The following is a 72089-nucleotide window of genomic DNA, read 5'->3' as shown; positions in this document are numbered from 1 at the left end:
ACTATATATTTCATACACAACAGCATATTGCATAGTGTTCTGACAAAAGACTTTCACTAGCTTTAAAGGAACCAATTTGAAGGTAACACAAATGAAGATCAGTGAAGACCAACTGCACAAAACACAAGTGCTGGATTCTGACTCTTTATTTTTCTTTTTACCTTACGACGGACTTCTGTTACACTACACAATACACTGCAACTACAATTCTTTTTCTTTCTTTACTTTGTCCTTTCTCAACTCCAACTCCTCTGGGTGATGTGAACATGTCCTTTTTAGTTCTGAACACTTCTGGAACGTCTTGAAACTACCAGCTGAGAAATTTGACTAGCGACTGGTAACAGAACATTGGTGTGACTGGAGTAGTAGCTTTAAAAAAAAAGAAAACGCCAGAGAGTGCAGCTTTGTTTACTTTCTTTGCCCTTGTCATTTACCACCCAACATAATAAAATACCGATAAACAGGATATAGGGACCCCAATGGATAACTTTTTGCAGAAAACACTATTCTTCTAGCAAGCCTTCCGTTTCTACACAATCAGCAAGGTCTGATCCTGGTGAAACCCCCTTTGTAATGGTGAGAAAACCTGGAGTCATCAACTGTGGTTGCACTGTCTCCACCTGATGCAGCTCCTCTAATAAGTGGCACTAATGTATGAATTAGATAAGAAGCACATTTATTAGATTAGATCAAATCAAATCAGATCAGATTAGATTAGATTAGATAAACGTTATTAATTACAGTAGAGTCTTGCTTATCCTAACTTCGCTTATCCAACATTCCGTTTTATCCGACGTCCCACTGCAAAAAAAAAAAAAATATGCATCAATCAGCAACAAGAACTGCAAGTTGCGAGCGTGAGCGTAGTCTGTTCTTTGTTGCTCCTGACTTTGCCACAGCTAATTACAGTGGAACCTCGGTTTGCGAGCATAATTCGTTCTGAAAATGTGCTCGCAGTCCAAAGCACTCGTACAGTATATCAATGCAAATTTCCCCATAAGAAATAATGGAAACTCAGATGATTCGTTCCACAACCCAAAACTATCCATATAAAAATGATTAATACAAAATATAAAGTAAAAATACATAAAGCAAATTAACCTGCACTTTACCTTTGAAAAGAATCATGGCTGGGGTGAGTGAGTTTCTAAACTCTTGTGGGATTCCACCCAACGGGATGACACGCAGAAGAGTGTCCCAAAGCAATCGCAGTCTTCCAGCGCTGTAGCAGTTCGACGTAAAAGCCAATCCGAAAAGATTGCGGACATGCTATAAGCGCCTGCCGTTGATGGGTGATACAAGGAACAAGGAACATTATAAATGTGCTGGGCTCAGTATTACTTTCCCCAGACCCTGCCTGACTGCTGTGTCTGTGTATAGGAGAATGGCAGATCCCGCTACAATAGATAACCACGCTGTTGCTGTTTCAAACTGTTTAAAGCTGGTGTTGCTAAAAGTACTGAGATTCAGCTTTGAGTTTTCGGGTGCAAGAAGGGGACTCACACGTCACAGCACAAACAGACACACACGCAGTCACAATGCTGTAGTAAACAGTATACACTCGTACGGATGTTGACTATATTAGTGACGGAGTTAAGGCTAGAAATTGCAATTAATTACATTGAGCAAAAAGAAGAAGCTACAGGAATCGACATAATGATGCCGCAAAGATGTCGGGACTTCACAGCGAAGAAACGGCACTCCTCAGGAAAGCAGACTATGATCAAAAATGTCTTTAAATCTTCATAGGACTGAACTTTTTAAGTACAGTACATACTGTATTTAACGTCAGACAATTCTGTAACTGTAAGTTCATTTTTTCAGTTAATTTATTCTGTTGTTTTGTTGTAAAACATGATTATTAGGTTCGTAATGTGTAAAATTATAATATAGTTTGACGTTTAATAGGCTTTTTCTTAACACCTGCCATTATTCAACATTTTCACTTATCCATCGTTCGGCCGGCCAGTTTATGTCGGATAAGCGAGACTCTACTGTACAAGGGAAAATTCAGATGCATACAGCAGAAGAAACATAAAATACAAGGATGCAGTCTCACAGGAAAATAATACAGCCAATCAATTGATGAAATAAATAAATGCATATTGTACAGACATTTCAGAATGGAAAGAGTACATGTGTCAATATGAATTTGGTTGCCTGCATAATACCATGAGGGTTGTGTGAATTGATGGCTCACTATTAGAACTGTCAAAAAACTAAAAAGTAAGTGGAGGCCTTTGTTAGGTTTGCTATTGGAGCTTTGTACATCGGTTTTCCTAAAGAGCCATGCTGTTTATGAATCTGACATGAAAGACTGTGTCATATAGTATAAAATGGTCCACAGAAGCAGAGATAACATTTAGAGACCTTGCAAAGAATGGCAAGTCACAAAGACAGTAACAATCACATTATTAGATGGTGTAAGAAGTACCAAGACAAACCATAAAGGACTGGGGCACTTTTGTGATCCCTGTATAATTGCAAAACAAATAAATCAGTTGTACAATGGTTTAAACATCTTTCCAGATGGGGGTCCAAGATCTGACTGTTATGATATGGTGAAGAGTTTCAGGCAAGAAGAGGTGGGTCAAGTAGGGCGAAGTGACATCAGAGGTGGAACAGATGCCAATCTTGCACCCTGCAGAGAGAGAGTAAAAGAAAAGGCATTAGGCAACAGTACCAACCCTTGGTTTGGAGGAGAATTGCAACCACCGAAGCCCTACAGCTGTCCCCAAAGCACACACATCTAACAATGGTTCCTTGGCCCCTTAGTTTCCAGGTGGAATACCATAAAGTGTTTTTCCACAGTAATACAGATGCTGCTTCTCGAGTCCTAAACCTCATGGTTAAAAGGTCTGAGCTGAGGGTGGGCATGTGTCCTATTTAAGTGAAGGAACTGGGGATTATGCCTCAACCTACAGGTTTATGTTTTTGTTTTTTTTTTTTTTTTAATCATGTATATGACAGACCGGATGAGTCTTTTTGAAATCTCTCTTAAAAGTCTACAGGCTTCAGCAAGTCATCGATATCAACCAGTGACTAGAGTCGGCACAACAGTGTAAGCTTTTTAAAAAAATACCAAAGAACTTTATGTGGGTCTGTGTTTTTTTTTTCCTTTTCCTTTATCTTTCATTTTGTCACCAGGTAATTAGATTGTAACTTTCACTTAGACTGCCAACCCCTTTTATTTGATATCTCTCATCTGTTTATAGTGTGCTGGTTATAATAAGGGCAATAGATAGGAAAGCATGTGTGTGCATGAATACATTTAAAATATATCTGCTCTCTGAAGAGATGCATTGTTTATTATGCTGGTATTCTATTATGTAACTGTAGTATCCTGAAATGATACCTAACGCATTATCTTTAGAAAATATAAGAAAAAGCATCAGGCATATTAGTGCAGTTGCATCTTAAGAGAGGGCATATCCTGCTGATTTTTTATTGCTTTTGTTTAAGAACTAAAATTAAACAATATTGTAGATTCAAACAAAATCACATAAAATACTAATTTTAAATTTTATGGTACTAAATTCAGTAGTTCTTTGTCTTGACAATATTTATTCTGAATAATATCAGATGTTTCAAAAATACTGTTACAACACAGTGATGGCATACTGGTGCCCAGATGTATGTATGTGCATTCTTACAGTGTCTTTGTGAGTTTTTCCCTAGATACTTTGATTTTTGTCACGCATTGCAAGTACATGCAGTGTTGTTCGATCAGCAATTCTAAAGATGCCTCTTTGCGGGTTATGGTTTGTGTGTGTGATGGACTGGTCTTTCTCTTGTACCTATTGGTTCTGTGAAAGGTGCTACTTGTTTGTAACCCGGAACTGAATAAACAGGAAAAAAATGAATAAATAAATGGATGGATGGATGGATGAAAGGAAGGATGGATAGAAAAAAAAAGCTAGTGGTCACTGAATGAATTTTGTCACTTGTTATTTTGGTGATAATTTAAAAATTAACAATTTAAAAATGGTATCTAACCTTTTTTAAGAAAACAGTTTGAACAGACATTGACATAATTGAAACATTACTTCATTCCTTTTGTAGCGTTAAGTATGACTTTTTGTTTAAAGGAAATTTTAGAGAATTAAATGTAGCATATTATTAAGTTCCACTGCCTCACAGCACACAAATCTTGGGCTGAAGTCTCCCTTCATTAGATACCACAGGTATACAAGTAAGACTGACAAACGTTTCTTTACTGGCATTAAGTGTGAGTTAGGATAGGTAGAGTATCGAGTGAGTGTGCCCTGATATGCATCATATCCTGCATCTTCTGCCTCATGATGGTCAATTAAGTAATGAGAGCACCATTGCAGATAGCCTTGGAAGTATACAGTGAAACCTGTTCTTTCTCCTGAAGATTTTGACTGCAGAAATGCTGGTCCTCAACACCAGTATCTTCAAAACAAAATGGTGTCCTTCAATGACATCTCAATTGCATCTAATCTTATAAATGCTGAGCCTCTTGAAATTCTGGAAAACTTCAAATACTATTAGCCCTTAGCATTTGAAAAAATACGTTACAGAAAAGCTTCAGTCGTACGTTCTATTTACGAGACGGATTTAGTAGAATGATAACATTAAGGTTTGATTCTGTGTCTGTCCACTGATATTAAGCTTTGAGCCCACCAGTGACAATAATCTCTCAATGATCATTTAATGTAGCATCTTTTTAACACAAAACAGTTTGCTACATACTGTATTAACATCAAATTGTAGTGGTGCTACATGAATAGCGATGTCTTAAATATATTCTGTGCTAAGTTGCGTGCTCATATCGTGTCTGTGTAAATGTTGTCCCCTGAAAACAAAGGGGGAAGGATAACTCCATGGAACCGTGATTCCTCGTGTTAGTTTTCCATGTCAAACCCAATACTTCCATCCGGGTCATTGCTATTTAAACATGAGGATGAAAGGAAAAAGAAGCACTTAAAACACAGTTATTTCAAAAGACGAAAAAGAGCTGAGAAAGAGCACAGATTCAAATCATTTTACACCTTTTTCCGCTTGCTGCTTTCAACGCCAGACAGTAATAACTTCCCCATCGCCACACAAATCCTGTGTGTGGATTAGACAGACACACCGAGGATTATACGGTGAGACTGCTTTTTGTTGTTTGGGGAGAGGAGCAAGTCAATAATTTCATTTAAATTTAATAATCGTAGGACACTTTCCAGCTGGACATGATTTACATTCACTCCTCATCCTCTGCCTAATCTTTTGGATTTTTATGTGTGTTTTCAAGTGTTCTCTGTGTCTTATTTGTTTCATGTTCAGTGTAGTGACAAGGTAGGGTTTGTACTGTATATTTATGTGTGCCTTTATATCGTTTTGTTGTTTGTTCTTTTTTCACCATCAATATATATGCTCCTTATTATTTTATATGCTGTTTGCTTTTGCTTATTTAACCATCAATTGGGGAAGCTATTTGGAAGAGGTACGGCTTTTCTGGTTTGAATTTTCCTCGGTTTGCCAGGCCATGGGTCTTGGTGGTGTAGCTGCCATTCGAGATCAGCAAGTTAACTAGAGACAAGAGACTGTACAGTGCATAAGTGGACTTTGCACGCAAGGGATTAGTCAATTCAAGAAGTAGGCTCTAAAGGTCTCTATGATTATTATTTAATTGTTTTATACATGTTGTGGATGGATGGAAAGGCACTCGAGGACGTGTTGGGGTGGTAGCCAGGTCACTCTATTTAATCCTAACTTAAATATTACTAAAGAAGACAGGCACTCAATGGTGCAAAAACTAACACAATAGCAGCAATAAGAGGCAGTTTCACAACTCTCATGGGTTAACACCTTAGCAGAGGAGACCAGAACTCTGTTTTTGGTTGCAGTTTGGGATCAAATTGAGACACCTGTCTCTGGATTATCTGGTCTTTAACAGTGATCTGAATGGAAGTCAGTTACTCTCAGTAGGCATCTTCTCAACCCTGTTGGTGGAAAAGAGACAAAACCATTAGTGACAGTGCCCCCTCTTGTTCTGGGGTGGTATCAGTTATCTCACATAAACCCACAAGGTGATCCTCTGACTTAAATGTGTGACAGTATATGTTGTTACTTTAGCTGCTTGTGTCTGTGGTTGGGTCCATGGGCCACTTCTGAGCACCCCATACTGTATATTGCACAACTACTATGTACAAAAAATAACAAACACAGAGCTTAGTATTCTACCTCTTGAGGCCTTAGACAGGCAGGTTTTGCCTTATAAAGTGGAAGGGTTGCCTTTAAGCTGTTCAAAATAAAAGGAGGAATTAATTATTTCTACACTTATGAGATTGTCACCCCTTTGGCACAGGCTGTGTGGTTTTGTATTAGTGTTTTCTTAGGTAGATGACTGTTATTTGTGATTCTCAGAGACTTGTTTACACAAAGTTACATGGTAAACCATGCCCATCTTGACCATATCATGTTGCATGCTGATTAGCACATGCAACTAAGAATTTCACTGTACTCTCTACATGTGACAATAAGGACTTTATAAACCAAAAGCCTATGTACTTTCTAACGGAATGTCTGATGTAATTTAGTATGCAAGAGAGGATGTACGGAAAGAGAGAAACTCAACAATTACTCCTTTTACAGCGTTACTGATGTCTCAGCCTCTAGCCATGACAGCATTAATTACAGACAAGGCCTACCGAGCATTTTTATACACAACCCTAGGCATGTTGGAATTCTAATTGCTTAATTAACTCGGGAATGACACCTGTGCAAAAATGCCCGATTTCAACACTTGCTTTGCTCATTTACTCAACTGGTTTTTTTTTTATAATTTCATTTACTTGAGAGTTTGTTCCTTTGTGACTACAATGCGTGTGTCAGTGTATGTATGTTCATTTCAATTTTGCAATTACTGCAGATTGAAGTTTCACATTATCATAAAGAGCTAATTTGGGGCAGCTATGAGACCTAGAGGTAGAGGAAAAGGACAGACATGTACTTCCAGCTTGTATAGCAGGAAAATCCCAGCATGGAGTATGTGATGGAAACCGGGACGTCAATGGCCCAAACCCCAACACAAACACAGTCCCAGGTTCAAATAAAGGTTGGTTTATTAACCAAATCACCTTAGAAATGTCACATCAAAAGCACAAGAAACAGATTTTCTCTCCTCCCAATAATTCTATCACCACCACACTGCCCTCCTCCAGTCAGGTGTTGCCTCTCTACCTCTCAGCTCCGATTCGCCAGGATAAGGGAGTGCACTCCCTTTTTTTACAGACCCAGGAGTACTTCCGATGCCAGGGTGATTGCCCGATGGAAGCACTTCCAGGTCATACAGAAGTCCACTATAACAAGGAGCTTGTCTCCATTCAGCGCCCTCTTGTGGCCCTCAATGACTCTAGCTGGTCTGACTCTGCTGGACTACATCTCCCGGCATGCCTTGCTGGTTTCCTACTGGGCACTGGCATCCGGGGCTACTGCCATCTAGTGTGCTGGGAAAATAAAAGGCCTCCAGCGATGTCTTTCTTTCCCAGTGGGCTGTCCGTCCAACCCTTTTGGCCCTTCCTTCCGGGTCTGATCCCTCCTTCCTCACCAACCAGGACGCTTATCTGCCTATTAGGAGTCTCTCATCCGGGTAAGGAACCATCCCCTCTTCTGGCTGGGATGTTCGCCCAGCTCGTGTGGCATCGACAGGTAGTTAGAAGAACTACAGGAGTATTCACTGAAAAATAAAATCAAACATGCATAAAACTATGAAAAATATTATGAAGTTCAATAACCTTACAATTGAGATGTGGCCAGTTAATGAAAGAGGAGAGGAAAACAAAAAATCTAGTCAACAACATGTGTGGCAAAATTAAACCTCTAAATAGGAGAATGTTTGGATGTAGCAGAGCTAGTGACCTGATCCAACTGGCTGTCCTCTCTATCCTGAGCCAGGGCCATCTAAATGCATGGGCACGCTGGGCAGTTGCTTGGGTGCTCCATGAGCACAGGAGCCCCATGCTAATCTATGTATGTTGTGACTTGCTGAGTGTTTGTGTAGGTAGGGGTCCCAGTGCACTGCTTTGCTCTGGGGCCTATAATGCTGTTAAGATGGCCCTGTCCTGAGCATTCTGCAACATATACTGAACAGTTTAAAAAGAACTTGATTGAACCCTTGTATTGCTGAATTTCAAAGTGCTCCTTTAGCTTATATTATGTTTTTTATTTAAGAAGAGATGTAGCAGATATATTTGCTGTAGTGAGCTAAGTATGTATAATTAGGATTACAGCATAATTATAGCTAAATTTGAGGAGTTTTCATGCTTATGTTTTATTGCTGTAAATATTTGTCTGTGATTTTAAACCACTGTGTCCATTACAGAGTCTATCCTGGCCCTGTTGAGCACCATGAAGGAACCAAGTTTCGATGGACACACAGACACACACACATACACATCCGTGATTCATACAAGTCCAGTCTGAGAGCAAATCAGTGTAGCTGTCAAGAAAAAAAAAACACCTAAATATGGATAGTGATGGAATATTCAGCTAGGGAAGTTCTTTCCTGCTACTGACACTGTGTGAACATAAGCAGGTCACTTCTCCTGCCGGTGTGCCAAATGAAAAAAAAGAAATGTAACCGATTATATCTCAGATGTTGTAAGTCATCTTGGGTCAGGCTAATAATAAGTAATAAATAAAGAAATTTAGAGAAGTAGAAGGCACATATACTAGGTGGAGTGGTGGCTCTGTGACTAAAGGATCTGTGAAGGTAACTGGAAGGTTTGTATCCCAGCAGTGCCAGAATGAATGCTTTTCTACTGGACCCTTCCGCTAGACCCTTAACCTGCAATGGTGCTGTACAAATAGCTGACCCTGCACTCTGACCTCAAGCTTGGGGTATGTGAAAAATGACAAATTCCTAATGCAAGAAATCGTACATGGCAAATAAGGTGAATCATCATTATAGTCATTATCACATATAGTTATGTACATTTGTTGACAAGTATCACATGAATAAAAACAGAGCAGCAGAAATTGTGAAGAAAGTGTGCTTTGAATTGTGCTCAATGTTCAGCTGCTCTGTCTTTTCATTTCTGTAGCCTTCTCTTCTTACTGCAAAGCAGATCAGATACCATTGTGCTCGGACAAAGCTGTCTTGTTTCTGCCAAGAGAGCAATCTGCCAAAAGCAGTAATTCGTTCAGATTACAAGTACTCTCTTCAGGATGGTCCAGATCTCTCAAGTCACATTGGTTTTTGAGTTACCATTTCATTTTTTCTTAGGGAAATACTGTAGATGACAACTCAAGTGAAAAAAAAAATGTGTAGTTCGTTTTTATAATGTTCTACAAAAACAGCTTTTTCAGTCACAGAATTAAAGAAGATAATAACGTCTGAACTTGGTAGTCAGAGTAAAGCTATACACCAAAATTCAAATATATGAGCCATGTTTAAATTAATAATAACTGTCAGAAAAAAAAAACCACCTTTCTTAAGGAATGTTACTTTTGGCCTTTTAAACATGTCATCTCAGCCTTTTTTGTTATGTTCTGTTATGATCTTTAATCTTATAATTCAATTGGAATTGTAATCTTGTAGGGTTAATGGTAGTTCTTAGGCGCTACTTGATTTATGAACTGTAGCTGTGCCTCTTCTAAATCATATTAACTACTTGTCCTAGATTTTTTTTTTTATAATTTTGTTAACTTTAGAGGCATCAATATTCAGTTGTCTAGGGTAAATCTGGCATAGGGTGATTTGCCCTACTTTCCTGCCTTATGTTATTTTGCACACATTTGTCAATAAAATACCCGGCATTCAATCTCAAAAACAATGCTTTCTAAAAATAATCTCTTTAGGTATTTTACTGTAGAATTAAGCATCTTCCCAATTGTATACAAGAAGTAAAATATTTTCAGATAGGGAAAGCACTAACAGTGCAATCTATAGACTGACTACCAGTTGTGAGGGATGAACCAACCAGGACGGACAGCGCTTCTTTGTCTGGTCAAAAGGTCATCCTAGAGGAAGGTTGCTGAGGGAGCTGTGATATTTCCTGTCCACACCAAGATGTGGTAGGACAATGTCCTTAAAATACATTGCTGTAGCTACTACGGAGGAACATAATAGTTTGGCTTGGGAGACTGAAGGGATAGGAAAGTGGGTGACTGCCATACATGGGAAGACCGCCCCCTTTCCCCCCTTACTCTAGGTGGCAGCATCCTGTCTAGTGATCCCCAGGATTCTTACCTGCTGGGCAACATGGGAATTGTGGTCCCATGGGGCTGCCCTGCCGTCTTCTGTAGGGGCCACCAGGGTAAGCCATCAGATATAAACTGCACCATGACCACTATGGTGATCTGGAATTGCTTCCCTAAGGCAGCACATTGAGTACTGGAAGTATTCCTGGGTTGAGAGTTAAAAGAGAGCCTGCAGCTTGGCCCAGCGAGTCGAGTTGGGATAGTAGACAGTCAACACTCGCCTGAGTAGACTAGAGGATATGGGAGAGGATAAAAGGACTGAAGAATGTGCCGTGCTGCAATATCAGGTATTGAAACCCTTTACAGCAAGGGACTACATCTGAAGCCAGGACTGTGTCTGTGATAGTTGTGTCTGGGATTTGGGGGTGCTGGTATGCCCCCTAGAGGCCACACAGTCCTGACCTCTGTGATATGTTTGATTAATTTAAATAAGAAATCAAGCAAGACCTCAATGCCTTAGGAAGTCATGTAGACTTTTCTTTTTGTTTTAGTGTAAAGCCCGGATCTGGCAGACATTTCTAGCCATGGGTGAAGACCCATCTCTTTCCAGCCATAAAACATACATTCTTAACCCTAGGGGCTCAGGTATTGCTTGTCAGCCTTAGAAACAAGGAAGAAATCAAGTTGTGCTGGATCTGTGAGGCAGCAGTACTATTACAGCACCATTGTGCCACTTCCTACTTAATGAGTGAGTTTTATTCAATATTCTTTTATTGTCCAAGATTTCACTTCAACCACTGTGACCAGTTGTTAGGTTTTCCATTTTCATTTTTATTTGTATTGTCCTGCTAATTTTGACTATGTTACAAATTCTGCTTTAGGTAAAAGAAAACAATAACAAGGGCGGGCAGACCCTGCATCAAACCATAGTATGTCTTGAGCAATATGAAATATAATAAATATAATAAATAACCTGGAGGATACTCAGGAAAAGGCTTTGTGACAAGCTGATCTCATTCAGACACAGTTCACTTTGACAAGTACAATGGGATCCCTGAGGTTTACTTGATGACTTATCGGTGGCCAAGCACAGACTGGCATATGTTTAGAGTCAAGAAAAGTCTTTTGTTTCTGTCCACCTTATTTTGCTGCATTAATGCATATCTGCTAAAATATTTTGCAATTTTTAAATGACTGTTAAGTATTTCCTTAACATTTGCCCAGAAAAAGCCTGAAATTTTCATTGTTGTCATTTAACTCCAAACAGTGACACAAATCTGATTTAAAAAGTACAGTTACTAGGGTGGGCAGTGCCTAAAGTACAACGATTCAACTGCAGAAAAATGGGTTATCTGCAGCAGCCAGCTGAAAAATAAGTTCTGTATTTAGTGTTGCAAGAATAAAAGATTTTTTTATTGGCCATTTTTTTCATATTTTATGGACTAACAGTAGTCTGGTTATTTATTCAGCATATAACATGATTAGTTAACTTTTTTGATCTGAGTAGGCCTTTCTATGACCATTACACAGGTATACACTGAAAAAATAGTTCTGATTATTTCATTTGGTTTTTATACATATGTGTTTCTGAGCTGAATTCAAAAACGTAAAACATTTTTCTCCATCATGTTAACATTATTTCACAAAACACTATCAAATATAGTTTTTTGTCAATGCACAATAAGTAATATCTATATATAATTTTATTGATACTTTGTTTGAATTTAACATTTTCTAATATTAAAATCTATATTTAAAGCAAAGCAGTTATTTTATTGATTACACTTTAGTTTAGGTACTGCGAGAAATCATCTTTATGGCAGCAGAATGAATAGGCATTCTTGAATAGAATCCATTCAGGGTTTTTGTAATTACAAATTTGGATTTATTTTGAAGCCATAGTATAGTCTACTGACTTCATTTTGAAATAACTTTATACTGTTTGATGCACCAAGGTATTGGTACTATTGAGGTTAAGCATACTTGTATAAATAGTTGTTTGAGGGTTATTTATAAATATCTTGAAGAAAAATCCCACTTGTTGTTTCTCCCCCCCAGATACGAAATGAAATCTGTGTCCTTGCATTCATAGCAGTCAAATTAATAACACAAAGTACAGCACTACTTCTCACATTTAACAAGATGATTATTCCCCTCTCCAAACATATGCAAAAATATATTACTCCAAAGCACACACAGGGAAGGTCATTTAGTCTTCAGGATCTTGTTAGATTCTTCCTACAATAAAACAAGAACAACACATGTAAACTATGAATAATGACTGTTAGAAGGACATGAATGAAAAAGGGAGAAAAACACCAAAAAGTAAAATATAGAGCCAAAAATCCACTATCAAGTATTTAGACTTCATATAAAGCATACAGACCAAAAGCAATAATTATTGATTAACATCAATCTTTAAAATAACTCCATTTACCACTACATAAGACACAGAAATCACATAAAAAACAGAACCATACAAAAAAGTCCCTTGGAGAACCATAGAACAAAATCAACTCAAAATGCAATTATGGCCTCCAATGGGTCACAGGAGGGTTTTCCTGCAGTTGTATACATGCTGTCTGAGATAGACAGTAAATCATCTGCATTTCAAACACAGTACTGTTTTAGAAAAGAGTTAAAAAAACAATTAGAATATAGAAATACAACCTGTGACCTTGATAGGGTGCTTATTCACAAACAAGAGCTGCAATAGAAGGAAGGAGGCCAAAAGTATACACATGAAAAGGTTTGGATTAAAACAAAAAAGTGTAATAAAACAGAAGAGGATACATAGGACAGGGAAACATAATAAAGTTGTAATCTTCAGGGATTAACTATACAGGTGATAACAGCATACCTACCTAGTAGGATGGCTGGCACACTTGCCAAATCTTAATCAGCTTTTTCTCCTGTTCGCTCCTTCCACAATTCCCTCATCTCTAGCTTTTTCTCCTCATCCTCCTCCTCATCTTACTAGACAAACTCTTGCCATCTCTCCTCCCGACCTGAAGACTCTGAGGCCTCTAGTGAGGAGGTCTTCCTGTGTTCCTTCCTGATCTACCAGAGGGCTGGCATCCACTTCTGGGGTCAGGAAAGGGGAAAGGAACTCTTGGGGTCATCCAATAAGAGCTCTTAATACTGACCCCAGGTGGCAGGACAACTCTCCAAAGACCATGAGCATCATAATGAGGATCAGTAAGACATATAGTAGATAAGTCACCCCTGCTGCCACCTAATACCTTTGGAGACAGCAGACATACTTCCCACTACACTGAAGCCCCAGGAGTAATTATTTCAGAGCCCCCATACCCAATACTGTTACAATGACAGTGTCATTGTCACCACAACCTATGTGCTTTGCCACCTGCCTCTTGTCTTGCATTATGGCAGTGTAATGACAATTGCAGTCCCTACTATGTCCCCTTTAATTAGAAGGAATTTGACAGCACGGTGTGTACCTTCTGGAGTAGTACATACTGTAATGATATCTGGCGTATACAGGACTTGCAGAAACATATTATCTGGCACTGTGATGATAAGATGAACAAAGTATGAAATTGACAGTCCTTAAAATGTACTGGCTCTGTCATAGCTTGTCTTTTTGCATGTCATGGATAGTGTCTATCAGATTTATCATGACTTTTAAAGTTTTTAATACAAGTGAATAACTGCAAATACAGTGTCTCTACGGCATACACTGTACACAGGGGTAACAAGTTGTATAGCTTGGCATGCTTCGTCAAGCAGGAAAGCAATTTCCAGTGCTTGTTCAAATGCTGTCATTGCCTTTCCATGACATTTAATTTGAAGCTTTTGATTCAGCTTGGCCAGAAATCTGGTTATTTCATATATTCAATTGCTTTTGGCCCAAAATCACAAAATGCTTTCTTAATTAATTGGCAAACATCAGTAGTATACACCACAATGGACTAATTAGGGAGCCTGTAGCAAACATTAAGAAATTTGTGAAAAGTGGCAATGACATCTTTCTGCCCAAATGCTCCTGGAAGTGCTTTTTAGAGGCTTTTTAATTACAGTGAGTTGTTTCCAGTGGACATTCCCATCTTTACATCATTCTTCTTCTTATAAAGCCCCTGTTAAAATTTCTTATAGCCATGAACATACTGCTAGAGGAATTACATTCTGCCTGTATTAAATGCAGGAGGCAATTTGTTTGAAATCTTTTGGATTTCTGTGGCAATTCAAGATGACAATGCACTTTCTTCAATAGAATTAGTTAATGGCATTCTGACTGAGGGTTTTGTTACTTTTCTTATTTTTTTTACATGTTCTTCATTCCCTCTTATTAATCAGACAAAACCAACCAACCTCTGTTATCTTAACCCACTAATCTTAAAATGCACCTTAATAAAAAGGTAAATGTCTGTGTGCCTGTCTGTGTGTCCATCTGGTTGCCATATCTCTGTCATTCCAACAGATGGTGCATCACAAACATTTGTAATTATTAAATGAATTGCATTTGTCATTCTAAGAGATGGCACATCATAAACATTATTAGTAATGCATTTAATTACTATAAATGTTTGTGATGCATATTTTATTGTGTGTTTTAAAATATGCAGGTTAGATTAATTAGCGACAGTAAATTTGTCTTCATTGAGAGAATGTGGATGTTTTTACTGAGTATGTGAATGAGAAATGTTTTACATTAGTGAAGTTTTACTTTAAGCTAAAGTGTAGGCTCTTCTGTAGAAAGGTCATATTTTGGAATTCAACAAGATTAGGAGAATTATTTACCCAGGGTAGACTGACAGAATAAAAGGAACACCCTTACATAATGGCTATATACTGATTAACCCAGGTGCAATAAGATGTCCAAGAATGATACATTTTCATGTATTCAATACTGCCAGCCTGAAACCAGCTTTAGGAAGCTGTGCTTCACTCTCTTGGAACCTTAGTTCAAATAAAGGAACATTCAAAATATCCAGAGCTTTGACAGCTTATTTAAGACACATCTAAGGTAGGTTGAAATCTAAGTAGTCATTGTAGACCCCAGTTTTAACCTTCGCAGTGAACCCATCCATTTATTATCCAACCCACTTTATCCTAACTACAGGGTCACGTGGGTCTGCTGGAGCCAATCCCAGCCAACACAGGGCGCAAAGGGAGGAAACAAACCCCAGGCAGGACGCCAGCCCACCACAGGGCACGCACGCACACACCCACACACCAAGCACACACTAGGGACAATTTAGAATCGCCAATGCACCTAACCTGCATGTCTTTGGACTGTGGGAGGAAACCGGAGTACCCGGAGGAAACCCACGCAGACTCACAGTGAACCATCTAATAGAATTATTTATACAATATAAATGTAATAAAATGCACTGCATCTGTTGTTGCAACAGTTGACACATAACAAACATTTGTAGTAATAAAACACAAATGTTTGTGTTGTGTCGGTTGTTGGAATGAGAAATGTAATGGATTTTATTAGTATTAATGTTTGTGATGTTATATCTGTTGGAATGACAGAGACACACAGCAACCAGACAGACACACAGACATACACAAAGTCACATCATTGTATTAACAGAAGAAGGAAATCTCTGATGGTGTGCCTTGTAAAGGTACCTTGTTTGATAAAACCTGAATTGGCTCTAGTTTCTCACACTTCTGAACTGGGTAGAAGGATAGATGAGTTTTTGCTATTAATCATAACTCTTTCATTACCATATTTAGATGGCTAAATGGTGCATCACACAGCCCTGGTTTTCTATGGCATCTATGTATTTTTTTTTATTGTTTTTGTTTTTTTCAGATCCCAGAAGTACTGTATATGTGGAAGGTCAAATGAAGACTGTGTAATGGCAAATTAGTGTTGGTATGTTGTATCTACGTAATGCATCATCCAATTTTCTTCCTTCCATGAGGCGGGAATCATTCAAACTCACCATGGACTTTGTTTGATCATGTTATCAGACCACCTGTGACATGCACCTAACATAAAAGGTACAAAATCATCTCTTAGATTCTATTCTTAAGGGGGAATAGGAAGACATGTCAAAATCAGCTACAGTATACAACTGTAACCAGTAACCTCTTACATGTCTCACTGTTCTTATTGTACCCTGTGTATTCAACCCCAGGGAGCACTAATGACAGGCTACTTGCTGGCTGGGACAGCCTTTACTACCAAACCTTTACTTCAAACTAGTTTTTACCACCAGTAGAAGGCTTGTAAAAGGCTTTTAAGAAACCATGGCGATAAAATTAAAGATCAGTCTAAACTTCTCGGGTCACTAGTAGCAATCAGAGAGAGACAATGGCATAAGCTTTCACTTAAAAATTAAATAACAATAACAGTGACTGCTTAGCAAACAAATGTAAATGTATAAACAATACAAAGAATTATAAAACATCAGTTAAGTCATCATTATTTAAATAAGACACTCCAGATGGGTCTCGTTCTTTAGTTACAAATTATATATCCTTAATCAAAAAGATTTCTTGTTGGAGAGAGACAAAGTATCCAAGTGTACAAGAATGTACAAGAGTGTAAAAGAAAAAACTCCATGAACATGTCCATTTTCAGTTTTAGCAGTGTGAGATACGCCCGAACACCACCAGACAGAGACCATGTCTTTATAAAAGCACACGTTTATTTTCAATACATACAGTCCCGTACAGCACACAGTGCTCCTAGCACCAATCACACCAAATACAAGCCTTTCTCTCACTGTCTGTGGGCCGCCTTTTCCTCTATCCATGGGAGCTTCATCCTTCTCCCACTCCCGACTCTAGCTCACAGATTGTAGGGAGGCGGCCCCTTTTATTCTCACCTGATGTGCTCCAGGTGTCTGATGACACTCTTCCGACAGCATTTCCTTGTGTGGTGGAAGTACTGTCCTTGCACCCGGAAGCACTCCGGGCATCCCTGGAAGGATCTTCCTCCATCTTCCTGGGTGTGCCCGAAGTGAATGTTTCCCGGGCTCCATGAGGCTTGGGGCACCCTCTGGAGGTGGCCACGGGCCCCAATGGGCTTGAGTCTCCTTGCTCTTTTCCCGTGGTCCCCTCAAGATCCAGGGCTGTTGCCCCCTCGTGTCCTGGGGAGCCTCCTATGACAGCAGATAGGAAAGGATCCTTGAAAGTAATCATTTTTGCAACTGAGCTTTTTACTAAAATGTCAGAAGGCAGCAACTAAACTAAAAGTTCCATGAATGTGTCAATTTCAGCTGAACTGAGAGAACTCTTTTTGAAAAAATCTAATAAAGGGCACCCACACTCCTCCCCTTCTGACCCAAAATAAATACACACCTGGCTTTCCTTCTGCTAGAAGGGAAGCTGTCATTTTTTAAATTTCTCAAAACACCACCAAAAATGGTACTATATCATTATCACAATCTCAAGGTTATATTCCCATTAGAAACAAAAGCTGTTTGAGGCTGCAAACAGACTGACCAAGGCCCTGCTTCACATTCTAACTATGGGAAATGCTCTAATACCTGTTTTGGTATTCATCTCTTCCAGAAAATACTATACTCATGTTCAGCATGACAAGACTTTCAAGCTAAGACTTATTACTTGAAATCTTTAAATTGAAAAAGGTATAGTATCTCCCATACAGCCTGTAATTAGAATAAGCAGGATTCAGTTTTGAATGGTTGGATTGTTAAATTTTTTCAAGTAAAGCAAACATGTTACATATAAATCAAGAATGACATCATCTTAATATATTGTATTTTGAAGCAAGAATTAATTGAATCCACAAATAAATAATAAAGCTAATAAAGCTTCTTGTTCATCTATCACTGTGCAGCCAAAGACATCTTCAACTAAATTGTCTGATGACACCACTATCATAGGTCATCTCACCAACAATGATGATACAGGGGTAGGGAAAATTAATATCTTGACCAAGGTTAAATTTACATAAAAAGTATTACTTCAGCAATATATAAGAAATGTATTTAAACAAAGATATCTTTGGAGCACTCCATGCTTCTCTGCATTGCAATCAAAGGATTGCAGACAATTCTTTGTTAGACAAAAACTTTATACAGAATGAATATACAAGAAAATATTTACATATAGCTAATAACATCTTCAGATAGCTCCATATAAGGGACATTAGATCACCCTGTATTAGGTCACACAGGAGTACCTGAAGATTGGAGGCCTGCTAAAATAAATGCATACATGGGGAAAGTCATCCTACTTAAGAGTACTAGGAGCACATAACTAAAAATCTTAACAGACTAAAAGTGTTACATAAAGGCTTCCTGCTATATCAGGACAACAGCTTCTCTTTTATTGTCAGCAAAAGCAAGGAGATGGTCAAGGGCTTTAGGAAACAGCAAGCTGACCATAAACATCTACCTACATTGGAAGGTATGCTGTGGAAAGGTCCAGTTGGTTTATATTTTTAGAATTACAATGACAGATGGCCATGAATGTGTATAACAAATGTCAGTTATTAAGAAGACCCAACCAGTACATTTACTTGCTCAGAGGAAAGATTAAATGTCTCCATAACTGCAGACTAGTTTCAACAAGTGACTGGTTGAGTCTGTCCATTATAGCACCTGTTCAGTTCAGGACCAGAAAGCACTCTAAAGTATAATGAAGTCAATGCTCAAGAAGGGTGGCAAACAGTATTATAAAAGACCTTGGACATCCTGCACAGTCACTTTTCTCCTTCCTCCATTTCTGCAATGATGCAGATTCATTATTGTTTGTACCAGTAGACTCTGGAACAGTTTTACCTAAAGATAGTAATGTTATTTAAAAGCCACTCATGCTTAATATTGCATAAGCATGCCATGCATCTGTGTTGCCTGATGTTGCTTTTAATGTGTGGCATTGCATTCTTTGTCTGTTGCAGGTATTGCACTACTGTTGCTACTCTATGGCAGACATGTAAGTTCATTGTACTATAGACATATGATAAATTGGAACTTGTAACAAAATCATTTTTTCACCCCATTTTTGTATAATACATTTCTGTGGTCACATGTCTGCATTTTCCATAAGTAAAATATTATACAATGTATTACAGTTTTTTTATTAGATTACATTAGATTAAAGACATTTATTGTCATATACACTGTGAAAGCATAATGAAATTTGTGATGTATAAATAAATACAGCAAATAAATATGAGTAGCAGAAGATAAATGATTAAAAAATACAGTAAATAAGAGTAAAAAAATGTAACATACAAAACCAGCAGGTGGGTACATTACACAATACAGGGCAGGTAGGATCAGGTTACTTTACTTTAGTTCAGTGACCTTATGTCTTTGGAGAAGAAGCTGTCCCTCTAGCGGCTGTAGCGAGCTGGAAGGCTCCCTTAGCACTTTCCAGAAGGCATAAATGAAAAAGGGGATGAGCTGGGTGGCTGTCATCATAAATTATGGATTTAGCTCTCCTCAGAACTCTGATTGAGAAAATGGTAGGAAGCAGTGTTAGGTCATTCCCAATTATTTTATATGCTGTATAGACAGTTCTTTGAAGGAGTATGTGATCCTAGCAAGTGAGGTTACTAAACCACACTGTGATTAATCTGTTCTGAATGTTTTCAAAAGTGCAATTCAGTAGTGTTTTGCTTCTCATCCTAAAGTTTTTATTCTCCTCAGGAGAGCCTTTGCAGAGCCTTTTTCAGTATGAGGATGGCGCTGACTGACCATGAAAGGCAGTCCACACAAGAGAGCAGCTGATGTGGAGTGAGGTATGGCTGCTTTTGTTCTTTAAGAAGTCAGTAATAAGTTCCTTTTTGTCAACTTTCAGAGAGAAAACCCGATCATTTCAGTCAGGTTTCAGGACAAATCACAGCACAGAAACTGCACTCGTTAAAGTAGTAAATGACTTGCGGGTAAATGCATACAGAGGCCGTGTATCTGTTCTCATCCTCTTAGATCTGAGTGCCGGATTTGACACCATTGATCGCAACATTCTTAGAAATCGCCTTAGTCAATGGGTGGGCCTCTCTGGCAGTGCCTTAAATTGGTTTGAATCCTACCTGGCAGGGAGAAAATTCTTTGTCAATTGTGGTAATTACAACTCAAAGACACATGATATTCTATATGGTGTTCCACAAGGCTCTATCCTGGGTCCACTGCTCTTCTCAATCTACATGCTTCCGTTAGGTCAGATTATCTCGGGGCACAACGTGAGTTACCACAGCTATGCTGATGACACACAGCTGTATTTATCAATTGCATCTGATGACCCAGATGCTGTTATTTCACTAACACAATGTCTTACTTGTGTTTCTAATTGGATGAATAGTAATTTTCTCAAGCTAAATAAAGAGAAAACTGAAATTTTAGTGATTGGCAATAATGGAGACAATGAGATTGTTAGAAATAAACTTGATGCATTAGGATTAAAAATCAAGATTACTGTAACGCACTTCTCTCAGGACTACCCAAAAAAGACAAATTGTTTGCAGCTGCTAGAATCCTAACTAGGAAAAGAAAGTTCAAGCACATTTCTCCAGTTTTGATGTCACTACACTGGCTACCTGTATCATTCAGAATTGACTTTAAAATACTGCTTATGGTTTACAAAGCCTTAAATAATCTGCGCCACCACCACCTAATCAAAGCACCATAATGTTCCTACATTGATGAATTAAAAGCCAGAAGTCTACATGACTATCATCATCAAGCCCTGCCATGAGAACCCTAAATACAAAGTGGACTGTTTCATTTGTGTTAGGTAGAATGCCCAGAGGTTGCTGGGCGGTCTTGTGGCCTGGAACCCCTGCAGATTTTATTTTTTCTCTCCAGCCATCTGGAGTTTTTTTTTGTTTTTTCTGTCCTCCCTGGCCATCGGACCTTACTCTTATTTTATGTTAATTAGTGTTGTCATATTCTAATTTTTACTTTGTCTTTTATTTCTCTTTTCTTCATTATGTAAAGCACTTTGAGCTACGTTATCTGTATGAAAATGTGCTATATAAATGTTGTTGTTGTTGTTGATACAGTTAGGTCTTTTACCTCCCTTCTGTAGGCAGTCTCATCATTTCCAATACTCAAGCCTATCACAGTGGTGTCCTCTGCAAACTTCATGATGCTGTTGCCCTCATACTTTGCTATACAGCCAAAGGAGAATAAACTTTATAGCAGTTTGCCGAAGCAGCAGCCAGGCAGAATGCTGATGTTAGTGAATAGCGTGGATGAGTTATTTTTGCCGGTCCTCACTGACTGGGGCTTATTTGTCAGGAAGTCAAACACCCAGCCACAGATGGCGCTGTTCAGACCAAGTTCCCTGAGCTTTAGTACCAGACAGAAGGGCACAATGGTGTTGAAGGCAGAGCAATAGTCAATGAACAACCTCGTGACTTAGGTTTTTCCTTTCTAAATGTCCCAATGTAGGGTGAAGGAGACAGCATCAATCACAGATCTACTTCATAGATCTTGAATATATGAATTTGATATGCTTTTGATCAAGAAATCTGCAGTATTGACTTTTTCACAGAATAAGAATACACTTCCATTATTCTTTAAGCAAAGTGTTCTTCTAGATTTAAAACACAACATTCAATTGTATACTGTTAATAAACTGGGCTCTATGGTGCTGAAAACACTTTGGATGAGTCTTCTTTTAATGTCTGCAGTCTTACACTTTATTTCAAATTTACACAACTGACAGAGAACAGATACAGTGCAGCAGTCTTGCAAAATTTAGTAGTGATGCTTCAGGGCACAAACCTCTCCATCTAACAGTTAGACACATAGAATTTGATATCAGTGCCTCCAGAATCAGCACTCAGGATCTTCAGTAGCTGGTTTCCAGTACAATCCCTCTGCGCTGAGAAAGAGAAGAACCTGGCTAGATGAATCCTGGGCACAACAGAATATGATGGGACATGATTTGTTTCCAATCTTAACTTTTAACAGAGTTAAAATGTCTATAGGCTTCTTCCTAGCAGGGTTTGTCTTAAAATAATCATTTGGCTGTGTGTTGAGAAGCAGTGTGTTGAACTGCCAAGCCTTAGATACACGGAGTTCAAAAAGTATTCAGACCCCTTCACTTTTTAACATCTTGCCGTTGCAGCCTTACACTAAGCCATTAAATACCCCTGCATCAGGCAACACTCAATACCCCAGGCTGACAAATTGAAAAGTTATAATAATTTATTAAAAATAAAAAAAAAATGACACAATTGACAGAATTCAGAAGAACATTTGGAGTCTTATTAAGTCTGATGGAATTCTTTTTTGCAGTTCCTCCCACAATATTTCCGGTATAATGGAGTCCATTGGTGGTCAGGTCTCTCCAGAGATTTTTAAATGGGTTTATGTCCAGGCTCTGACTAGGCAACTCAAGGACATTCCAAGAGTTGTCCCAAAGTCATTCCTGGATTGGCTTTACTTTGTGCTTAGGGTCATTGACATGTTGGAAGGTGAACCTTTGACCTAGTCTGAGATTCAGAGCACTTTTAAGAAGGTTCTCATTAAGGATATCTCAGTACTTTGCTCCATTCAGCTTTCCCTCAACCCTATCGTTTTTACAATCTTACAGCCCTTACACTTACTTTTTGCAAACTCTATGCAGAAGCTTATCTTTTTCACTGAAGTGAGGGTTCTGTCTAGCTACTCTGCTAGAAAGCTTCTAGAGGTTTCCGCACAGGTTCTATGGAGCTCACCCAGAGTGACCTTCAGGTTCTTGGTTACCTCTGTTACAATGGGCCACTCTCCCACAACTGTTCAGCTTGGGTGGGTGGCAAGCTCTAAGAAGAGTCATGGATGTTCCAGAGTTCTTCCATTTAAGAATTATGGAGGCCACATTACTCCTGGAAACCTTGAATGCTCCAGAAGTGTTTTTGTAGCCTACTCCAGGTCAGTGCTTCAACACAATCCTGTCTCTAACCTCTGCAGGCCATTTCTTCGATCTCACTACTTGGTTTTTGCTCTGATATACATTGCCTTCTGTTGGACCTTGTAAACACAGGTGGGTGCCTTTAATAATCATGTCCAATCATTTGAATTGACCACAGGTGGACTCCAAGCAAGGTGTAGAAACATCTCAATAATCATCAAAAGAATAGCATGCACTTGAGCCAGATTTCAAGTGTAATAGCAAAAGGTCTGAATAATTGTGCAAAAGCAGATCCAAGTCGATCGCAGTTGCGGTATAATTGCTTGCTGTTGATGGGTGATGCAAGGAACTTTATAATTGCAGGGAACAGGATTACTTGGCTACTAACCTGGCCACGACTCTGCCTGATTGCTGTGTCTGTGTTTAGGACAATGGTAGATCCCACTACAATAAATACCCATGCTGTTCCTGCTAAAGTATTGAGACTCGGCCTCGTGTTTTGGTGTGCAAGACAGGGACTCACATGTCACAATATATATATATATATATATATATATATATATATATATATATACTGTATATATGTTAAATATGTGTGCCTGGGAATCACCTTCCTGGCTCTGCTGAGCTAAGTGGTACCATGATAGGATGAGAGGGGGCACTCGCACTTACAATTTCTCCTTCTCCACTTGCAGCCTCAAAAAGCTACCAGGAGAGGGCAACTGACCCAATCATGGCACCTCACAAAAAGCTCCATTACAAACCCGACAGTCCTCAGAGGAGGTCGTCTGCACTTTGGACATGAACTTAACCTGGGACAAGCTTCTTCAAGAAACCTGATCCTCCAGAAGTTGAACCCTTTTTTGTTGATCTGGCCAACATGCCATGACTTTCTGTTAATAGTGTTTGTTATTTTGTATGAAAATACAAAATGTTCAGTGCATCAACATTTCAAAGTGGGTTGTGCAATTCTGTCCACCATGTCACAATATATACACACATTCTATATGGTATATACTGTATAATTTTAGATTTCCATTAGTTAGCAGTTTTACTAATTACATGGATGTTCCTCTAAGTAGCATTTGTAAATCTGTTATAAAGGCTATGTATAACAAAACTGTTCATACTTTAATTCCAGGGATTCTTGGAAAAAAATCTCATTACCTAAAATCTCAATTTTGATTACATTTTAGTATGTTTATGGACTACTGTTCATTCAAACAGAAATGTGTATTTATATATGAAAAAATGTTCCATAGTTAGGTACTTTTATTTTGCTGTATTGTACTGATAAATGTGTGTAAGCATTTTGAGCCTATCTACAGTGAGGAGCACCATATAAAAATAAGCTGAATGGAAAAGAAAATTGGATTTAGTGTTACAGCATTGGACTGTAAGGCCATTCTGCCTTAGTGTTTAACATGGCGTAGCGCAAATAGCATCAGCATATGTTGACTTATCACTTTTATTCATCAATTTTCTACTAGATTGTCTTTTTTCAATTTCCCTGTCATTAGAGTCTTCCTTTAACCCCCAGAAATAGACCTTATAATATTTCAGATTTCTGTAAAGCACAACAGGGGCTGGAATTAGAAAAGGCCGAATGGAATGACTGATAGAGTCTATCAATTTTTAAAGCTAACATTTAAGTGGAGCTATTTCTGATAAATGGTATTTAAAGTATTGTTATCAAATCCGTTTCAGATATAGAATTCTCTTTGAATAGATCTTGACGTCTTAAAGGAGAAGGTGATTCTATATACAAATATTATAAAGTTACTCAAGTCAGCTATTTTTTTTAATATTCTGCTTAAAGGATACTTGTAATTGCTACAAGCTTAACTGTGAAAAATACTGTACAATGAGGTCTTAGAAAAATTGTTAAAAACCACCCTCAATACTGTACAAAATATGACAAAAGTATTAATTTAAAACAATGATATATACTAAATCTGGCAACTCATGTGTTTATATATTGCAAAAATGCATCTATTACTCTTTTACTCTTATGTAACAAGACCTTAATAAAGGCCTCTTTTGGTTTTCATGACACTTGAAAAGCACCAGAAAATTTGATTATTCATTTGTGCAATGTGTTAAGTGAGACATATTTATCTTGATATTGCATGCTTTAATATATGGCCCATGAATCCTTCATATTCATAAGTATTTTACCAGCATATCAAATGCCACACTGCACAGAGATTAATAACCGCTTTACTGATGCTTTGTAATTGTTTTGAAGCCCCAAGGAAGTGTTTGATAAGCTCTTATTAGATTATAGTAAATAAGTAATAGATGCATTTTTGCTATATCCAAACTAAAGTGTTACCATTTAAATTAAACGAATTGGTGTTAGTATTGTTGTGGATGATTGTGATATGTCTTCTCATTTTATCTTATCAAACCACTTGTCCTGGTTGGGGTCACATAGCAGGCCAAGCATTTTAGCTGAGATCTCCCTTTCTCCAGCAACAGATTCCAGCTCTTCTTGGCAATTCTCAGGCATTCCCAAGCCAGCAAATAGATATAATCCATGTTTGTCCCCACCCAGTGGGATTTACCTGGGGCAGTTCTAATTGGAGCTGACTGGGTCCAAACCAACTCAACTGGCTCCTCTTGATCAAGAGCAGTAATAACTCTACTCCGAAGCTCTCCCAAATTACTGAACTTCTTACCCTATCACACAATGTCTCTCCAACAGGGGAAACCTAATTTCTGATCTTTTACTTGTGATCTTATTGTTTCTGTCCTTACCTACAGCTTATGACAATACATGAGGACAGGGATATGGACTGACTGGTAAACTGAGAGCTTTGTCTTTAAACTCAAAACAGAACAGTGCACTTGTTTTGTTATACTTGTACCTTTTGTGAAAGTGTTTATTTGATATTTGGACTTCAGACTTCACACATTATATACTTCATGTCCACATTTTTTCAATTATTACTAAAACATGAAAAACGCTTCAGTTTTAATGATGTGTTTACATATATTGTTGTAGACACGGAACACAGATGAAATACATGTGTTCCAAATAACGATATAGTGTTTACTCTATACCACTCTAAGCAACTGACACGCAAGTAAACAGACTTGAGCTGAGAAAACTTTGTGCAACGGTGGGGGGATGTGATAAACTGTCGACATAAATTGTCGACACATTTACAAGGCAAAAGACGCTGACAGAGAGGTGCAAAGGGATTTAAGGTGGGACGGATTTACGAGTTTTTTCGTAGGCTTTGGTAATTCTAGTGTTAACACTTCACCCATTTTCAGCAGGCAACCAATATTTTCCTTTAATAGACCTATAGAATAAGCTTTACAATATAGCTGTACATAAACCAAAATTAATTTTCCAATCAGTTTTACACAGTTATTATCTCACACACCTTATTTTATGTTTTCTAGCTTTATGCTTTTGTTGTATTGTAAGTAAGATGAACCTATCAAACATTGAATATTATTGCATAATAATACAAAGGTTACTGTTAATTCTTTTTAAGGGTAATCTTGTCTTTCAATATGTATATTAAACCCTTTTAAATTGTTTTCGCCATTATTATACAACTTTATAGTCTCTAACCCTTTTTGTGAGGAAGTGTTTCAAGGGCTTCAGTCTTGCAAGTTTTTCACTTAATTTCCACTAGTAGCCTCGTGTGATTTACTACTTAACAGAAAAAACAAATCAGACAAATAAAGTCCATTAATGCCTTTGGATGGTTTGAAAACCTGTATTAGTTTTCCATACAGCATTTTCCACACAAGACTAAAGAAATATTGCTCCTTCAGTCTGTGGGAGTAGGACATGTCTTTTACTCCCAGGATGCACTTGGTTATTCTTCTGTGTACAACCTCTAAAGGTGCCATGTCTTTTTGAACAATGGTGATCAGAAATGCACACAGCACAAACCTTGTCTTTCTAGGACATTATAGTATTATAATATCCCTCAATTTATATTTAACAGTTTTTATAATATGACATCATATTTCATTGCTTATTTAAATGCTTATCTGCATTGTATCAACAACACCATTATTGAATCAGCAGAAACTCTTGATCATTTTCCTGTTTTACTCACTTTACTCACTATCCATCAAGGGATAGTGAGTGTTCTGCCTTGCAGAATAGTTGTTTGTTATTCAAAGCAATGTTAACATAACTTTATAAACATTCATGTAGATAGTTGTTAGAAAGCGGAAATAGAATTACAGGAAGTCAGAAGTTAGACAGCAAGCTTCATGAATAGTCAGTGTTTCTTAGTCTCATCAAAACAAAGCCTGTAAGTATTATTTTAAGTTAATAGGATAAATACATAGCAAAATTATATTGTTTAATTTAAATCGATAATTATTTGTAATTTGCTTCTTTTCAGCTTCATTCTAACTGCTTAAAATCAAAATATAATTGGAGTAAGGTGCTATCTCCTGATTCTATGAATCTTTTGTGAAATAGACTTTGGCTGCTGTTTAGTTTCTGGTTCAAACGCCAGAGATGAGAGCAGTACAGTGAATGTCCCTAATATTACTTACTGTGATGTCAGAGATGCAACTGTCACATGATGCTACTCGGAGCACCACATAAAGCATAAAATGTTAAACTTTGTCAAAATTAGTTAAAATTAAAAACAGACTCCAGAATCAATACAACCATAAAAATAAAAAGTAAATATAGATATAAAATCCTTTAATCATCACATTACCTTTTTTACCTTGTAAAACTAGAATCCCAGAAGCTTACGATTTTCTTCATTGTCCCTGACCTCATTACATTTTCCTGACATATGCCAAGAAGCTTGTAGCTCCTTATCACTGCTCCAATAGCCTGCTTTTGTTTTGCAAATGTGTGGTTTAGCAGAACGCAGTCCGCTACAATTTAGTCAGATGAAGGCATTGCCCATCGGAAATCCTCATAATTCAAATCTGTGTTGAAGTGTTTATCTGGTTATGCATTTGTAAGCAATTTTATAAGTAATGAAATACCATGATTTGAAATACATACATTTTATGTGTGTTCCATGTCAACAACGATCTGTGTAAATATACAGGGTGTATTTATATACAGTATTTGACGTTTCACAGGCTCTAACATTTAAACTACTGTGTGAAAAGTATTTAAAATGGCATCACTGTGTAGTCTGAGAATGTGAGTAACAATGTGCTGGACCGGGCAACCCCTACTGTGTTCGAATATAGAATGGAGGCAAATTGATTGTTGCTAGAGCAGCGCATATGTTGTGTGTGATTATACTCCACAACAAACAACTATGCACCTCCTTTATTTGGAGGCAGTGGCCCTAGTGTGCTAACCATCACAAAAATAAACACAAAATTCAACATTGGCTGTACTGTTTTGCAAGCAAAGGGAGCAGGTAGGCCCAGAAGTGTGCATACCAATGCAAACACAGTTCTTGTGGCGAAAGCCTTTTACAGCTTCAATGAGAAGCTGAAATCACAGCAGCGTATGTCCAAAGAGCTGAACATGCAGAGAATCACGAAGGACCTAAACTTAAAAGCTGTATCATCCTCATTTGGTTAATGCTCACAATAACGATGACCTGGATAGGCACATGCAGTTCGCAGACGTGTGGCTGAGAATGCTGCAGGTAAATCCAGGTTTGGCAGAGCACGTCATTTGGACAGAAGAGGCTAAATTTCACATTTCCGGTTGTGTTAATCGGTACAATTGCGTGTACTGGCAGGGAGAAAACCCTCATGTGACCATTGATATTGGTGACGAAAGTCCTGGTGTCATGGTATGGGGCGGTGTCTTTTATGATAGTTTGATTGGCCCATTCTTTTTCAACAACACTGTTACCTGCAGCTGCTTACTGGTACTGTGTATCCTTTATTGTCTGCACAACCGGACATTGATGATCTGCAGTGGCAGCAAGATGGGGCACAGCCACACTACTCCATACCTGTGCAACCATGGTTGAATGAAACATTCCTGCAACACTGGATTGGCCAACACAGGGCCTGTGGAATGGCCGGCTCGGTCTCCCAATTTAACCCCACCAGACTTTTTCCTGTGGGGTTACCTAAAAGACAAGGTGTATCAATATCACATCCACAATGCAGCTGAGCTACTTGCAGCTATCACAGAAGAAGGATACCAGTACAAATGTGACAAGAAGCCTGTGACAATGCTGCTCTCTTTGTCTTCATGTGTGTATCGATCTGGTTGGCACATTGGTGGACCACGCCATGGTGTACAGGGGATGAAAAACATTTAAGATTCTTATTATGTTACTTGATAATAACATTGGTAGTTTCCTGACAATAATGCCTTTTCAATTATATACATAAATTTTGGCCACCCTGTAGAATGACAGGAAATGCGAGGCAAGAAACGCTGAACACGGTTAAAAAAGAAAATGCTTTCATATGTTATAGTAATAACGACATAATTTTGACGTGAATTGTAGGATATGTGAAGACTGAAATCCACATATCTAAGAAACACTTTTACAAAAGTTGTAACAAAGTATGCTTTTATTCAAGAATAAAAATGAAGAAAAATAAATTGCTCAATTGACATGTTGCTGAAGCCCAACTATCAGTTGGTAGAAAATAAAAGATCTTCACTTACGTGTGTGTTTGCATGTTTCATTTTCAACCAGTTGTCACAATGGTAATGCTTCTCTGTACCGTTTAGAAATGTCAAGGTAATAGGTTTGAATCCTAGGACGTTTCTGCATGTAGTGTTTTGAGTAGGAAATGCTATTATTTTTCATGTGAGTCTGTAACATCCTATTTAAAATTACGGCACTTTTCCTCGCACACAAACATTCATATCAACATGTCATTTGAATCATTTTTTTTAATTCAGTCTTATTCTCAATTAAAACTTAATTTGAATGATTTTTTATTCAGCTTTATTCTTGGATTTTTGAATTAAAAACAATTGTTCAAATGACAATGACAACACCCACCATAGACATTGCAGTTTCTGTTTGCTGAACAAGACACCAAGAAGTAATGATTGGGCTGTGTTTGTGTGTCTGCTTATATCCTTTAACACTAACTTTTACAAGTACCATAAATTTACACCGTCTGTTACACACTCAAATCAAATGTATGTTTTTCTTATATAATGGTAACATTAATAGCAATTCACTACTCAAAACAGTAAATGTGAGGAGGCCCAGGGATCGAACCTGCAACCTCTTGAGTATGACAAAGCTGTTCTTACCTCTGCACCAACCAAACTGATACGGCCACATTGTGAACAATTTCTTTTTCCTCGGTTATATTCTTCAATAAAAGTGCACTTCTTTTGTTATACCTTTTGTGATAGTGTTTATTTGATATTTGGACTTCAGTCTTCATATATTATATACTTATGTCAACATTTTTTCAATTATTTACATATGAAAAAAAATTTCTGTTTTAGTTATGTGTTCAAGATTTCTAGCCTCGCATTTCCTGTCATCCTACATTTACATAGATCATTGTAGACAGGGAACACACATGAAGTGTATGTATTCCAATATATTATTTACCCTATACAATTCCAAACACCTTACTCCCAGATAAACAAGACTTGAGCTCTGAGGATTTTATCTGAATTCAGGTGCCTCGGTGGGGGATGAGTGAGCAGCTGCTTTCTGCTTTGCTGATTTGCAAAACAAAGATGCTGATGAGGAGGTATGAGAATGAATGCTAAAAATCAAAAATTAAAAATAACTTTTAAAATACTAATTACTTAACTGGATGACACTGTGCTGCCCCAAAACACAATAAACCTGACTCTGTCCATTCTTCAGTTAATTATTCTGTGACTGTTGTATCTATTTTTCTGATTGCTTTTTTTCTGGTTCCCAGATGTTGTGACTATCTCACCCAACTGAATCAGTCAGCCTTTGCCTTAAATTCTCTCCTTGGCATATGAGATTCTGGCAAGAGGTAAGTTTAACCACACTGCCACCCAGACATGGCCTTTTTTAGCTACAGAAGCAACAGGGTAGAGTTCCCTGGTGTAACCCTTGGTCTTTCTGTACCCTGAGTGCACAAAAACTTTTAAATGGCCAGGTATCTAGTAGCACCCCTGCTGGCTATTCTCTTAAAGGACAAGCACAGTCCTTCTCTGTGTAATCAATTATACACTGCATTGGAGATTTACTGAGCCAATGCCATCTGCCCCAACCTTACCCATATAATCTGTCTCTTTTTTGACCAGCAGTTTTTGTAACTACTTACCAATCATCTATCATCTTCATTCTCACTGTACGTAGAACTATTAGACATGTATAATGTATTCTTTCATTTTTCCTGTGTTTTTCTGATGGATAAAATTTTAAAATTATATTGTTTTAGGGGATAATGAACCCAATGAATTGGATTCTGTTTTTTGCTTTGTGTTTTAGTGTTTTCCTTAAATGTTGTTAATATTTTTTTGTCCTTTTTTGAGCCATTTTCTTTTACCGGGTGTTGCTGTTTTGGGATCTTAGTGTATTATGGTAACCCTTCCCATAATCCTGTTAGAATGTGTGTAATGATTGACATCATCTTGCAACAATAAAATGGTCATCAAGTTTATTTTCAAACTATTGGATTTATACCTAGTCATCATCAGCTAATTTGGTGACTAGTTTCTTGACTCCCAGTTTTGAGCTTTGCTTATTTTTTGAACACATACTGTATTTTCTACTGGTCCTTTTTCATGAAAACTATTCTTCTAGCCAATACAGTGTGTACCTAAATAACTATTGCATTGGATTTTAAAACACAAGGCTATTTGTTCATTCTTTGCCTCTGATATATTGCATGACACAAAGCAAAACTCTTAACTTCTCAGTTCTCCAGTTGTAAAAATATCTATGTATACAATATGACATATGCAAATATTTTAAGTTGCCCTGCACAAAGTAATCTGGATAATATAGATTGAACTTCCCCATCTTTCTCTCATGATCACAGGTAAGTCATCTTCCAGAGCACCTAGTTTGATTACTGTGTTTTCGGCCCCTGGCACTGCCCTTTTCCTTAGTGGCATGTAGTTTTGCATTCCTACTATGCGTTCAGGTTATCTTACATTTCTGAAGGCTATGCTGTGCCACAGGTCCTCTACTAGCAACACTTAACTGGGCAGCCCTTTATGAATGATCATTCATTTTAGAGACTTCATATATTTAAGGTATGAGATATGTCATTGCATTAATGACATAAAGCACATTTCTCAATAACTAATCAGCATTTTGTCTGCTTTAAACTCTTTACTCCACATTAAGTAATCTGTACCTTAATCTTGTCCATGAATGCTTGCTTTTAATACACAGTAACAATCTTTTGTGTTTAAAAGTCATTTGAGTTTTACCGTTGAAGTTCATTTTTAAATCAAATGTGCAAAGCACTCTATTCTCTGTGCTTTCAGTTTCGCCAATAAAGTAACAATAAACAAGCTGAACTGCAATTATACAATGACAAGAATACAATGTACATCAGTTACCAGCCATTTAATTTCTTTGAAGGCATCGTTTCTAGTCTGTATGAGCTAAAGCTAAGAGCACGGTGACATTGCATTAAAGGTCATCTTGTGTTTAGAATCATTTTAAAAGTATATTTCAGTTATAGCAGTTAATTTAAAAAAGTGTTACAGTGTTACTTCCAGCTAGCAATATGCTAGAATTTGACTATGAATGTGATTTGAATGGAGTCACAAAAAAAAGCTCACAGGGTGACAAGACAATAGGCAATTGATTTAAAAGCAAAGGCCATTTTTTCACTCAATCCACTAGACTCCTTACCATTTGAAATATTTTTCGCTTACTTCATTTAATTGCAGAGTGGTTTTCTGACATCTTTATTATTCTAAAAGTAGCAGACACAGCACTGAACATTTTTGATGACTTATTCTAGCCAAGATGAAGAGGATTTGTGTTCTGAATGGCACTGTCTCTCTTTCCTTTTTGAAACTATAGTTTTGTCAGCCAGTTAGCTGCAATGTTCTTAACATACAACACATATTTTATCCTTGTCAGCAAGCAGCTGCCAAAATCAGACTCTCTTCTTCCTGAGTCAAGTGCTTATCAATTAAAATATCTCAGTCATTATAACACCGACTTAATTGAAGGCAATCACCTAACATATGCATGGAAAAGTTAAAAGCAAGCCATCATTTAGCTGACATGAGGAAAATCCTGCCTAGCAGCAAATATATTGTTTAACAATTACCAGTTACGGACTCTGATTAGGCTTCTACAGCCTTACTCCTCTATTTCAGAAGAAAAAACCTTTTAAGATACATTTACTATTTTTATTGCACACATAAATTTACATTTCCAAGGAGGAACTCTCTTTATATTTAATGGAGTTCCCCTTCGGTATAATAAGCGTCCTTTTCTTTTATCCTCCTCTCTGCATTAGGTGTGTTAATTCATTTTCTGTAGCCATTCCTCATTTTCTGATTGCAGTTATTCCAATTCATGGTCTCTTGGATCCAGCAGCTATTTCTGAAGCACTGGATTCAAGGCAGCACCCAGCAACAGATGAGTTAACAGCTGCATGGCACTCTGACATGCATACAAAACCTCAATCACTCATGCTAACAAACCTCAACAACATGCTTTGGGTCATTGGAGATGGGCCACAGGAAAATCCTCATCAACATAAAGGAAAAGAAAGAAAACACAACATAATACTGTGTACGCTGTAAGGAAACTGTTAACAATCACACTGTAACCATCAATAAATTATGTTCATGTCATTTTACTTGAAACAGTTCATAATGCCTTAAAGGTATTAATGCACATGTCATATAAGGGAAGTTAATAATTACAGTAATTTCCACATAAAAAGTCTGAGTGTAAAGGAATCAAAGTTCTACACCAGGGGCCTCACGTATAAACGGTGCGTACACACAGAAATGTTGCGTAAGAACGTTTCCTTGTTCAAATCGTGAGGTATAAAACATACACTTGGTATAAAGCCATGCGCTTTTCCATGGTACCTCATACCCTGTTGTACACAAGTTCTCCGCTTGGTTTGCAGACTGGCGGCACCCAGCATTAAAGCAGTGCTACTGTTCCTGTGTGGTTACTCTTTATTTCTTAGATCCACATTCCTGCCGAGGCTTTACAAATACACTGAAACTAAACGCATATTGTTATATAGTGTAATGCATCTGATTATAATTAACTTGTAACAATATAATGGTCCAGGGAATAGCCATAGTATTCCAAATACCATAACTGCTTTAGCAGTGTTACTCTCACTGCACCTTTTTTTCCTTCTTTCAGCTGCTCCCATTAAGGGTTGCCACAGCAGATCATCTTTTTCCATATTACTCTCACTGCACCACTCGGAGTATTTATATTACTGTATCTGACTGGGAATCACAGCAGCAGCTGATCGGAAAAATAATTATCAGTATACAGCATGAAGCACACGTTGCCTCAGCCACGGCAAAACGTTTCAAAGCCTTTCCTGTACGGACCTTGCGGTTCTTAAACAGTTTCATCCCAAGAACTATAAACGCACTCAATCAATTGCTCCTTGTAGAACTGTTTGTACTCATAAGTACAATCACCTCACTGTAAACTTGCACTACAGTTTTAATATTGCACAAACTGCGCCACTAAATAAAGCGCATATTTACATATGATGACAATATCATTTTTAAGATGAAATGCAAAAAAATATGTTGATTATATTATACAGATAAAACTTCAACTTCATTTAAATAATTTGTATTGTTAATAATTAAACATGTGAGGACATGGTTCCACAGCGCTAGCTAGTTCACGGATTGATCCTACCTTGTGCTGTATTCTTACTGGGGCTGACACGACTCTGGAAGGATAGATGGATAGAATAATGAAACAACACACAACACAACATACAAAGATATTTCAATGTTACTTAAAAGTTTTCAAGAATCGTCGTTGTAAGTTTACAGATGGCTTAACGTCTATTACAGAGCTGATTGTGTGGCAATTGGGTATTTGGAGAAAGAAAAGTAAGCACAGGAATTGGAGGTTAGTACATTTGAAAGAGACAGTACTGCTACAATAATTTCATCGAAGGTCGCCCAAAATCACGCGCCATGGTCCCCTGTTTAATAACATGCTTTAACTCCTATCATCATGAAAAAGATATCACGTATACATCTCAGTATTTTAATTATTCAGAGAGCTGTAATATCACGAATGTAATGGATTCTATGCCCTGTCGGAGAAAGAGAAAGCGGAAGTACGTAGTGATTCACACACATAGAGCAAAAGATCAAATACAAAACAAAGCATTTAACGTGCTATTTTAATTATGATGTGATTTGAGAAACTGGTTATTTAAACGATTTTTTGATGAAGTTTATGATGTTCTACTTTAATGACAAAATAAACCACGTAATTAAAGTGGAAATTTCGAGATTGAAGTTGACATTTCGTGCTTTTTTCCTGTGTGCCTTTTTTTTCTCTGTACCATAATAAGCTTTCATATGACACTCAGACGGTGGGCTACAACTCGCCTTTTCACGGCGACTTTGATATGTGACCACTTCTTTTTTATTTTGGGCACTGTGTGACTTTGTGAACATGATCTTTCGAGTTTCTCCGACACGCTATGTCAGTCGATCAGCTTCCTTTTGTTGTTTATACCACTGTTTAAATCAACAAATAGTATGTTTTTCTTTGCCTCCACTTGGTATTTGCTGAAATTCCCCCATGTGGTTAAAATATATTTTCCCCCATGCTTTAGCCATTGTCTTTTTACAGAAGGCTGAGCTTAAGGGCTACTTATATTGATTTGCATATTCAAAGAGGCCTAATTTTGGGAGGAATAAGGGTGGGACAGTAGGTGCATGCACGAAAGTTACTTTTCACGCTGACCGGGATTTATGGAACGGAAGAGCGTGGAAGTTGGAGTACGCACAGATTCCTGTATCTGGATTTTTCTGTGTGTAAGCACATTTCGCCTTTTGTGCTTATGTCATGTTATAGTGCAAATTCTATGCACGGCGTTATGCATGAGGCCCCAGGAGATAAAAAAGTAATCATAAGTGAAAAATAAACTGTTCTGAGACCTGTGCTGAGAACACTCTATGGTTTTAAACTCTTGCCCTAATCAAAATCGATGTCATACAATAGTTTGAGTTCAAAGGTCTACAGCAAATTTCTTGGACATCATGGCTTGGTTTTATGTCCTAACATGCACTGCAAATTGTGGGACCTTATGTGCACAAGCGTGTGCCTTTTTAAATTGATGTCCAATGAATTCAGTTTTTCACAGGTGGACCCCAATCAAGTTCTAGGCACATCCCAGGGTTAATTAAAACAAACAGGAGGCACCTGAGCCAAATTTGAAGTGGCACATCAAAGACGTGAATACTTATATAACTGAGCGACCTCAGTTTTAGATCTTTATTAAATTTGCATGTATCTAGAAACATGTTTTCACTTTGTCATTATAAGTTTTTAAGTGACGAATGATGGGCAAAAAAATACAGATTTATCCATTGAAAGTTAAATCTACAACACAATATAGTGTGCAGATAGTGAAGGTGTCTGAAATACTTACTGCATCCACATTTATTCCAGACACACCCCAGTATTCGCAAGTGATACGTTCCAAGATCTACCACCAATGTCTGAAACCGCCGATTGTAGAGAACACTATATATCAATCCTTTTTTGTTTACATACAGTACATACCTATGATAAAGTTTAATTGATAAATGAAACATAATAAGACATTACCAACATTAAATAATAATAAAATACATTGTACATTATTATATTTGTGCTCTCTCTCCTTCTCTTGAATGAAAGGAATTCTGACGTTTTACCTTAACCTGCAAGGGATGACAGAATAATGGAAAATATCTTGTACAAACATATAGTTTTAAGACATTTTTACATTTATTTCTTAAAAAATATTTTAGCCTATTGTTGGTCCTCACCAGCTTCTCCTTTCTTCATTGTTTCCACTGAGGGGAAGTACTTTATTGCTTCTGTTAGGATCTAAAGAACTGCCAGCATCACTACGTGTACTTTGGCACTTCAGTGTCATTATTAAGCAACATTAAGTGTTATTTCCACAACAATGCAATAATATTGCAACAAATGCAGACAGCAAGAACACTAGAGGCTAAAGGCTAGTTTAAACTATACTGGATGCAGAGAATACAGTAATTGTTTATTTCTGGAATTATCTATTTAGTATTTTTGGGCCATGGCAAATTACAGATAACTGAAACCACGGAAACAAAATCTATGGATATTGGGGCTCTTTGTAATTGTATTAATTTTTCTTAAACATCAAATATTAAATGCAGCGAGCTAAGCATTTGGAGCATGTACTTATACACAACACAAGTTTCATATCTGGAGAGATTCAAATTGAATGTCTACTTACCCAGATCATTTAAAATCTTTCTGCATATTTAATTGTCAGTCTTTGCTCAAGCAACTACATGAAAGCAAGTTAATACAATTAACTGTGTGCATTACAAATCAGTTTTAAAACTACTTGATTTCATACAGCAACATTCGATATTTTGTTTGTTTTAGTTTTTAATTGTATAATATTAACCTTCTGTTATTAAATATAAAAATGTAAAAAAAATAAAGAATAACTTGAATATACATGATAATTCCTAACTTCTAAACCTTGCATTAAAGGAAGAGGAGTGTGTAATTTTTAAAAATCGCTTCTTAAAGTTTACAAGTCTTAAAAATGGTAGAAATAAGGGTGGATTATTTTTGTTGCCAATTGGATGTACACAACATTGTTACACACAACAAACAGTTTATTAAAGAACATAACAAATACATTTTAAAAAATACTCAAAAATCTCAAGTTCTTTATGTCTTTATGTGTTTTTGGTAGTATACAGATTAAAACCTTCAAGACTTTCTGCAAGTTACAAAATACACAGATTTAGATATTAATTCTGTTTATCTTATATTGCCTGCTGTCATAATGTTATCTTTTAGCATGACAATCTACCCATTTACAAATATGCATGATTCATTGTATGACTGTAAACCAAAGCTGGCATCATAAAAAATATACAAACATATTTTGAAAAGGTTGAATAAAATAACTTTTAAGATATCTATCCATCTACCCATTCATTTCCTGATCTTGCTTAATTCAATATAATAAAAATGCAATTTGAGCACAACCTCTTTGAAGAACGTTCACAGCTGAACGTGTTGCTGTGGTTACAGGCTGTTGTCAGTTTTTATTGATGCAGCTAAAGGGTGAAGTATTAACCTGTGGTGCCATGGCACTCAGATATGTCTTACTGCTTATCAAAACATTTGTCCACTAACCTATATGGACCTTCCCATTAATTTGGGAGGTTATTTACTGTGTCTTTTTCTCAAGCAGAGAACTTTGTCACCAGTCCTATCCATTACTCTTGCTTCACAGGAAGTTGCCTTCTGCTTGCAATACCAATGGGGTACTATCACAGTCAATCATCATTCAAATAAAAGGCTTTTTTACCAGTACAATGTTGGGTAAATGCACCACAGGCCTGGATCCAAGGGGTCATTTAGCAAAGCATCCTAAACACACACCCATGCTATTGGTTATACTGTTATTTGTTGGATTTGTGGTACATTATCACACAACATGCTACCTCTTCCAGGTTTTGAGCTGCCCCCCCCATTACCACTTTGGTCCCCAAGCAGGGCTGATGCACCATTTCTTATATATTCTCCAGTAGTGCATCACTTTAACATTACTAGTATCATGAAAGATAAGAAGAAAAATGCATTCTATACTTCTTCTTCCCATTACTAGTGTGAGTCTAATTTTACAAAGACAAGCAGTAAACTTTATATGGAGTTAGTGAAGGGCTTTGTCAGCAATCATCTGCAAAGGGAAAACAAAGGTTAAGAGTTACATCCATGCAGAAAAAAGGTGAGAGAAACAACATTTCAGCTGTATCACCATCATGCACTTAATGAAGACTGTTCAGCTGCAGTATTGGGTAGCTTACATTATTTGCTTTTCAGCATGAAAGCAAATGCTGAAATGTCATCTCAAAAGGCTTTATAATTATAAAGTGTCACACACGTGCGAGTAGGAGGCAGCTATAAGGCTTGAGTAATTGTAATACCACATCAGACCAGGGGGTGGCAGAGTGCACTGACTGTCTTTCTCAGTTCCTTCTTTTCTGGAAAATCCTGCCAGGCTTCGACACCTTTGATGATGCCATTTCTGCTCCCGGTGCCTTCGATGATGCCACTTCCAGTTCTGCCCAGCTTGATGATGCCACTTCTGGTCCCGTGGCCCCTTGATGACGTCAGTTCCTCTACGGGCCTTTAAAGCCGCCATCCTGCTTCTAGTTAATCAGTTCTGTTTTGGACTGAGTCTTGTGAACAACTCTGTATGAAATCTCAACCTTTTGCAGCCAGGACATGTTATACGGGTGGCTGCACCAAACCTTTATGATGTCTGGTGTTCTTATTTATCACAAGAGATACAATACAATTGCTTATATGCATTTTTACAGTTGGAGAACAAACAGGTTTACTGACTTGCACAAGTCAACAACTGGGGTTTAAAATGTGATACCTTATACACTGCATCACTTTGTGTTTTATCCTCATACTGATAACCTTGTTTTTTTCCTCTTGGTACCAGGAACCCTAAAGCTACACACATTTAAAAGTCCATCTATTTTCTAACCTTCCTAATTAGGTCAATTTGCAACATTGGTTGCAAGACAGAAATTTGATAGTATTTAATAAATGCATCAGTGTGAAATATTAATGTTACTTACAAAGACGTAAGCACAGGAACCATCCAGAAAAATGGCTTCTTTCTTCATTTAACCTGTGCATGCACACAAGGAAGAGCATTTCCTTAAAGGTGACAATAACAAAAATCTAGTCCAGAATACTTGTGCATTTAACAATAATAATGAAATTAACAGAAACAACCCTAGATAGTATACCATTGAACAGTAGGACATCATCATTCACACTCCTAAGCTTGCTCATGCAGGTCCAATTTAGAGTCACATGTTCTTGGGATGAGAAAGAAAAACCACAGTCACTGAGAGAATGTGTGCAAACTTCATACAAAGTGAATGGGTAAACATCAAACACAGCCTTGAGGAAGTGTAAGGTGGAAATAGTGATTAATGCCCCATCATGCCACTCAAAACAAACAAACAAAACTGTTATAGACCACAAGACCAAACATTTTTCGTTTAGATTCCTAATCACTCTCTATAAATAACAACTTGGAAGTTACGATGCTTTGCATTGTCAACATGGTCAAATTATCAACATTTGTCTATACAAGCTTAAATCTACTTAATCCAGTTTAGGATCATGGGAATCAGATCCTTGCAGCTCTGAGTGATGCAATTAATAAAATGGATACATTTTTGCTTGTTAATAAATCACACCTTAATCATGCCATCATTGAGCACTGGGTGAAATAATTTAAGAAAATTAATTTCAATGATAACTAAACAAACAAATAATTCTAAACCAGAAATAAATGAGACATGATGTGGTGGGCTCATGATGATCATGAGGAATGCTTGGAAAGTGAGACTGCAGCTAAGCCACACAGTTTTGTCACTTTTACATAGCTTAAAAGATTGCAGTTAAAGTCCTATAAACTTATCTTTATCTTATATATAAACGTCTATGCGTGGAAGTGTGTGTGTCTGTCTGTCCAGCTCGGAAGTGAGAGGTGGAGTTGGGGTAAGGGCTCCACCTCCAAGGATACACAAGCGGGGTGAGCACGTCGGCAAAACGAAACCTCAGAAGAAAGAGTCACTCGCTTAGCTTAGACAAATGTATACGTGATGTCTATGCTTGTTCAACACTTTCATTAAAATGACAGATGTAATACCAATTTACACCACTTTTGTACAGTAAATCCTTACCAGAGTAGGCCTGATGAAACCATCCAGACTTATTTTTAAGATTAAAATAAAAACAACTTTCAACCAAACATATTTCATGGTAAACAACACTGACCTACTTTAATGGATTAAGCAGTGAGAGATTTAACTAAGCTTGCATGGAAAATGTTTTTGAAACTCACCTTGGATGACATGAAAAACACACCCCAGGCATGAAGTAACAGAATACCAAAACCTTCCATTTTCTCTGAGCTATAACATGAATTTGAAAACCTTGAGCTTGAGTCATCTCAGGATTTGCTATGGGAATCTCCCAGTTGTTGTTGATTCCTGAAAGTGAAAACCATTTTCTCAGTAAAATACCCTGCTCAGTATGTGAGTGGGCATTCTGTCACATTTCTGATTAGAAAAGGTAAATTCATCACTAATCAGAGGGGTTAATGTATGTAGTCTTTAGATACGATTTCAAAATGGATAAGGATGTTTATTGCAAGAAATATACAGTAAATGCATCCATGAAAAACTCTTTTTTGTTAACTGCAGGCTGCTGGTGGCACTGAACATGCTTGTTGCTCATTTTCTAAACAATACGTCTGCATGACATGGAGAATTAGGATTAACCTACAAAATTACAGAGACACTGTACTTTCCTTCTTGCACAATCCCATTAAGAAAATTAAATTAACTAATTTAGCTCTGCAGCACCATATGTCATCTTATTTCCCTGTTTAAGGATGGCATCATGGTTTGAAGAATATTTCTTAGTTTCTCGATTGACAACTAAAATGGTGTATGAAATTATGAACTCTTTAGATGTGCAATAAAATATTAATCATTTGTGTCTTTGCGTTTCTGACTAGACTTAGGTGCCTGCATTGTTTACAATACAATACAATACAGTTTATTTTTGTATAGCCCAAAATCACACAGGAAGTGCCGCAATGGGCTTTAACAGGCCCTGCCTCTTGACAGCCCCCCAGCCTTGACTCTCTGAGAAGACAAGGGAAAACTCCCAAAAAAAAACCTTGTAGGGAAAAATGGAAGAAACCTTGGGAAAGGCAGTTCAAAGAAAGACCCCTTTCCAGGTAGGTTGGGTGTGCAGTGGGTGTCAAAAGAAGGGGGTCAATACAATACAATACACAGAACAGAACAAATCCTTAATACAGCATAATAATAAAAATTTTAGAAGCACGGAGCAGAATTTAACTGTAGATGATATCACATAATAAGATTTGGATATTTTTAGAGTCCTGGAGACCTTATCCATCAAGCTGCCTCCCCATTTGGCCATTCCACGGCTGAAATGTTGCTCGGCCAACCAATGAAAGGACCACTTTTCCCATGATTCCTGTGATCCTCCATCAGGGATGACTTTACCATAGGCAGGCAAACAACTTGGCAGGTGGGCAGTGGCACCAATTGCCACATTTGAGTACCAAGAACAGAAACAGAATAGGTGAGGATTAGTAACAAATTATAACAATCATGTTACTTATGTTTTAGTGCTAATGACTAACAACAGAGATGCAGTATGTACAGTTAATCAGCAGCTCTAGTCAGAATATGCTAAACTGAAGTAGTGAGTCTTCAGCCGAGATTTAAAGGCTGAGACCGAGGGGGCATCTCTTATAGAAGCAGGAAGACCATTCCACAATTTAGGGGCCCTGTAACTAAAAGCTCTACCTCCCACTGTTATTTTATTAATCCTTGGAATCATAAGCAGACCGGCATCTTGAGATCTTAATGTGCACTCAGGTTTGTAAGTCATGATAAGTTCAGACAAGTAAGCCGGACCTTGGCCATTTAATGCTTTATATGATAAAAGGAGGATTTTGAAATCTGCCCTAAACTTAACTGGGAGCCAGTGTAAGGATTTAAGAACTGGAGTTATGTGTTCATATTTTCTTGTTCTTGTAATAATTCTTGCAGCCACATTTTGGATTAACTGGAGGCTGTATAGAGAACAGTTTGAACAGCCAGTGAACACCACATTGCAGTAGTCAATCCTACTAGAGATAAATGCATGAATTAATTTCTCAGAATCCTGTTTATTTAGAAAGCGCCTTAATTTCTTAATATTTTTAAGATGGAAGAAACATGTTTTGGACAACTTTATAATATGTGCTTTAAATGACATGCTAGAAACAAAGATAACACCTAGATTGTGGGCTGATTCAGTAAAATTAATTGGGATTCCAACTGAGTTAAATGATGACAGAATATTGTTGTGATCAGCGTCATTCCCTCCAAAAATTAACATCTCTGTTTTATCTGTATTTAAAGACAAGTAGTTCTCATTCATCCATTCCTTTAATTCACTAACACAACTAATTAAAGACAACATCGGAGAAACTTCATTTGATTTAAATGAAAGGTATAACTGGGTGTCATCTGCATACGAGTGAAAATTAACATTATGTTTCCTAATGAGAGATCCCAGTGGAAGCATGTAAAGTGAAAACAGTAAAGGTCCCAGTAGTGAGCCCTGCGGGACACCATATTGAACTTCTGTGTATAATGATGGAGTACTGTCAGCACATTTCTGTACATATTGGAATCGATTTGATAAATAAGAACTAATCCAAGCGAGCACGGGGCCTGTAAGCCCAACATCGTTTTCTAGCCTGTGCAGTAAAATAGAATGGTCAATGGTGTCAAATGCTGCACTTAAGTCTAACAACATAATTACAGTGGAGTTTCCTTCATCAGAGGATATCAGAATGTCATTTACAACCCGTGTTAGTGCAGTTTCTGTACTATGACCAGTGCGAAAACCAGACTGGAATTTCTCAAATAAATTGTAATGCGTAAGGTGTGACTGAAGCTGATTGGCGACTACTTTTTCTAGTATTTTAGAGAGAAACGGTAAATTTGAAATAGGCCTATAATTATTTAGTATGTGCCTGTGTTTCAGTTAAACATTTGATATCAGATCTAATTAGTACACTTTCATCCATTGTTTTGGCTGATGAAGCATTATATGATCAGAATAGCCCTACAAAAAAACTTTTTTTTTTAAATAAGAATGAAACACTCTGTGAGAGCACATAAAAGTACATGTGCCAATGTTGTCGTGAACTGCATGGACCTGCAAAAAACATTTTACTGTATATTCTAGTTTAGGTTTTTGATAGCTAACAAAGGCATTGAATGATGTTTTACCCTCTAGGGCAGTTCACCTCTATTTAGATATTTAAATGAATAATCTGTACTCCATCAAAATGCCCCTTTTCATATATCACACTTTACCCTCTATGAGGCTTGTGGTGATCATAAGATAAATCAAGAAACACTGGTGGTAAAACAGGACGAATCTCACAGCTTTAATAGTACTCTGTGGAGGTTGGCCGGGGCATAGACAGGCAGACACGTTCATTTCACCCAACACACATTTATTTACACTACTATGTACAAAGTTCATAAGTGCCACACAAACCCCACAAGTCCCCAAAGTCCTGGCCACACAATGCATTTCTTACTCTTCAGGCCGCCTCCTTGCCTCCTCCAGCAAGCTCAGTCCACTCCACTCCCGACTCTCGCCTCGAATGAAGGGAGGCAGCCCCTTTTATTCACACCCCGATGTGCTCCAGGTGCTTCCCGGCAATCTCCCACCGACACGCCCCTGTGTGGCGGAAGTGCCGGCTGTATCCCTGGAAGCACTCTCGGGTCCCTGCTCCTCTTCCCCCCAACACTTCCTGGGGAAGTGTTGAGGTCCAGGGCTCCAAAGGCATGGGGACACCCCCTGGCGGTGACCATGGGCCCCTACAGGGTGGAGCTTCTAAGCTCTGTACCCGTGGGCCCAAAAGGAACCAGGGTGGTCACCCCCAGATGGTCTGGGGAAGGCGCAAGCCCTCCTCAGGTCCTCCTGGGCGTACCGACCGGATCGCCACCCCAGAAACCTCTGACAACTCTTAATTCTTATTTTCACCAATCATCACAGGTAGTGACTGAAAGAATAAGGTTACAGATACATGAAGTTAAATAATAATTCTGTCTGGTCTTCTCTGTGTCAGAATGAAGTGTTAAGGAACAACCTTCAGATTAAGAAGAACAAGCTAAGAAAGTTTGACTCTTTTGTTAGCATGAAATTGGGCAACCCAGGAGGTGTACTGAGCAATATCTACCAAGAAAAAACTCTGAGGAAGACCTAAGAAATGCTGCAACAAATGTATAGCAACAAATACTGTATATAATGCTAGCTGTGTTACCTGGGCTTGCCAGGAAAATTTTCTATGTCAATGGGCCTCAATTATTGTGCCATTAGTTAAGCAGATGTATCAGAAGTACTGTTTAACTAAGTACTTTTCTATAGTTACACAGACGCGCATGGGAGGCAGCAGGGGGGTCAAGTTACACAGGTGCAGCAGGGTTATCAGGTGTACTAATGCCTCTTCTTCCCTCCCTACAGGAGCAGTAAGACCTAGTCTCATCCATGCTTTTGGATGACCATTTCCCTTCTAGATGTCCCGCCTCTTCTCCTTCCACAGCAGTAAATGTCAACAGCCTTGCTCTGCAGTCAGTCTAATTCGAGACTCAGTCTTTTTTGATTACTTTCTTGCTTATTTTTTCCAGAGAACCTTACAATATATGGAAGAATCCTCCACCCTTTTTCATTGTGTTCTATCTCTTTTACACTGTATATGATATTTGTATTTTTTTAAACCAGGGCCAATATCATTAGTTTAGTTGAGTTGCTTACTGTTAAGTATGCTACTTACAATCCTTGATGTTGTTGGTGTGAAAAAGGTTGCAGTAGAACTGTAGATGATCATAGATTTTAGGAAACAGTCAACAGTTCACTTATCACTTGCCATAAATGGCTCAGCCATTGTGAAAGGAGAAGCAAATAAGTTTCTGGGCACTGTCGTGTCACAAAACCTTAAGTGGAACAATACCATCACATGCATAATTAAGAAAGCCCATTGGAGAATGTTTTTTTGTGTCATCTGAGGAAATTCAATCTCCCTCAAGCAATACTGGTCCAATTCTACACAGCCACGATCAAGTCCATTCCCAACTCATCTATAACTGTCTGGTTTGGTGCTGCCTCTCTTCAGGCTAAGGGCAATCTGCAGCACATCCTCAGAGGCTGTAAAAAAATCATAGGCAGTAATTAACCTCACATTTAAGATTTATATGAATCCAGGGTAAGCAAGTGGGCTTCAATGATGATCTGATTGACCCAGGACATCTCTTTTGCCAAAGACTTCCCTCTGGTAAACATCTTTGTGCAGTGAAAGCTGAAACAACACGTCAACTAAACAGTTGCTATGTATACCTGCACATTAGACTACCTGGACATTTTTACTTTTTGTATTGCCCTTGTATGTTGCATCATATTTGATCATTTTATATTTTATCTTCCTATATTTATCCTTTTTATTCTGTACTATCCTCATATGTTGCATACTATCAAGACAAATTCCGGTATACATTAGCGCACCTGGCCAATAAAGTGAATTCTGATTCTTTCTTACTGGATCAGTTGCGCAAAATTGACTATGCGCAATGCCAAAGCGCCTGGCAAGCACTTGCTGAACATGTCTTCTTTGAGCTTTGTCAAACCTTGTTCCTTTCACTTTGCATCTGCATGCAGCCGACATTTGCATAAAATGCCACACTCCATTTCTCATGGCAATTACTGTCAGCACTGTGACAAAAGGGGAGGCACAGTGCATTAGAATGTCACACTCACTAGAGCATTATTAATGTCAAATATCAACAAATTTTTAAAAAGTGTCAGTTAATTTTGTTTCTTCTACAACATCACTAAATTTCAATCAAATTCGTCAAGGCATTTTTGCGATTTTGTGGTATTTAGTTTTTCTATGGTGTTTTTTTTTTTTACCATAAATATAGATATATCAAAATATCCTTTCTTAGTGGATACTTACTACCCTTGATGTACCATCCTGCAAAATTTCAGCTTTTTAGCTAAATGCGAATAACGTTTTTGTTGATGATTGGGTGAGTGAGTGAGTGAATGAATCAGTCAGTCAGTCAACTTTGCATTTTATATACAGTATATATATACTAGGGGGCTCTGCCCCCTGCTCGCTTTGCTCACCCACTGAACTCGCTGAACACACGCTAAGGAGAAGTGGCTGGATCATCTGCTGAGGAGCTGCATGTTTTGCTTGTCACTTGTCGTTGGTTTAAGAGCTGGGAGCACATGAAGCATGTCCCCACCCAGACTCTGCCTTGATCCTGCCAAGAGCCGTTTGATGGATGTCTGACCCCTCCTTGAACCTGCCCCTGCACCTGATTGGTTAAGGAAACTGTCAAGGTCCGTTTGATGGATGTCTGCCCCTTCTTGAACCCGTCCCCTGCACCAGACTGGTTAAGGAAACTGTCAAAAGCAGTTTGATGGATGTCTGCTCCTCCTTGAACCCGCCCCCCCGCACCAGATTGGTTAAGGAAACTGTCAAGGGCAGTTTGATGGATGTCTGCCCCCTCCTTGAAACCCACTTCCCAGCCCCCCTCTCCTGAAAAACTAGCCCAGGCATGTTATAGCCTTTACCTCAACAAGTCCAGACCAAGGTCGGCCCTCGACAAGTCCGGGCACGTTCCAAGCCGTACCTTGTCGGCCTGAAGGGCCTGCTTCGGCCCCCGGTGAGGCAGCACCTGATGGCCAGCCTCCCCACACTTCCCAGTCCTCTCTCCGGAGGATGTGTGCTTCCTGCTGAAAGCCCTTCTGAAAGTGCGGTATAAAGCAGTGAAGCATTTTCTAAGGACTCTGACCGGGAAATGGAATCTATGACCGAGGTCCCAGCCTTCCAGCCAGGCCGAGCTACCTTATAACCTCCTGCTTTCGGTAAGAACCCCTTGTATCTATTATTTAAAATATCTATCTAATCTTTGCTTTATCTAAAGTCAAACCGCTTTCCCCCATCTCCCTGAAAATCCTTTCACAGAAAGGTCTAAGCATCCAACAGCTGAGCCTTCCATCTCACAGAAAATCCTCAAGCAGCAGGTTTCCCAGAGAGAAAGACCAAATGGCAGCCCCAGTCAGCTTTCAGCCGACAGCCCATGCAAGCAGGCCTGTGTGCCTGCTCGAAGCACGCAGAAAGTAAAGTCCTGCCTCCCTCAGAGCACTGACACGGGGGCTGATCTCCCCCCATCCCCATAACCCCCATGTGCCGAGTGCTCGCCAGCCGTTTCGAGCACCCATCCCCCATAGCTTCTCACTTGAGCTGTGCAATTTAGAGTGTTGCAACCTTCTACCCCCACACCCCTGAGTAAATTCTTTGAGGTCCTTCTGGGAGTAGAGAAAGGTCCTTTGAAGCACCTGAAGGTAATTTTTCATCTCTTTTAAGGGATTGTAAGTCTGGGCAGCTCAAGGTCTTGCACCAACAATATTTGGATCTAAATAGAGAAAGGACGGCTGTTTAAAAATTGCTGGAGATGCAGAGATTACCTTTTGAGCAGATAGCCACCTGGCCATGTAAATTGTCTGACAAATGGTCCATATCTGTGATTATAAGTTACCGTTCAACCTTCAAAAAAGTCCGGTGTCTTCGTATAATTGGACCATATCTGTGATTATAAATGACCATTCAAATTTCAAAAAACTCTTTTCGTATAAAATAACACCGCGAGGGGACTTCGTTATGACTAGCCTGCAAACCGGGGCAGAAAGACAAGATGAATTTCTCTGAAAATGGTGCATCATATTGGCTTCATGTGAACGTTGCTTTGTAATTTTTAATGGCTAAAATGCAATATTAACATTCTTCATACTGACTATTTTGCAGAAGCTATCGTACCGGACAATCACGGTAAGCATTATTTTTTGATAATTATTATTAATCCCCAGGGCAGCATGGTGGTGCAGTGGTAGCTGCTGCCTTGCAGTTAGGAGACCCGGGTTCGCATTCCGGGTCCTCCCTGTGTGGGGTTTGCATGTTCTCTCCGTGTCTGTGTGGGTTTCCTCTGGGTACTCCGGTTTCCTCCCACAGTCCAAAGACATTCAGGTTAGGTGCATTGGCGATTCTAAATTGTCCTTGGTGTGTGCCCTGCGGTAGGCTGGCACCCTGCCCAGGGTTTATTTCCTGCCTTGCGCTCTGTGTTGGCTGGGATTGGCTCCAGCAGACCCCCGTGACCCTGTCGTTAGGATATAGCGGGTTGGATAATGGATGGATTATTAATCCCTATTCATAACTATTATACGTGTTAAACGAGCATGTATTAAATACGGAGGTCTGATTCCTTTTTTTTTTTCCACAGATGTGTATATCCGAACTGATTCGGGAGATGGTAAATCGCTTTTTTTTTTTACAAATATCTTGTTTAAAATATGCATAGATTGATTATCTGAGCATGCTTCCGGGAGTTTCATGGTTTGATTATCTGAGCATGCGTGAGTTTGACGGGGTCGGACACGAGCGAGATGATAGCATGCACAGACCCTCACAAACACGCCTAACCACTCGCCAAATGAAATGTAATTATTTTAATGCAAACTATTAGCTCAAACCGGTATTTATGAGGCTTTAGATGTATAGGTCTTAATTAAACGCATGAACTGCCTGTTTTAGTGCATTTTTAGTATACTGTATGCCGGGGTGTGTATTGGTATATGTGACAGTATACATGAATCAATGTTTTATTTCTAAACATTTTCTTTAGAAATTTATATTCAAATAGATTCTCCGATCCATTATGATGAAACAGGTAAGAATATTTTTAAAACTGATAAAGTGTTTACAAAGTTTCTACGTGTGCGTGTGTGCGCGCTCGTGCGTGGTGTTTACAAAGTTCTTAGGTGTGCGTGCACCTGGTTATGCTTGTGTGCGCGCTCATGCCTGTGATTACGAGCGCTCTTGTATATTTCGCTAAATGAATTGTAATTATTTTAATTCAGAATTGGTGAGCCCAAAGTCCGGAGGATTTTTAGATGCATCATGTGTATTGTTGAATCACGGGCTAAATGAATATTATAACATGTTCCTGTATTTATGAGGTCCGATTGTCTAATCTGAAAAAGTTTGTGTCCATCTTACATTATGGCGTGCACGTGTGCTATGTTAAAATTGTTACAGATAACCTATCACCTGTGAGAGTCTGTCTAGCCACCAAAAAATATATACAGTATATTTTTTTATATTGCCGTGCTTGAAAATGGCCTGAACTGCCGGTGAAAAGGGGTTGATGCGTATTAAAACGTCCTGGGTTATTTATCTTCATGAGATGTGTGTGTGTGTGTGACAGTGTATGGACTGTTATTTTAAAGAGTGTATGCATTTTATTTCAGCTGCGGCAGCCAATGGGAGCAGGGAATGTTATTTTAAAAAGCGTATGCATTTTGTACTCCTGCCTGTGTCTATCTGTGTGTGTGCGTGTGTGTGTGGACTGTTGTTTTAAAGAGCGTATACATTTTCTTTTTTGTAGATGAAAATCCTTTACAGAATGAAAAAGTTTCTCAAAGGGAATCCCCTGAGTTGTACAACCTCAGTAAGTGTCTTCAGTTTATTGAAGAAACATAGTTTTTATAGTGCTGTGCTTCAATAGGTCTGAACTGGGAGTGAAAAGGGGGTGACTTGTATTAAAATGTCCTGGGTTATTTATCTTCATGAGCTGTGTGAGTGTGTGTGACAGTGTATGAACTGTTATGTTAAAGACTATGCATTTTGTTTCAGCTGCGGTAGGCAATGGGAGCGGGAATGTTATTTTAAAAAGTGTATGCATTTTGTACTCCTGCCCGTGTCTGTCTGTGTGTGTGCGTGTGTGTCTGAGTGAGAGTGTATGGACTGTTGTTTTAAAGAGCGTATACATTTTCTTTTTTTGTAGATGAAAATCCTTTACAGAACGAAACAGTTTCTCAAAGGGAATCTCCTGAGTTGTACAACCTCAGTAAGTGTCATTTTCAGTTTATCGAAGAAACGCAGGGGTACAGACGTATCTCCAGATTTTGCAAAAAGAGGTCTTTAACTGAGAAGGGCATACTTTTATTTTCAGGCTCCCCAGGTGTTTTAACACAATTGTTGGACAGTTCAGAAAATCTAGCACGCTACCGTAACTGGCAGACTCCACAAACACCATCTTCCTCTGAGAGCGGCGTTCAGGATTCTCCCAAACCCTCTGACAGCCATGGACGGCATTCTCCCGTGCCCTCTGACAGCAGCGAAAGGCATTCAGCCCGCCGGGTGTCCCCTTCACCAACAACGACTCACTCTGAACGTGGATCTTGTATAGAAATCGTTATTCACCCCAATATTCTCTTCGGACTGAACATAAACAGAGACATCGAGAAAGACTGCAAGAGCTGACTGAAATCATTCGTCTGTTACTGGAGCAATTTGTAGAATTAGAGGCTCCTATGTACAATTCCTTACCCAAAATGTGCTTACATTTGATGCATCTGTATGCTTTTCACATTGTTCTAATCTGAAATTAAAGGATAGGTATTATATTACTTTTTTTTTTTGCATGAAAAATAACATTGCAAATTATTATTATTATACTCTGTGATCATAACTGTAACCTTTGATTAAATTTAGGTCATGCCTGTAAACGGGTCTAGTGGCAGCAGTGGCGTCAGCGACAGCAGCGACAGTGGCCTCAATGGCAGGGATATAGACAGTGGGTGTGAATATTTTGCAGGGCGTAAAGGTAGGAAAAGACTGTCCAGTGAAAACCTGAGACTATTAAAAGAGATGTCTGATAACCTCGAATATTCTATAAAGCCCCCTAAAATCCCCACCTCTCAATGATCTCCTGAAATTGCTCAATCACCATTCCCCGTAACACATCCGATCAACAATTTTGACCTGATTAATATTTCGGTCCAGGTTCTAAATTCTGATGAAATAGCCGTAGTTAACGCTCTGCTGGAGCTTTTGAAGAATACCTCTTCTGAGGCCAGAATGTCTTCAGTCCCTTCACCACAGCCTAATGCCTTAGACATGAATGTAAAATCCCCACAACCTTCTACCTCAGGGGTCTCACGTACATTGTGTAGATCAGGTACCTCAGGGCCCAGTAAGGTCTATCTTCAACACTCGCCTGTTGAGGCCTTAACAGAGTTGGATAATTCACCCCCGCATCCTCAGACAGGATTAGGAGTGACTAATTCATCCGGGGTAAACTTGAGTCTCGAAAATAACTCTCCACAGTCCTCTACCTAGCATACGGAGAATCCTTCATCTCCAGAGCTGTCAGTAAACTCTCCAGGGTTTCCGGCTGGTGGAGGGGGTCCTAGGCATAAAGCACGTACCCTTTTCAACGATATAATCATTCAAAAGAAACGGAAGCACCTATGGATCTCCTTCAATCCGGATGATCAGTGCTGTTTTGCCAGGGGATTGCTGGCTGTATTAAATGACAAGTTCAGAAACAATCAGAAATTGTGTGAACAAGAGGCTCATCAACTGCACGTCAGGGTCGGGTTATCAACGGATCAGAAAATAATGTTTTCAGATGTAGAAAAATTTGACAGGCTCATGGGTATTAAAATTATCATCTGGTACCGGGAACCGAACACTAACAGTCTATTAAAATTTGAAGCGTCCCAGGGCCGAAAACCAAAGACGGCATTCTTGTTTTTGCACCATGAGCATTATTACAGTATTTTGAATCTAAAAGGCCTTCTGGGTTTTTCCTACATCTGCAATTTCTGCTACATTGGATATTCTAACCCATCATGACATAGCTGCGAGCAGCACTGCGACGTCTGTTTATCTACAGACTGTCGATGGGTTGACGAGGAAGCTTTTCGATGTTCCGATTGCCATCGTTTCTGTCGATCAAGGTTTTGCTTCAAACTCCACAAAACGCGTAAATTTAATGAAAAGACGCGTCGGTCTGAAAGCCTCTGCGATACCCATAAAGTCTGCACTCTCTGCAACCAGAAATATGTTGTGAACGGCGAGTCAAAACCTCACAAGTGTCAACCCAATCACTGCCGCCTTTGTAGAGCTGTCATGAAAGAGTCGGATGAAAATCATCAGTGTTTTATTCAAAGCTTACCGCAAAGACTGATCCACGAAAATCACGTGTTCTACGATTTTGGGTGCCGTCAAGATGATGGAACCCACATCCCCAATTACATCCACTGCATGCATTGGAACGGTCAATCTTGGAGTCGGGCCGATGGGGACTGCGTAGCAAAGTTCTTCCACAGATATCAATGCCTGAAATAAGATTACACATTCATAGCTCACAATTCTAAGGGGTATGACGGCTATTTCCTTATGAAATATCTCGTCGAGAGTGGACAAACTCTGTGTGTTACATCTCAGGGTTGTAAACTAATGTGCTTTATAGAAGAAGATTATAACTTGAGATTTATTGTTTCGTTGAACTTCTTACCTATGAAATTGAGCAGTATGCCCAAAGCCCTGGGATTCCAGGCTCAAAAAGGGTACATTCCTCATTTCTTTAACACTACTGAATTACATCGGACCGTACCCCGAACCTAAATATTACGGTTTTCAACACATGATGAGCCAGGAAAGAGAGGAGTTTTTGTCTTGGTACGACTCGATTAAAAGCAGTACCTTCAACTTTAGACAAGAAATGGCCTACTATTGTCGAAACGACGTGGTTATTTTGAGAACGGCGTGCATGAAATTTAGACAGGAAGTGCTCAGGATCGTGATATTGACCCTTTTTTAGTGTATGACTCTAGCTTCTCTCTGCCTGTCCATGTACAGACAAAACTGCATGCCTGATAATGGAATCGGAATCATTCCGAGTGATCATTACAAAAACACTCACAAAGCTTATTCTAATGCTTTTATTCAATGGCTAATGTTTCTTCACTGAATCACAGTGAAGTAAAGATGGGGTCCTTTTATCTAGATGGTTACGCCAAAGTTCAGGGTGTCCTGACGGCATTTGAGTTCGCCTGCTTTTATCACGGATGTCCAGAGTGTTATGATGCGCAAGCCAAACATCCTCTCACTGGGGAGCTTTATGCCGAATTGTTTCAAATGTTTGACGACAAACTCAAGAAATTGCGTGAAAAATTTAATCTGATGGTAAGAATCCTTTGGGAACATCAATGGGAACGCATGAAAAAAGAGGACTCGGAGCTTCAGGATTTCTTAAGGTGCTTTGAGTTTCCTGAACCTATCAAGCCCCGTGATGCCCTGTATGGAGGGCGCACCAACGCTATCAAATTATATCATAAGGTTCAAGGGGATGAGCAAATGCATTATTACAGTTTTACAAGTCTGTACCCTTATGTCAACAAAACAAAAACCTACCCAATCGGCCATCCGACCTTTGTTTTTGAGGAGTTTGGCAATCTTAAGAAATACTTCGGGCTCATTAAAATCACCATGTTAGCCCCTCGCAATTTGTATTTTCCGGTCCTCCCATTAAGAATTTGATAAATTGATGTTCGTTCTGTGTCGTACGTGTGCAGAAGCCCAGACATCCACCGGCCTTTGCCGTCACAATGATCAGGAAAGATCTTTAACAGGAACCTGGTGCAGTGTCGAGATACTCATGGCCTTAGATAAAGGGTACAGAGTTTTAAAAATTCATGAGATATGACATTACGAACAGAGTACCACAGATTTATTTTCCAAATACATCAAAATTCATCTGAAAGGCAAACAGGAGGCCTGTGGCTGGCCATCGTGGGCCCGGGATGAAGTGTCCCGCCGGCGCTATGTTGATGACTATTAAAAGAAGGTGTATTATTGGAGAGTGAAAACATAGCCTCCAACCCCGCTAACAGACAAATTTCCAAGCTATTTCTGAATTCTCTTTAGGGAAAATTTGGTCAGAAGCCTAACCAACTGACTACAACGTTTGTTAAACACACCCAAGAATTCTTTGATTACCTGTTCTCAGACGTGTATCGGGTCTCCTATTTTGGCTTTATCAGCGACAGAAATTGCTCAAGTGAAGTGGAGGTATGTGGATGATAGATATGTTCTACCTGGACCCATCAATGTGGTGATCACCGCTTTCACAACAGCCTATGCCTGCCTAGAATTGTATGAAATGTTGGATCGTTTAGGGCCGAGGATTCTGTTTCATGATACAGATTCCGTTATCTTCACAGCCTCACCTGGACAGTACACTCCGCCGCTCGGGGACTATTTAGGTGAACTCACCAGCGAATTAGATCCTGATCGTTCCTGATCACTAACAGGTTGAGTATATAGGGTAAAAGGGAGTGGCGTGACATAGACTAAAGTTGGGTTTTCCTTATCGTCACTGCCTGATTCTACTTTTGCTTCGCACGACTTAGCCCAACCCCCGCCCACCGCTTCAGCTTCAAGAAACTCAGGCAACAAACATCTTTTAACCTTGCGGATCCGACGCTTCACTGGAACCTCAGTCAAAGATTCCATTTCCTGGTCAGAGTCTTTAGAAATGCTTCGCTGTTTTATACCACACTTTCAGAAGGGCTTTCAGCAGGGAGCACACGTCTTCCGGAGAGAGGACTGGGAAGTGTGGGGAGGCCGGCTGTCAGGTACTGCCTCACCGGGGTCCGAAGCAGGCCCTTCAGGCCGACAGGGTACAGATTGGAACGTACCCGGACTTGTCGAGGGCTGACCTTAGGCATGTCTGGACTTGTCGAGGTAAAGGCTGTAACATGCCTGGGGGGCTTGTTTTTTGGGAAAGGGGGGCTGGGAAGTGGGTGGGGGGCAGTAGTGGGTTCAAGGAGGGGGCAGACATCCATCAACAATTGACAGTTTCCTTAACCAATCAGGGGCAGGTTCAAGGCGGAGTCTGGATGGGGACAGGGTGTCCTTCACCAATCCGCTGCCAGGGGGCGGGGCTAGGTTACGTTGAGGGGCGGGGCCGGGACACCCGGTATTGCATCATAAAGGGCGGTGCTTAAAGTCAATCATTTTGATTGACAGGGGCTGGGCTTAAGGTCATTAATCATTTTGATTGACAGTTTGACAGAAGCCGCCGGCCTTATACTACTAAGGAGCAACTAGACAAACTCTTTAAAAAACAAGAGAGTTTAAAATACCTTATAACAACACTATTTGTGTTTGAGTAGCCTTGGAGGCCATGAGTGTGTTATGAAACTAAACAACAGTTTTTGGTGGATTTAAAAGAATATAATGCTATCACAATAAATTTTCAAGATAGGATAAAAATTTGATGTGGTGTTGGACAAGGGTGTTAGATAGAATAGGTTGTGTTTGTGTTGCTGTGCCCATGATTCAAGGTGTTACATTTTGTTAAGGTCAAATAAACACACAAATAATCCTAGAAATTTAAATGGCTGATGCTCAGTAGGTCATTATTTTTTAAGGTGCATTTTTAATTTTTATAATATGCTTTCTTTCTTGATTATGGTCCATTTCAATTTTTTTATTGCTCTCTTTCCCTCACAATTTGTGGAAATATGTGTAACATACCTCTTATTCTGTGCATTTGCGTAAATTTCAAGAGGGGGTTTTCTTAGATTAGATGTCCATATTTATAATGGCAAGCTGCATCATTTTGATTTATTTATTAGCAGTGGCATTTCAATTTTTGAGTTGTCACTTCAAAATCAATCAGTTATCTTACGGTTACATCTGTCTTGGTTTTTTCAAAAATACCTTAAAATGTGACATTCTCCATTTATCTGTTTTTTTTTTAAATTTTTTATAAAATATTAGCTGCACTATATTTCATATTGTAGCATGTTAGAGTGCACAATTACTCACATAATACTAAAATTGAAAAAAGAAAAATGATTGCTTGAATCGTTATAGTAATTTACATTAAGACAATAATTGTCTTATTTGCTATATATGAAACAATAATTCCATTTTTGTTTCAGGCATCCATCTCAGGGACTATACAGTTTAAATTTTAATTTCTTGAATTAGTATATGACAAGATAGCACAGAAAAACTGCATAACATTTAAATAAGCTATGCAAGTGGTCAAGCCCACAAGAACCCCTTTATTTTTGTTTATAAGAAATTATCAGATACCTCAGGAATATTGACTGAGGATCATTTGGCTCACATCAGGTTAGATTTTGCTGATCGCATCTAGAAATGCGCCTGAACAGTATTGTTCACAATGATGCTTGTTGTGTATAAGCTGACATTATTGGTTAATTTATGACATAAGTTGTAAATCACATTGGACAAAGGCATCAGCCAAATAAGTAAGTAATAATAATTTATCTCATTGGACTACATAACTAATAGATAATGTTTTTATGGGAGTAAACATTGTGAGAGAATATTTTAGTGCACCATAGTTAAGCATTTTGGTTTGCAGTGTACATCTATACTAATAAATGGCAAAGCCCTCACTGACTCACTCACTCACTCACTCACTCACTCACTCACTCACTGACTCATCACTAATTCTCCAACTTCCCGTGTAGGTAGAAGGCTGAAATTTAGCAGGCTTATTCCTTACAGCTTACTTACAAAAGTTAAGCAGGTTTCATTTCGACATTCTACACGTAACGGTCATAACGGTCGACAACGTCCGCCATATTGAACTTTCCAACGTCACTAATTTTCCAACTTCCTGTGTAGGTAGAAGGCTGACCCCATCTTCACGAAATTTGGTAGGTGGCTTCCCTGCGCTAACCAAAACCGATGTACGTACTGTCAGGGATGCCAGGGGCAATGACCCGGCCAGGATGCCATGAGGGACCGGAAGAGAGTCAAGGCCCAGCCTGGATCACGTGGGAGCAGCCTTCCTGGTTGCTCTGGGGGCCACGGGTTGAGGGCATGGAAGCCCCACCCTGTAGGGGCCTGTGGTCACCGCCAGGAGGCGCCCCAATGCCTTGGGGACCTGTTACCTCAGCACTTCCGCCACACCAGGAAGTGCTGGGGGGAAGAATAAGGATGATACCCGGAGAGCTGCTGGGAGAACAGCCGGCACTTCCGCCAACGGGGGAGTGTTGGAAGCACCTGGAGCTCATCCGGGTCATGTATAAAAGGGGCCGTCTCCCTTCATTCGAAGTTAGAGTCGGGTAGAAGGAGGACAAGGAAAGAGAGGAGAGTGGAGGTGGCCCGAAGAAGAGTCATTTGTGGCCAGGACTGTGTTTGGGGTGTTTTGTGCACTAGTGGACTGGGTCTGAGTGACCACATTTGTAAATAGTTGAAAATAAAATGTGTGGTGGATTGATGAACAACATGTCCGCCTGTCTGTGTCCGGGTTGGCTCCACAGTACTTATTTCGGTGGTATGACGCCACTGTTGGCCGCCATATTGAACTTTCCAACGTCACTAATTCTCCAACTTATAGTGTAGGTAGAAGGCTGAAATTTGGCAGGCTCATTCCTTACAGCTTACTTACGCAGGTTTCATTTCGAAATTCGAAGCGTAACGGTCATAACGGTCAACAACGTCCGCCATGTTGAGCTTTCTTATTAATGGCTCCATCTTCACGAAATTTGGTAGGCGGCTTCCCTTCGCTAACCAAAACCAATGTACATACAGTGGAACCTCGGTTTACGAGTGTTTTGCAAGACGAGCAAAAATTTTTAATAAATTTTGACTTGATAAACGAGCAATGTCTTGCAATACGAGTAGTATGGATACACTTTGCTGAGCGTCATATGATCACAACTGAGCTGATGGTTCTTCTCTCTCTCTCCTTATCTCGCTCGCTCGCCCAGCGTGTCCGTCTCTCTCTCTCTCTCTCTCCATACCTCACTCGCTCGCCCAGCGCGTCTCTCTCTCTCTCTCTCCTTATCTCGCTTGCTCTCTCGCCCAGCGCGTCTCTCTCTCTCTCTCCTTATCTTGCTTGCTCGCCCTCGCCCAGCGCGTCTCTCTCTCTGGCAATATTGTCTGTCTGAGTCTGTGTGCCTCACTCATATAGTCAACATCTGTTTACTACAGCTTTGTGACTGTGTGTGTGTGCGCTGTGAAGTGCGAGTCCCCATCTTGCTTCCCAAAACACGAAGCTGATTTTCTGTACTTTAACACCAGCTTTATTCATCTTGAAACAGCAACAGCGCTATTATTTATCCATGCCCGGAGATAATTATTCTACACAGGAGCACTAGAAGAGTGAAATGCTTAAGCCCTTCACCTATGCATCTGCATGTGAGTTGACTGCTGCCGGTGAATTGTTCGGTTGTCGCTTTCAAGTGTACCAAAATGGCCAAATATTTTACACCTTTTGACAACCGCCAATGCCTCTTAAACATCTTAGATTGACAGGTGACGATTTCAGTAGTGGACAATTTGATGTTTATGAATGTTTAAACTCTCAAAAGCTGGATGTGAAGTTATCGATAAAACCGGTTGTATACTTATAACGCTTGACAGATGTCGAATGTCTCTTCAACACAAGTCCTACAAATACTGTCGTAATTGAAACAGACTATGAAAATGAAACCAATTATGACAGCAGCAATCCAAGCTGTGAGATTTGAAACAAGATTACTGTTCACATGGCCAACTGTACGTTGCATGCTCAAGAGTAAGCTCAGTGCACAGCTTGGTCATATTACAACCGGAGGGCCAAACTCACAATGTGGTATAGAAAGAGATCCTTAACAAATAATTATTGGTATATTTTTCCTCAGTTTAAAAAGGTTTCATTTTGTTCTTAATAAAAATTTTAAGGCAGTACTTCGCCGCTGCGAAGCGCGGGTATTTTCCTAGTTGAATTATATAAGAATGTGTTTCAAAAATGTCATGAAGAGATTGCTGAAATGGACAGAAGCAGAATGTTCCAGGTGGATGAATCAAGAAACTGGCTAATGTAATAGTGTTGTTTTATGTACCTAGTAAGATTTGGTAGCTGGCATTTATACAGCTTTCATAACAGAATAAAAGCTGAATTGAAGAGATATTAAAGAAAAAATATATAATGGAGAAAGACTTTTATCTTAGGCTGGTTGTGCAAAAGCACCTCATGTGTTTTAACCAATCAGAGTATGATATCCATCCATCCATTTTCCAACCCGCTGAATCCGAACACAGGGTCACAGGGGCCTGCTGGAGCCAATCCCAGCTAACACAGAGCACAAGGCAGGAACCAATCCTAGGCAGGGTGCCAACCCACCGAAGGACACACACAAACACACCAACACACCAGGCACACACTAGGGCCAATTTAGAATCACCAATCAGGGTATGATATGTAAGCATTAATTCAGCTCTGTTATGCAAATTAAGTTTTTTATAAAACTGATCTTTGCCCTTACTTTTTTGGCAATCCTGTAACAGACTGCTGTGATGTTAAGTGTGTTTTCACACTATTTTGTTAACTTTGTAACCCTTTTAAAAATAAAACGAGTAACACAGAGCCACAAAATACTGTTGTGACAATGACGTGCAGTAACTTTGTGTACTAGTAGAGTAATGGCCAAATATCTATGCTTGGATTTTTACATTATATCATATTTTCCCTTATGAAACCCAGCATGCTATACCATAATTTGAAACAAAAAATTAAAAAAATGAAGTGCATGGAAACACAAAATATAATGTTGCAATGTAGATAGAGAAGCATCATGCAATATATACAAAAATTCACTTAAATGCCAAGTGACTTAAACTAAAATGCTACCTGTCATTGGTTAGTTCCATCTGTGTTGCGTTGTCGACCTTGACAGTTGCCTTTAGCTTTGATTTCTTTTCAATAAGATGTTTTTTTCTGGGTGGTAAGGCACAAGCCCTCAGCTGGTATGGGTGAAAATAAAAATGACATGTGGCTGGGGAGCTTGCAGGCATAAGCCTCACATGCCATCAGAGACAGAGTACATTAAACCATTCTTTATAAAATAAACTGATGGTATTATGCAATAAAAATACATAAGATGACTTTTGTCTTTAGAATAACTACTTTTTTTTTAAACAGGACATATTTTGTTTCTATTTCCATCTGATACAGTGTGCATGTGTCTCATAAGTATATACAGCTTGCATTGCACAGCAGCTGAAACATAAGGTTTTTTTTGAAAATGAACTCTTCCTAAGGTTGTTCAAATAGAGCATGTCAGAGCAAATTGAACAGATTGGTTCACCAGAAAAAGTTCTGATAAAAGCCTAATAACAATAAAGCAGTAAAAACCAACTAAATAGACATGCTTTTCTTCTGTAGAAATGTTTCCACCACAAAGGAAAAAAGATCAGCACAGCATTCCAGACAAAAATCATCCCAGACTCCCTACTATCCAGAAAAAAATTACTTCCAAGCACCCTGAGTGACCACTCCAATGGCTGGCATTGGTTTATTTTGGGTCTAATGGTATTTGACTTCAAAAGTAAAAAAAAAAAAATATATATATATATATACATATATATATATATAAACTCCCAGAATATGATCAGAAGGCCCTCACCAGGAAGAGGATTACCATAAACCCCTGGCTTGTTGAGAGATGGGCTACAAAAGAATCTTTATAAAAGGAGTTATTAACAAATAAAAGAAAATATAACAACATGCTCAAAAGAGCAAAAATGGCCAAAAGGATTTGCAAACAAGGCAATCCAAAATTGAAACAAGCTCCAATACAAAATCTTTAATCAAAATCAATAAATAGAGGCAAACAATAGTCAATAAAAAAGTAAATTTAAAGAAAATATACAGAAAAAACACATTCCACCAAAGTACATTCGAAGAACTACAAGGACCTTGCTTTCCCAGCTTACTTTTAAGGACTGGGAGGGAGTTTTCTTGAGATAAGGAATTGGTGGCCCCGCCTCTTGGAGGAAGAGACAAAATTAAATTAAAATTGTCATGCAATGTATAATTAGAAAAAAATAATAATATTAAAATAAATTAAGGTAGTCACAGAGTCAAAAATGAATAAAAAAGACATACAGAAGGAATTTAAACATGCGCCAATGGAGGAGCATTGGTTTAAACATAACAGCAATCTGGGGTGGAGGGGGAGGTGTAGTGCTGAGTATGTTCTTTATATAAGAGGACTGTGGGGTAAGACTGATAATTCAACAGCTGTTCAAGCTCTAAATGTTTTCATGATTATTCCCAGAAAATTGTGGCCTTGGTTAACGTGTTGCTTAATCTGCACATACCCTGAAGAGCAATTAACCATTAGGTCATTATTATTTTTTTATTATTATTATTAATATTAGTATTAATAGTAGTAATTGTGAAAATAAAAAGCAACTATCATAGTAAGTGTGTATTGCATTGATCTAAATTCAATTCAGTGCAACAAAAAAATAAAAATTCAGACGTGAGCATCAGTAGGGTTTGCACCCCAGGAACCAAGTTACCCAAACTATTCTATAACATTTCAGTAATTATTTACCTCTCTGATGCTGATCTTTCAAATCATAAAATCAGTCATTACGATAGCAACTGATGAGAAAAATTTGTAATTAGTTGCAGAATTATGGTATTTGGGGGGTTCTTCTAGAATGTTTCTGTCTCTTGCATGATATGGCTCAAAAACTAATCAGCACATTGTCATCTCATAACAGGCTTAAATTTTGAGTTTAGTATTTTTCTGTCCAGCCGTTACAGCTCTATACCATACTCAAGAAACTGTGACACACAGACACACACACACATACACAGAGAAACACACCCATCATCGAGATATCGATGCTTTTGGTATCAGAAGACCCTAAAACGTCGAGATCCTTCAAAAACCAGAGATCAAAGTTTTTGACAAATCTAAAGCTTTCGCTCCTCCCCCATAGATGATAGATCATGGTGTGGGAGGGTACAAAGCAAAAAGACCACAAGTTCAGACATACAGCACAATTAGTGTGTTACAGGCAGGATTTATGGGCATTTTCAGTTGTATTATTGTTTTTGTTAATTCTGAACTACTTTATTTCATATAGTTACTGTATATTATTTCTGTTAGTTTTGTTTATTATTTGTTAATGATACCTTGTCCCTTTAAATGTATGGCCTTTCCGTGCACTTTGTGGGTGGAGTTCCATGAGGCAGGAACACCCTGATGTCATAGCTGCTAGTTCTACTGTCTGACATTATCAGTAGCCCAAATGAAAGGATTCAGCAGTGGTACATTGACTTTGTATTGGAGTTGAAGTGAGTATTGTTACTTAATTGATGTATTACTGATTTCTGGATTTTCTTGTTTGTTTCTTGGATTTTCCTTTATATTTGTATATTTGGCCTTGTAGGCATTTTCGTTTTGTTGTTTTGAGCATTTTTATTTTTTCTAAATTTACTTATTAAATCTTCATTTATAAAGACTTCTTGCGGAACATGTCAGTGTAAGCCAGAGTTTTTCACTATTGTGAGACATTTGTGATATTTTGAGACCTGAATATACATTTTGAACTTTAAAAGACACTGCCCCCATTTTTCAAGTAGTTTGGGCTGGCTTGTTAAGGGTTAAGGGAGCAGCTATTTTGGTCAGGCCAGTGAAAATCCTGGCCTGCTTTTATGACTTTTTTTGAAAGCCTCAACCCCTTTTCACCATGTTCGTGACTCCAAATCACAACAATAATGTGATGCATAGATGACTGTTGCCCGCAGTAATAAACCACCATGAACATCAACAAACAGTATGTTGACTGTTGTGCTATTTCACATCATTTTTAGTGCATGACATCAGTGATTTCCTCAGCTCATGATAGCAAGAAGGAGAAATAGAAAACAGTCTTATCATTAGAGATATGAAAACAAATCTATAAAGAAGAACTTTTCTTCACCTTCTACTTGTAGATCTGAGTTATGTACAGTGTGGCGGATGGCCGGGGCCCTTGCTCGGCCAGGAACGCCTCCATGTTCAGAGGACTAGGTGAGCAAGCGTGGCCAGAGCATTACCTCCCACTGAGCGCTAGGTGGCAGCCCCCCTGGGTTGCACTCATGTCTAGGACTCATACAGGGCTCCATGGGAGTTGGAGTTTGGTGCAGCCCTGCTGGGAAATGTGGGTGCCACTAGGGAGTGCTGCAGCAACTGCTGAGTCCTTATAGACACCCAGAAGTGCTGCCGGAAATACATCATCAAGTACCTGGAGCACTTCTGGGGGCATCATAAAAGGGGCCAGCCAACATTACTCGGGGAGCCTGAGTCAATATAAGGAAGACAAAGCTTGCTGAGGAGGAGTGGAGGAGAAAGAAATGAGAGAGAAGAAAAAAAAAGGATTGTGTGGTGCTTGTGCTTAGTAAGACTGTGCTGTGCCTGTGGAAAATGGGGAAGGCATTTCACATGAGGTGAAGAGAATTAAAAAGCATTTCTGTTTTTATAAGTGCCTCCTGCATTGGTCTATGTCGGGTTGAGTGGCTGCTATGCCCTCTACACTTGTCACAACAGTAACTTGGTAATGATTTATTCTTATTTTTTAGGTATGCCATTTATTCATTTCTTTTCTTACATTTTTTAAATGTATTCTTCTTTTCTTTAAACTTTATACTTTCATTTCTTGTAAAGCACTTTGAGCTGTGTAATTTTTATGAAAATGTGCTATAGAAAAAAAACAAATGTTTTTGTTGTAGTAGTCAGGACTGGAGAAACCAAGATGTGAAAGGCTTTAATGCAATACCCCAAGGTCAGCTGAAAAATTGCATTGTGGTGCAACGAAATAGCCTAATACCTGATATAGACAAAGTGACAACAGAAATCAAGGATAATAATACATTTTATTTATATAGCGCCTTTCCCATGCTTCAAAAATATAAGAAAGAAAGGCAGGGTATTCAGTATTGTACAAACCAAATAAACAAATAAACAAGATTAAGACAGTAAATTCAGAGAAAGCCTAACAGGCAACATAACTGATGGTCTAGCACACACCCACAGGTTACGTGAGTATCTTGACAGAGAGGTAAGCTGAGAGAAGGGTAATAAAGTCAAGTAGAGCTAAAAGCCTTCCTGAACAGATGAGTTTTAAGTTGTTTTTTAAAAGAATTCATAGAGTCAGCTGATCTGATTAATTTCAGTAGGTTATTCCAGAGTCTGGCCGCTATACAGCTGAAGGCCCTGTCACCCATAGAGTGTAGATTAGTGTGTGGAACAACAAGATTGGCAAAATCAGAGGACCTTGGTGGGCAGGCAGGCATATAGTGATGGAGAAGGTCACTGAGAAGGATGGCATCTAGAGCAATGCAAACCATTGAATACTGTGATTGGGGGGCTGTCCTTCTTGAAGATACATACCATCGAACAACTGGGATTTTAGAACAATAAAATATTTAAAAAGTTTGCAAAGGGTAGGGAGGGGAAAAATGATAAAAAGGTGGAGGAGGGAATTTGAAAAATTGGCTAAAAACTTAACCAAAAAATAAAAACTGTGGACCTGGTAACACCGATGAAGACTTGAAGGTGTTTTATTACTATTACACTCCACAAGCCTCTGTCAGAAAAACAGCTGCCATTACTGTCAGAAAACATGTAGGCTGTATTGGCTGGTGATAGTCATCCCAAATGCTTATTAAGTTCACCAACTAGCTTTCTTTCTATTGGCATTTTCAGTCAGTACTGCCATTCACGTTGATTTTGAATGCAAGGAAATGATGAAATAAAATAATTCTTGTAGATAATTCTCATTCAAGCTGTTAAACATGGGTGACATTCAAGTCACATTGTGTCTGTATTTGAGTTAGTAGCACATGCACAAGTAATTGAAATCCAATGTAAACATTTCTGATTCCACATGGTTTTTTGATCCAAACAATTCTTTTAAAACATCACATGTATCATATATAAGTGAAAAAAAAATTAAATTGATCTATGTGTGAATACAGCCAGTGTGAATCTGATTGCTGAACAAGTTTTTTATCACTTTCGAAAATAATAAAAGCCTTAGAGACCCTTTGGAAATTAACAGAGGGCAGAAATGACAGTTCATCAAAGGGCACACACATACAATTCATTAGGAAAACGCATTTAGATTAAATGTACATAACGGACAGGAACATTCTTTAGTATTTTTTCACACAATGTTTTGGAAGCATGTAGGTTAAAAACCATACATGCACAATTCACTTTTTCCCTGCATCTGCAAATCTGTAAGGTGTGATTTTTAACCTTTTTTGGGTGTCATTTAATATATTGTGGCTAAAACACACAGAAGGCAGTTTATCTAACTGAACAGTCCTTGTGTAAGGCCAGCACATGCAATCAGCTTACACTTACCCTTCCCCCTCTTTTAACCTTCGCCATTTATTGACTGATGCAGCAGCATTGCTTGTTTGAAGTGAAGTGTTAGTAAATGAGATAATATTGTTTTGAGAAAGGAAAAAAGGAAATTACTTTGCCCATTTGGCCTTAGTGAAGGTGTTACACAGCTCCCCATCAGTTGGTCACACAAAGACATATATGTATGGATGAGTGGAAATTCAAAATAGTGGGCAGGATGGTGGCTCTGAGTCTAGGAATCTGTGCCGGCAATTGGAAGGTTGTTGGTTCGAATCCCATAAGCACCAGAAGTGATTCCACTCTGTTGGGCCCTTGAGCAAGGCCCTTAATCTGCAACTGCTCCATCCTGGGTATGACGTTAACCTGCAAGTCCTCCAACTTGCAGGAAAAACGTGGGGGTTGGTTTTTTTACAGTGGCAAGAGTGCCAATTTGGGATCCTGAGGTGGTTTGTTGCATGGTTGGTGCGGCAACACACTGTATCAGTGTATGCTCCTGGCCTCTCCACAGGGACCGAAAGAGTGCTGCGTGATAAACTGTTGTCCCTTTCATGACCCTAAATAAGTGGGTACAGAAAATTAATGAAGACAGTCTAGACAAGAAAAGGCCATTCAGCTCAACAAAGCTTACCAGTGCTATTTACTTAATTCTTCTATATAACATCAAGTCTGGTTTTGAAAGTCCCTACACTACTTATTCCGTTCGTCTGTAGTTCTCAGGGTAAAGAAAAATTTCCTGAAGTTTTTGCGAAATTTATCTTTAACAAGTTTCCAACTGTGTCCCTGGGTTCTTGTTGAACTCATTATAAAATAACAGTCATGATCCACTGTACTAATAGCCCTCATAATTTTAAACACTTCAATCATGTCTTCTCTTAATCTTCTTTTCCTTAAACAGAAAAGGCTCAGCTCTTTTAATTTTTCCTCATAATTCATCTCCTGCAGCTCTGGAATCAGCCTAGTTGCTCTTCTTTTGACTTTTTCCAGCACTACTTTGTCCTTTTTGTAGCCTGGAGACCAAAGGTGCACACAGTACTCTAGGTGAGGCCTCATCAGTGCATTATAAAGCTTGAGCATAATCTCCTTTGACTTGTACTCCACACATCAGGGCACTATATAACATAACACTCTGTTAGCCTTCTTAATGGCTTCTGAACACTGTCTGCCAGTCGATAGTATCAAGTCTACTATGATTCTAAAATGCTTCTCCTAAGGACTTTTTGTTTACAATTTTTAAACTGCCCTTTGTGTGTTCAAACCTAAAAAAGGACCTGTGTTAATATCTTTCTTTTTCAACATGTTTTGTGGTCTTATTTGTTTTTTTTTTTTTGCTTTCCATTTTTCAGCATATGGAACAGTAAGTGTTTTGAAAGGTTAGGAAGCCATGTGCAGCAAGACCAGTCTCCTATGGGATTCAAACGTATGACCTTGCTCTGTTCACTTTACCTCAGGGTGGACAGGTAATGTTCATTGCACTGTTTAATGCCCTAGGTTAACTTTATAACCCTGTTATGTCTTATAACTTTTTATATCAAATTCTATTTTTTTCCCTGCAACTCTCCCTTCTTACAAAAATTAAACATTTTATATGGAGCAACAAGAGTTAAAATTTTAGTAGGCAGTGCAATATTTTAATAATTTGCAGGCTATTTATTTGCATGCTTTTATTCTATACCATGAGTCCATTATCTGTAATAAAAGAAACAATCTTTTTCTACATTATTTTTATATCATCCTGATGTAGACATTGGGATAGATTGGCCCGCTGTCATTCTCATTATTGCCCTTAAAATCATTTTCATATCCTGCATTGGAGAATAGAGCTTGGTATTACAGTTTAAATTAAAACAAACTAATTATGTGAAACCTAAGAGACCTTGTGTAAGAAAGCAGCATGGCAATGTATATGGTTTACATTTCTGTAATAATATCTGCTTAGCCTACCACTTCATATAAATATCAACTGATATGTTTTTAGCTTTGAATTTCTCCAACAAAGCACTTTGGGATCTTTAGCAGTTGTTATTAAATCTGACCCCTACTGCAGGCAGGGTCTGCATTAATTTACTCTGGACTATTAAAGTATGATATTCTTCCCAGTAACAGCTATTAATGTGCTAATGGCTCTGTCAGATGACTAGAGGCATATCTGAAACATCCTCTAGAATTAAAACCAATAGATTCCTCTTCATGGAATTTGTTAATTAAATTGAGTTTGAACAGCTATGGGCTTAATCCCAGATACACACAGGTTGGGGCTGCTTGGTCTTGCAGGCTGTAAAACTCCATTGCACTTTAATGAAATGATCCAAAATACACAAGGCTGCTGAATCACCTTCTCTTACAAATTGCCGACTTACCCAGGGCTAATGACAGAACTGTCAAAAACTAGTAGGCTCAAAAATAAATACGCTCAGATAAGGCTGTAAGCAAGTGGGTAGATTAGTCAATGTGGCACTTCTATTTGCTTTAAGGAATTGTTACTAAAATAAGATGTTAGCAATAAATACGGGATAGTGACAAACTTCAATTCCCTCTGTACATGCTTATTGTGTTCTGTTTTGCCTGTCAGCATTATTTGCCATTGCTATTTTTGGAATGCATTTCAAGTAACCCCCTTTCCCTTTATCATCTTGATTTTTGTTAATCTGCAATTTATAGTAGCAAGATAAAGCATTAAATATGCAATTTCACCTTAGAAAAAATGCTTAAGGGATTTTTAAAAATGCAGGCAGTATGATGGTGCAGTGGGTGGCACGGTGGCACAGTGGTAGTGCTGCTGCCTCGCAGTAAGGAGACCTGGGTTCAGTTTGCATGTTCTCCCCATATCTGCGTGGGTTTCCTCCAGGTTCTTTGGTTTCCTCCTACTGTCCAAAGACATGCAGGTTAGGTGCATTGGCAATCCTAAATTGTCCCTAGTATGTGCTTAGTGTGCTTGGTGTGTGTGTGTGTGTGTGTGCCCTGTGGTGGGCTGGCGCCCTACCCGGGGTTTGTTCCTGCCTTGTGCCCTGTGTTGGCTGGGATTGGCTCCAGCAGACCCCAGTGACCCTGTGTTAGGATATAGCAGATTGGAGAACGACTGACTGACTGATGGTGCAGTGGTTAGCATTACTGATTCACAGTTCTCAGGATGTGAGTTCAGTTCTCAGCCTAGTCACTGTCTATGTGGAATTTGTGTTTTTGTGGTTTGTTGTAATTTTTTTTTCCTCTATTTACTTACTTACCTTAATATTACTAAGATAACAGGGTTGCTCTATATCAGGGTTCACAACCTAAGGTACAAATTGGCATATTAGGGGGTGTAACAAAGAGAAAGGCTGTGTTGTGATTTGCCAAAATTGAGTGAGGTGTATTGTCCTACTTAATCATGGTGCAATCAGTGTCTTGCAGTATGCCATCATTTGTAGGTCATTTATTAGTTAGTGGTCCTGTTCTATGATATGAAAAGAACCAAACACTGCATGCACAATTGTCACCTGTATATGAGCCACAGAAATGCTCGTTCTCACAGGTTCCTAGCTGCGAGCAGAGCGTGCATAAGGCAAATAATTTTTTTTTAACAGAAAAGAGCTTGGAGCTTGCAGTGATCTGTAGAGAATGGCAAGGTTCAATATTACTTTCTGTGCAAGCCCTGAACATGAAACAATTTTGAGGTTTAATTGGCATTTTAACCTGGTGGGGCAGGGGGCTATGTAGGAGTGAACTGGATGCAAAATCTGCTACCTACACTCAACTCATCTCTCCTGCTGGCGGTCCTGGCTATAGCCCAGCATTTTTAACTGTGTGGCACATCTGTTTTTGAACTAAAGTGCAGGTGTTATCAGGGGACAAAGCTAATCAACTGTATTTCATTGCTTAGTGGTTGCCCGGTGGTCTCCAATTCACTCCATATCCCTCGAATTGTGATCATGTGTCATTTTCTTGTGGCGCTTGGTGTTTCATGGTCTAAATGTCTAAGCTTCTCTGAGGGGCAGATTTACAAGATTACTGCGATTTATAGAAGTAAATTACTCAATTTATCTTTACATTTTGTTAGAACTGAGTTAAAAACTTTATTTTGTTTTTATCTTAATGTGTTTGCCCACGATACTGTATGTGGTTCAAAAATTTGAAATTTGACTTCTTCAACTTCAAATGTGTTATTACTTTTGTAGGAGTGCGAACATAAATCAAACATTTTCTAGGGATGTGGGGCATAGAAAAGGTTGGCTGCCATTGCTCTATATTAACTCAGTATTTATGAGTGTATTCTGTAATACTTTGTTACTGTCATCAGGGGTTGGTTCCTTTCTTGCCCCAGTACTCCCCTCAGTCTTGTAAAGGAAACATCGAGTCTGGAGACTGAACTGATACAATTTGAGCAGGAACAACATCCACAGCATGTTATATATGAATGCAGTGAAAAGGAATTAAACAGTACATTCTTTTCCTTAGCACATCTCTATATATATAAAATCCAATGTACGCCTGTCTGTCTGTCTGTCTGTCCGCTTTTCATGAGACAACAACTTAAAAAATTTAGATTGGGTTTCTTTTCTATAATTTGCTTGAACATTCTGCTTGATTTTGCGACTTCTGTCATCACGCTAAGACAGCCCAAACATTTAAAGCTGAGCACTCAGCTACACTTTTGGCTTCTCTTTCTATCTTTTCTAGACTGCATTTAAGTCTGCTACACCCATTGATCCTTTGCAACTGAATCCCCCCAAAGTATGAGTTCTTATAAAGTGAAGAAAATGGCTGGTACAGGACAGGTGGCTTTGAATGAAAGCTTCTTTATTAATAAAGTTTTAATGTTGTTACTGCTAGTCACAGAATAACATTTTCCTTGCCCAGTACTCAACTGCTTGTCCTTTGAGCAACTGATGAACCCAAGCACAACAATATGTGTATATATATATATATATACAGTAATCCCTCCTCGATTGCGGGGGTTCGTTCCAGACCCCCCCCGCGATAGGTGAAAATCCGCGAAGTAGAAACCATATGTTTGTATGGTTATTTTTATATATTTTAAGCCCTTATAAACTCTCCCACACTGTTTATAAATATTCCCCTTTACAGTTATACAGCATAATCCCTTTGTATTCTCTTAGATATTAAGTAAGATTCATTGAAATTATGTATATAAACACACTGTTTATATACAGTAAAACCTAAATATTATTTTAAAGATATTGAGTGTCTCCGATATCCCATATGTTACAGCCATTACGATAGACAGGCCACCAGCAATAAATACGTACAATGCAAGAAAAATAGTATACAGTAAATGTGTGTACAGTGACACTAAACGTACGTACATGTACTAAGTACTGTAAGTAGAAAATTAATTATGGTTACTCACCAACAATGACACGATGACTTGTCCGATAACAATGAGTTTTATTTTACTGCACAACAAAGGAGAGCCTTACAGCCCTTAAAGGAGCCACTTCAGGCGATTGTGTAGCACTGCCGTTGTTCTTCTTCTGGCAGTCTTCAATCCAAATCCCTAAAGCAGATTCCATCCAGACTACTGCCTTATTACATCCACTTACAACTTGTTTTGCACCCTGGTTAAAAGGACACTGCGGCTGTAGATCTTATATTCCTTTCCTACTTTTTAAATAAAAAGAATCGTAGCCTCATTGATGCTGTAATGGCATCCTACAGCGACAGATTTTCCCTGTAGATTTTCCCTTCCTTCAACAAATGCAAAATGTTTACCTTTTCGAGCAGATCGTTTTGGAGCCATAATGAAGGGCTTGACTATGCACAAAGATAAACACAAAAGAGCACAACTCTTTACACAGCGAAACATGTTGATGCTGAATGAGCGAGACGAGACTTCCTGGTTAACACTGCATTCAGCGCACAGGAACTTAACTGCGTGCTCTGATTGGTTAGCGTCTCAGTCAGGAGAACTTAACTGCGTGCTCTGATTGGTTAGCTTCTCAGTCATCCGCCAATAGTGTCCCTTGTATGAAATCAACTGGGCAAACCAACTGAGGAAGCATGTACAGGAACTAAAAAGACACATTGTCCGCAGAACCCGCGAAGCAGCGAAAAATCCCCGTTATATATTTAGTTATGCTTATATATAAAATCCGCGATAGAGTGAAGCTGCGAAAGTCGAAGCGCAATATAGCGAGGGATTACTATATATATATATATATAGTGACAGATAGGGGGCGCTATCGCTCCCTTGAACCCCTGTCCACGACTCCAGACACCAGGTAAAAGTCCAAATGCTGACTTTGTTTAAATGCCACAGTGCACAAAGCACCCTCTCCTCCACTATACTCATACAATAAATCAATCCTCCACTCCCAGACGCGT

This window comes from Polypterus senegalus, chromosome 4 (genome assembly GCF_016835505.1).
Source record: "Polypterus senegalus isolate Bchr_013 chromosome 4, ASM1683550v1, whole genome shotgun sequence".
In the NCBI taxonomy this organism is placed as follows: domain Eukaryota; kingdom Metazoa; phylum Chordata; class Cladistia; order Polypteriformes; family Polypteridae; genus Polypterus; species Polypterus senegalus.
The sequence above is the reverse complement of the archived record's forward strand: the minus strand, read 5'-3'. Positions refer to the sequence as shown.